This window comes from Rutidosis leptorrhynchoides, chromosome 4 (assembly GCF_046630445.1).
Source record: "Rutidosis leptorrhynchoides isolate AG116_Rl617_1_P2 chromosome 4, CSIRO_AGI_Rlap_v1, whole genome shotgun sequence".
Classification (NCBI taxonomy): Eukaryota; Viridiplantae; Streptophyta; class Magnoliopsida; order Asterales; family Asteraceae; genus Rutidosis; species Rutidosis leptorrhynchoides.
The window spans coordinates 190,909,867-190,981,955 of record NC_092336.1 but is presented as its reverse complement, the minus strand read 5'-3'; the positions used below and the strand labels follow the sequence as shown (position 1 = coordinate 190,981,955).

General features: G+C 34.0%; 3 protein-coding genes and 1 long non-coding RNA gene across 7 annotated transcripts; 1 reads left to right on the top strand and 3 right to left on the bottom strand.

The window, feature by feature from the left end:
- Window positions 1–24,758: 24,758 nt before the first annotated feature.
- On the bottom strand, window positions 24,759–27,678 carry LOC139843568 (uncharacterized). 4 transcript variants are annotated; one of them, XR_011757621.1, is made up of 4 exons: window positions 27,173–27,678; window positions 26,793–26,967; window positions 25,937–26,690; window positions 24,759–25,169 (listed from the first exon to the last, which is right to left on the bottom strand). It is a non-coding gene; the product is annotated as an uncharacterized lncRNA (long non-coding RNA). The 4 variants fall into 4 exon arrangements; XR_011757618.1 differs by having other exon boundaries at window positions 24,759–26,690; XR_011757620.1 differs by having other exon boundaries at window positions 24,759–26,690; window positions 26,793–26,946.
- A 429-nt stretch (window positions 27,679–28,107) lies between these two features.
- On the top strand, window positions 28,108–30,421 carry LOC139843698 (cytochrome b-c1 complex subunit 8-2, mitochondrial-like). Its single transcript, XM_071833839.1, has 2 exons — window positions 28,108–28,378; window positions 30,190–30,421. The coding sequence occupies exons 1-2, from the start codon at window positions 28,209–28,211 to the stop codon at window positions 30,236–30,238; spliced, it is 219 nt and encodes a 72-aa protein (XP_071689940.1). The 5' UTR covers window positions 28,108–28,208; the 3' UTR covers window positions 30,239–30,421.
- Window positions 30,422–33,223: 2,802 nt separating this feature from the next.
- Window positions 33,224–34,454, bottom strand: LOC139842665 (large ribosomal subunit protein uL16-like). The gene is made up of 3 exons (XM_071832783.1): window positions 34,026–34,454; window positions 33,835–33,916; window positions 33,224–33,429 (listed from the first exon to the last, which is right to left on the bottom strand). The coding sequence occupies exons 1-3, from the start codon at window positions 34,424–34,426 to the stop codon at window positions 33,361–33,363; spliced, it is 552 nt and encodes a 183-aa protein (XP_071688884.1). The 5' UTR covers window positions 34,427–34,454; the 3' UTR covers window positions 33,224–33,360.
- A 2,867-nt stretch (window positions 34,455–37,321) lies between these two features.
- Window positions 37,322–39,167, bottom strand: LOC139841305 (uncharacterized mitochondrial protein AtMg00810-like). The gene is made up of 5 exons (XM_071831529.1): window positions 38,904–39,167; window positions 38,744–38,822; window positions 38,539–38,696; window positions 38,299–38,437; window positions 37,322–37,491 (listed from the first exon to the last, which is right to left on the bottom strand). Exons 1-5 carry the CDS (start codon window positions 39,165–39,167, stop codon window positions 37,322–37,324), a joined length of 810 nt encoding a protein of 269 aa, XP_071687630.1.
- Between the last annotated feature and the right edge of the window lie 32,922 nt (window positions 39,168–72,089).

The window sequence follows — 72,089 nt, the reverse complement described above, 5'->3', positions numbered from 1 at the left end:
GAGCGTAAGATGGTGATGTTGTTCGTTTTCCTTCTTTACTTAAATAAGTTAAGATGTCATCTATAAATACGATAACAGATTAGTCTATATGAATTTGCATACGCGGTTCAAGAGGTTTATGGATACGGGCGAGCCCTAAATGAATCAAACGGTACTAAGAGAGTTTTACAACTAACGTTGCGAGTTCGGAAAGTGGCTTAGGAGACATCGTCTCACTTAACCCCCAATTGATGATAACCGGAACGGAGGTCGATTTGGAACATACGGGATTCGTGCAAATAATCATAAGGTCATGGATGCGAGGGAGAGGGTATCGGTTTCCAACCGAAAATTACTCAGTTCACAATAATCTATACAAGATGATGGGGAAACATTTTTTTTTTTTTTTTTTTTTTTACGAATAGGTTCCGAGCTCCCCAGTTCTATAGGTGTCAAGTCAAAAGTCTTAACGTATATCCTCCAATAAAATTTATAGGCACACAATATTTTCCGTCGGTCACTTAAATCGTCTAAGTAGTATCTGGGGGAAAGAGGTGGAATATAAAGAGCACGAGTCAAATCCTTGGTTATAAAACGTCTAACGGTACTCGAATCGAATAAGTATGAAACATACGGTTTGTTGTGAGGAAACATACCCGTGACTAGTCCATCATCGTCTCGGGCATCCTAGGTGTCGATGTCGTAAGTTCAACGGCGCGCGTTGGTTTTTGCTTTATTCTTTGGGCATTCATTCCTAAAATGACCCGATTGGCCGCATTTGTAGCAAATACTCGGCTTTGGTGCGTCGGGCCCCTTTTGAGTGACGGGGGCGGTACTTCCACAATACTTGGCAATATGACCACTACCTTGGCACCGATGGCAAATTAGCTTGCCACATTCACCAAAATGATGCTTGTGGCATTTGTTGCAAAAAGGTCGTGTCCCGGCATAACTTTTCTTGCCGACGGGGGTGAGAGGTTCCTTGGAAAGGTTGTTGTTGTAGTTACTCGATTGGGGGGCTTCCCATTTTCTTTTGTTGTCACCCGACTCATCCTCGGCTTTAGGTGCCGGCACTTCAATCTCGTCTACCGTTTCGATCAATTGACGGGCCATATTCAGGGCCTCTTGGTGATTACTGGGTCTGGATGACATTACTCCTTGTTTGATGCTCTTGGGAAGACCATCCATGTAAAGTTCAACCCTTAGAGGTTCGGGGGTCACGAGGTTTGGGCACATCAAGGATAGCTCAGAAAATCGTTGATTATATGCCTTTAGGTCATTCCCGACCGCTTTTAAAGTTCTTAGTTCGTGTTCGAGCTTACGGGTCTCTTCGCGCGGGAAGTATTCGGTGATCATCTTTTTCTTTAAGTCGGCCCATGAGAGTGTGTGGGCTTCATCGATACCCACCGACAGCACATACGTATTCCACCATGTGAGGGCGATACCGGCAAAAGTGTGGGTGGAATATTTGACTTTGTCTTGGTCCCGACAACCGCTTATGCTAAAAACGGCTTCTGTTTGCTCAAACCATCGGGTGAGCACAACCGGTCCTCCGGTCCCATCGAAGGTGTGAGGTTTGCACCCCATGAAAGTTTTGTAGGAGCAACTCTCGTTTGAATTACCGGCTCCATGGTTGTTGTGGTTGTGGTTGTTATTGATGTCGGAGGAGATACTAGCCATAGCCGCACCTATGGCGGTGGCTATCATGCGTTGAAAAGCTTGTTCGGAAGTTTCATTACGTGGCCCGCGACGGGGAGGCATTGTTCCTTCAAGACACAAGAATATCGTTGATTAGTATTCTCAATAATACTAATCATGATATGGAATGATGATGTAGAGAAAATTTTCCTTGACTCGCCTTAAATTCTTTATGTCATAATGTCGGAATGTCCATATGAATCACCGTAATATAATCCCGGAAATTATATTACCCTGATTCTCATGTGCATTTAACATTACTTCATAAAGTCAAGGTGGCGCGTCAACAAAATTTATCAACGTAAGATCAAGATCGAATACGAGTTAGATATGATAGAAGAGTTCGAGTATAAATGCACAAATAGTCAAGTAATTCCTACTTCTGTCTATATGCCGGTTGTAGTCTAGATTCACCTATGTACCCTATGACTCGGGGTGGACACAAATGAACTCTAAATCCCTACAACCAAGGCTCTGATACCACTTGTAGCGACCCCGACAAATCGTCAAGTGACGGCGTCGACTACGTGGGTCCCATTACCTGGTCATAAGTCTTTATGACAATGTTTGACCAAAATATGTCACCCTCATATTCAAATAAAGATTGTTTTCAAAGTTTACAAGAATTGTTCAACCAAAAGTTAAGTTACAAGGTTATAAGTACATTTGAAATCTAGGCGACACGGTTTAAAGTAAAGTCAAAAGACGCTCCAAGTAATGCATGTATACTCGACATCCAATGCAAGTATCAAATAGTGAGCGGAAGCATGTATCACATATCGTGCAAGACCTGAGAAAAACATAGAGAAATCTGTCAACGAAAACGTTGGTGAAATCATAGGTTTAGTAAGTATTAAACGTTGTTTTTGAACCACAAGATTTTGTATTTCCATAACGTAGATTATCCAAATCATTTGCATTCCAAAAGTGTTGTTATACGCGAGCACTCAATTATCAAAACTTAACCAACGTTACCCCATCACACAGTGCTAGAACCCGCACTAAAACACAAAAATATATTTCATCCGCATAACGGTAGCGAACCGTCCGAATGAGGGTTTGTTAAACCCGTATGGCCACACAATATAAGTTCTCGCTTACACCCTGCAAGTGTAACTAATGATAATCGAATTGAGGCATTTTTGTTCTAACTCGCACGTGGAATGTTTGTTTTCACACTTGTGTTCAAAACATAAAAGTAAGTAGTACGAGATGTAACAAAGTATATGTTTTCTCAGCCCACGATTTAAAAGTATAAAAGTTGTTGAAAAGGTGGGACTATGATCTCACCTCGAGTGCACGAGTATAAAGGTACTTCAACAAGTAAACGTGTGCATGAAAGTTGCTTAGCCTTGACCTAAACAAGTAAGTTATATCAATTAACCGGTTACGACACAAGGTCGGGTGAAATGTGTTCAATTAGTCCTATGGCTCAATACGACTCGATTAAATATAGCATGTGAATCACGTTGTCAAGTTTCATACAAGAAACAAGTATAAAAGCATGTTAGAATGATTGTATAAAAGTTTGGTTAAGTTTGACTAAAAGTCAAACTTGGTCAAAGTCAACGAAAAAGTCAACGCGTTCGGGTCGGGTCCCGAACTATTTTTCTATGCTAAATATTCATATACAAGTATATTAGAACAAGTTTCATGTGAATCGGAGGTCCGTAGGTCATCAAACATTTCACGTGAAATGGGACGAGGAGGTCAGAATCTGACCAGGCACATCTGCGCGCCGCGCGGGGATGGGGTGCGCCGCGCCACCATCTGTGCAGGTCTGTTTCTGTTTTTCACAAGTATGCACGAGCTAAAAACCAAATAACCACATTTTATGATCCGTAAACAATTAGAACATGTATCTTATATCATCGGAAAGGTAATTTGACGAGGAAAACACCTAGACACATTTCATCAAGCAATTCAACACTTACAACAACCCAAAACCGCATTAAACGTTCATAATCAAAGTTTCAAGTTCTAAAAACGCATTTCATGATTCGTGCAACCAATTTACATGTATGATATGCCGTTTCGAAGGTAATCAAACACACATTGCAACTAAACACTTATCAACAACAATTCATAGCATTTGATGCACCAAAAGTTCATATAAAGCTTATCAACCCTAATCCAAAATCACCAAAATCACTAATCAAGTTTATGAAGTTTTACAAATCAACCTACGCATCAAAACGAAGCTAGTGATACTAGTAACACAATTAAAACATGAACTTTAACAATCAAACAACATTTAATCTTCCAAAATGCAAGATTAAGCAAACCCATTTCAAATGTTCAAACTAGTTACTCAAAACAACAAATCGAGCAAGTAAATCATATATTCATGCTAGACACGAGCCATAGACACTAACTAACACCATTTCAAATCAAAAACACGAATTTAGAGAAATCTAGAGTTTTAGAAATGTTACCCAAAATCGATGAAGTTAGTATCAAATCGTAGAGAATGAAGAGAGGATCACGAAAATGTAATTTGTTTTGTTGTAAGCCTCCTAGATCGAATTTAGATGATGATTTTATGAAGTTGGGGTTTGTGTGTGTGTTCTTGCTAGAGAGAAAGAGAGAGAGAGGGAGATGGTTGAATGGTGGTGATTGGGGTGGACTAGTTGACCTAGTCAACTAGTTTGCCCCGTGTCAATTTTAGTCCCTCGAGTTTAGAAGCGGGTGCGGGATTTAACCGATCGAATATTTTTAAAACGCAAGTTAACGAGAGATGTTATAATTAAATAACGAGAATATTATGAACGTTCGTCAACGGAGTCGACGAATTTAAATACGAAAGATATTATTTTAAAAAAAAAAGACGGTGTTAAAATAAATTTAACGGAAAAACGCGGGATGTTACAAAGACCCACTTACACCCAATAGTTTTAATACCTGGTATATGATCAATCAAGATCCAGACTTGATTATCATGCATGGATTGGATCTCGTTGTCCATAGCCTCCTTCCATTTGGCAGACTCGGGGCCTGTCATCGCTTCCTGATAGGTAATAGGTTCATCAGAATCTATATTTTCGTCATCACCCTCAAATATGTGTAAACTATATTTCTTTGGTGTTCGATGCACTCTATCATATCTACGTATGGGTGGTGGCTGTAGGTCAGTTTCTCTTTCAATTGCAGGCTCGTCGACCTCTTGAGGAGAATCGGTTCCAATATCGGTTTCCATGTCGGTTGATTCTTGAATTTCTTCAAGGTCAATTTTGCTCCCACTGGTTTCTTTCGATATGAGATCCTTTTCAAGGAAGACTCCCCTTCGAGACACAAAGACTTTGTTCTCAGTAGGGTTGTAAAACAAATATCTAAAAGAATCAGTCGGGTAACCAACAAATAAATACTTTTCAGATCTGGGTTCAAGTTTATCTTGAGCTTCACAACGAACGTAAGCCTCACAACCCCAGATTCTTAGATATGAGAGAGACACGGTTTTACCATGCCATATCTCATAAGGTGTTTTGGAAACTTTCATGGTTGGGATGAGGTTAAGGATCCTTGCGGCAGTTTGTAGGGCGTAACCCCAAAAACTGATTGGAAGCATTGTGCGGCTCATCATGGATCGAACCATATCAAGTAATGTTCGATTCCTCCTTTCAGCCACACCATTATGTTGTGGTGTTCTAGGAGGAGCTAATTGTGAGATTATCCCACAACCCCGTAGATGATCACAAAATTCATCATTAAGATATTCACCACCTCTATCAGATCGGAGAATCTTAATTCTTTTGTTCAGTTGATTTTCTACTTCGTTTTGGTATGCCTTGAACACTCCAAAAGTTTCAGACTTTTGTTTAATTAAATAAACATAGCCATATCTACTGAAGTCATCAGTAAATGTAACGAAGTATCGTTCCTTGTGTCTAGTAGGCGATCTGAATGGACCGCACACATCAGTGTGTACCAACCCCAACAGATCCTTTGCCCGTTCACAGTTTCCTGTGAAAGGTGCCTTTGTCATTTTTCCTGATAAGCAAGATTCGCATTCATCATACGATATTATATCAAATGATTCTAGAATTCCATCTGACTGGAGTTTGGCTATGCGTTTCTTGTTTATGTGGCCTAAACGACAATGCCATAGATACGTTTTATCCAAAACATCTTTGGATGAATCAACATTGTAGATTGAACTATCATTTAGCTTTGCTGTGGTTTCTAAGATGCCTTTACAAGGACTAGCCTTGAAATAAAACATCCCATTTTTGTGAACAAGTATTGATCCATTATCAAAACTAAAATTAAACCATCATTAAATAAAGCATCAAAAGATATAATGTTTCTTGCCATTTCAGCACTGTAGCAAACATTAGATAAAACAATACATAAACCAGAATCAAAAGAAAGCTTGTATTCTCCAATCATGTCAGCAGAGGCAACATTCTTATTCCCCATGATTAGATTAAGCTCTCCGGTCTTCAGCTTCCTACTTCTTGTGAGTCCCTGCACATTTGTACAGATGTGAGTACCACATCCCGTGTCCAATACCCAGGAATTAGAAATAGTAGTATTGTTTAGTTCAATCAAAACCTGAAGGTACGGCGACTCCCTTAGCCCGTAGTTCATTAAGTTCCTTCAAGTACTTAGTACAATTGCGCCTCCAATGTCCTTTATCCCCACAATGAAAGCATATTGCTTCTTCAGGAGACTTGGTTTGCGGGATCTTTGAAGTAGAAGAGTTAGCAATGCCCTTAGGTTTAGGTTTGAAGTTGGACGTGCCAACCTTACCCTTGCCCTTGTTCTTGCCCTTTGCTTTGTTTTTCTTCTTCTTAATCCCACCTTCAAGAATGGCTAGAACGGTAGTTGCGGGTTTAGCTTTGGCCATGTTAGCCTCAGCGGTTTTTAACATGCCATGGAGCTCCATGATTGTTTTCTCCATATTGTTCATATTATAGTTCATAATGAATCCTTCATATGCACTAGTCAGCGAGTTCAGGATAAAATCCGTTGCAAGCTCCTGACTTATGGAAAAACCAAGGCGCTCCAACCGGTCTATGTACCCTTTCATTTGTAGTATATGGACACTAACACTACTTCCCGTTGCCATTTTGCAAGATACGAGAGCTTTCACGGTGTCAAACCTTTCTTGCTTTGCTTGTTGTTGGAACATGTCCTTGAGTTGGTTAAGCATGTCATATGACCCTAAGCTCTCCATGCCCTTTTGGAGCTCTGGAGACATGGTCGCCAACATCAAGCATGCTACCTCATTAGACTCGGAACGCCATTTTTCAAACTCATCCCTAGCCGCTTGAGTAGCTCTCGATCCGGGTTCTGCCGGTAAGTGTTCCTCAATAGCCCTGATCTTTCCTTCCATCCTAAGAGCAATTCTTAGGTTGCGAAGCCAGTCCATGTAGTTCAAACCCGTAAGCTTGTCCTTTTCGAGGAGCCCTTTAAAGCAGAAATTAGTGATTGATGACGGAGTAGGATTTGTGTTTGTTGCAGACATCTGTCATATTTTTATTTTTAAAGTAAGTTGTATTAGTTAGTTTGATATGTTTAAACCTTGTTAAGATAATTACCCAAGTGTGTTTAATATTCAAACAATTATAATTAACAAGGCTAAGATCCATATTTCACTTATGTTAACGACGGGTTCGCCGCGGATCGCCAACCATAAGCTATTTAGGTAGGTAACTATATTACCAATTTCATCCATTATGAAATTCTTAGGTTCTGCGGGATTTAGTGATAATCAATTATTTCACTTGGCATGTTTAATCACTTCTACGCTAATCCTTCCTCGTGGCGGGTTTGCCGCAAACCACGATTTCAGATTGTAAATCGTCCGTGATAGATACACGTGAAATCCGGCCCAAGACTCTCGGGTATCGCGAAATTCACCTCACCCTTCCCAACACCTGATGTGTCAAGACGTAACCTTTAAAATGTAGACAATAAGCTTAATAATTAACACATAATACAGGCAACTAAAACCCGATCATGTAGTAACTAGCAAGTAAATTGACCAGTTCGATCCACAGGGAGAAGTTTGTTTAAATGATTTTACCACGATTAATTATTCTAAAAAGGGGGTTTATATTTGAAGTTGTGTTTTTGTTTAACGAAACAGTAAATAAATATAATGAATGACAATAATGAGAATGCGGTGTTTACTTCTATGCTTGATAGATGACAGGGATTGTTCTTTTATAATTAAAACCGTTATGCGATAGTTACAATAGAGTAGTTTATATCAATTTCACAATATCTATAAACTTAAGAACTATGTTTAATCAACAGGATTCTTTCTTGGTTAAATTCACATAAAACCTAGTTTACTAAGATCACTCTAAGTAAATTACATGATTGTAAAACCTAAATATCATCCAAATACCATCCTATATTCACATATAGGTTTCTAGATCACTAGTTGTTGAAGTACAAATTATAGCCTTTGATAAATTCACATAAATCAAGTCATAACTCGTATAATTGAACTAGAATATAAAGATAGTTACAACAATGGATTTCTTGAAAGAGCATGGTGATTTAGATTGATTAACTAACTAGATTCAACCCGATTAAACTCACGTGAAACCTTAATTACAACAATCACTTGAGGTAATTTCATAACTATGTTGCTTTGGAACTTATTCAATTACCGAATTAAACACATAACAAAATCACTTAAGTGTATGTATCTAATCGTCTAGATTACTAGATGTATTGAAGTATAGATTGTTTTCCTAGTTAACTCACATTAATAGGTTGCAATCTATATAATTGAAGTAATGATCTACACATGCATAACAATGGTTCTTACGGTTGAACTAGATAATTAAATCAATCAAACATATGTATAACTAGCATAACATCAAAGTATAGAACAATCCCAAGCCATAAATCTTACATTGAAGCAAACACACAAGGCTTTTAGCCTAACATAATCATAGTAGAACTAATGAAACAGTAAATACAAGTTGAATTCATGTTAAAAAGATATAGAACAATAGTACCAATTGCGATAAACGATCCTAGCTTAATATTGATGTTGAAAGAGTGGAGATTAACTTGCAGCCTTCCTTGGACCTTGAAAATCGTCTTAAAACTGGGGGAGAACGTAGTAGTGAAGGTCTCCAAGTAAGTAGCCATTTGCTTCATTAAATAGCCTCAAAAGTTAGGTATTTTGGCCAGAAAGTGACCAGATGCGCCGCATCTCTTTGGGATGCGCCGCATCTCTTTACGTTCAGTAGATTCCAGCTCGATTCTGCACTCAGGACTGTAGGCAGAGGGTCAGATGCGCCGCATCTGGGACAGATGCGCCGCATCTGGCTTGGATGCGCCGCATCTGTTGCTATTTTGGCCCAGAAGTCTTCATGCTCCGCATCTGAAACTGTCGGGAGTTATTTGGTGTAAAGATGCGCTGCATCTAAGAGAGATGCGCCGCATTTGGACCTGTTTCAGGGGTTTTGGGCTGTTTTACGCATTCGATCTTCGTTTTAACTCTGTTTTCGCTGTTGGTCTTCATTTATTCATTCACAATGGACTTTTTACAAATGTACATGAATTACAATACATACGTATAACAATTACATACAAATGGAACAACATTGGATCGAAATAACGACAATAAACATGTATAATTTTGGCGCTATCAAAATCCCCACACTTAAACCTTGCTTGTCCTCAAGCAAGACTTACAAGAAATCGAAATTTACTACAGTAAACACACTTATTTAAATGAGAACACAAAAAAAATGGGACTCACACTCTCTCGATATAATACACAAGACACACAAGTTATTTAGTAACACAATAACTCACGCTATATGGAAATCACACTCGGGTCAAAATATATCACACTCACACTTATTTCACACACGAATCAAACTCACGCGTTTTGAGTACACACACCTTTGGAGTACACACGCGAAATGAAATCACGCCAAAGTCGAAAGGTGGGTTTTAAAGTCCACATTTCTTGAAAATTCGGATCCTTAGGGAAATTAGGACCTTTGCTAAAAACCTTTTATGTTTTGAAAGTTATTCATGTTAGTTTTTACACTAATCAAGTTTTCCAGTTTTAACCTCAAAGTCCGGTTGAGGGTAACTGAAAACCGAAGCCTCAGTCGGCGCTTAGCAAGCTACTCGCCCCCATGATTGAAGTATCATGGAACTTGAAACCGGATGTCCTAAAAATGGTTTTACACAATATAGTTCATAAAATAGCATAAGTTTTAGAAGAAACTATATCATGTCCAAATATCATCGGTGAACCATGAGTTTGCACACCTCAATTTGTTATGGCATATGTATGTTAACCGCGGTCAACATAGATGCGGTTGATCTTTACGGAGATCATTCATCTGGGGGTTAGATTCATTAGTCTTAAAAGCTAATTTGCACTGTGCCCCCCATTGTACGAGACAGATCCATCTCATGGTTAGGATAAGTCTGACCACCAAAAACCCTGTTTGATGCTGAGGTGAGGTGGATTTCCAGCCGATGATAGAGATGACTTTTCAAGATTTTTCGTCAACCTACAGCTGTTCTGGACTACGACTTCTAACATAAGTTAGCAAGTGTGTCATATTGGAAGACTTGACTTCCATCACAATCATTACATGGATGAGCATTGGATTAGATTGTTAGAACAACAAATTACTTGATGACTTTCATTTCATCCAGAATGTGGTATAGCATGATGATTATATCTTTTATATGACAAACTCAATCATTTGGTTGTTTCTTAATTTGTTTTGTGATAATAATTTCGGTGTATACACCTAGTTTTAAAATCTACAAATTTTAAACAAAATTTGAATTTATGAAGATAAAAGTTTAAAAATTTTCACCATTTTAAGCCTTTTTAACTAAAATCAAAAACCCGAAAGAATTTATAACTTCCTCCCCACACTTGAGTTCATGTATCGTCCTCGTTACAAGAAATCAGAAAAATTTAAATTCAAGAGGGTCAAAGAGTGTAAGAGAGTTTATTACTTTCAAGGTTTAAAACCGAAGTTCACGGGATGATGGCGCTGAACTGAATGCCAGCATAAGAACATCATCCGCTTCTTGCAACCACAAAACAATCACCAATCAATTATGTGCTGAACTTACTGCCAGTCTTTGTAAAAATGCAGCATATAGCACAATGCTCACCTGTAGCAATTCAAACAAAGGTACCATACGATTCACACAAAAAAAAATGGGGGTGTACTCCATGTACTAAAAACCCCACTTACAATTATCTAAATTATTCAAATCACAATTATCCAAAATATTATCTAGTTATTACACACCAAACTTGAAAAGAAATTGTTTTTGAAATAAACCAACATCAACCAAACCTGTCACACATCAGGAAAAATTACGTCATCCTCAGAAAAATCCCCAAAATGAGTTACTTGGGCCAGCTCCACCTTCGCTTTGATTTCCCGCGTCGTCGTCCTGAAATATTGAGGGGTTGTACCCCTGATAAGTTCCTTGAGCAGGGACGACCGCAGTGTCTTCAGTAGGCGGGTTAGGAGGAGGAGGATAAGGCGCAGGATATGGATCACCCATTCGAACCCAAGGATCGTATGCAGGCCAAGGAGAGGGGGTATAGTTAGCGGGATCTGCAGCGTATGACACTGTCTGTTCATGTATCCAATTAAGCTGATTTTGCTGCCCCGCTTGAGTATACCATGTTCGATCATTCGCAACATCAATGTAATGTTGCATCTCCCTGTTACCTGCATCGTAGTGATCAATTACCTTTTGGGTGTTTTGATCACTATGGAGTCGCATATCTGAAAACTGGCGCGCCATGTAAGCCTCCCAATCATTTCCCGGACCCGAACTACTTCCAACATTCGGCTGTGGATCTGGTTGCTGTTGGGGTTGTTCTGGTTGCCTGTTCACGGGATCCTCATACCTAGTTAGAAGGCCGTTCGACCCTCTCATCAAAATGTTCGCCCTTGTATAACTCACTCTATCAAAGGCAATCATATGTTTCTCCTCTAACCCACTTGTGTTGATTCGAAAATGTTCGGCAATCCTGGTTACAAAATGGCCGCCCATGATTGGTGTAATCTTTTTCCTTTCTTCGAGGAGGAAAGTGAGAATCATTCGTGGGATATGAACATGGGAGTGATCCATTATCGCGTGAATGTACCATATATCCAAGTTGGTGACTTTTTCACTACTGTCTTTTCGACAGTTTATGGTACTTGAAATGAATCGTTGGACGCATCGGTGCTCGTAGGTACGTAGCTTTCTACAAGTCTGCTTGCTTGCACTATATGCGGTATTGCTCATGTCCACCCATGCTTCTGAATGATTAAAAGAAGAAACATAGTATATACATTGATTAAAGTAATTTTGCATCAGTTGATGTGGCAACCCTTCATAAATATCCAACGCCTTCACAAATTGCAGCAGCGTTAATGTCCTGTCTTGCCCTCCAAGACGAAATCTCATAAATGTACCCGATGTTGGTGATGTGTAATCAACCCTAAGTGAACCAACGAATTCTTTGACTAAAAGTGGATACACTTTTTCTTGCATTCTGAACAGGTTTTCCCAAGCAAATATTCGATGTCCGTGATACGTTACTCGGAAAAGGTTGCGAAAATTTTGATATTCGCCGGCTTCCTCTAATGGTGTCCAATCGATATATTTCCCCGGATATACATCTTTGTGTAGAAGTGCCTTCATCCGTTCATGGTATTCCGGATGCCTCAAAACTCCATTGATCCATGGATCCGGAGTGGTTAATCCACGGACATTTAACTGCCGGTTATCAATATCCATTTCTTCCTCTTCAGCAGCATGTTCTTCTTCACTTATATCCTCATCTACAATTGCTGGGGCTTTTTGCTTCTTTGATTTTGGGTTTGATGATGATGCTCTAGTCTACAAAAACACAACAAAACCAAACAAACAAAATAACAAACCAAGTTGATTAGTGTTAAAGAATTTCAAAACATCTTTCATATTGTACCTAGCGAAAACCATGTGGATATGTTAAGTTCCAATTAAATCTCAATGTTTATGTTAACCAATATCTTAACATGGTATGAACTATTTTCACTCTTAGCAAACATGAACTAGTATGCCAATTGATTCAAATCACTTTACAAGTATAATCATACATAGCATGCTTCATTTCACCAAACACTTGCAATGTCATAACATACGGAACCATAGGCATTCATCAAAAAGCATGTTAAACAATATGCAATCAATGGTTTTCATACATTTAGAACATTAAATTCATCTCAAGTCAACAACTTCATCAAAATGCTTAATCATATAATCCTTAACTTATATAATAATTACTTTCAAATCGAAATAACACCAAGTTAAGGTTCACATGTGTTTACCATAAGTAATGATTTGCATAACTTCAACTTAGAACACTTACTAGTTAACAAAAGTCAAAATCTCTAATTCAAGAACCCTAAAATTCAATAATTTGTGTGTTCGTGTAATTCAACAAAGGTTCATGCGATTTTGTTAATGTATACTAGTAATCAAACTTCAAAATATCTCAATTGAATAATTTAATGGCCAAAAGTCCGAAACCCCTAAATTCATGAAGAACCCTAATTTCCAAAGTAAAGATTTAAGCAAATAATCATGAAATTAGAGCATGAATAAGGATTAGTAGCAACAATTTAAGCATATAATGACCAAAACATGAACATTCAAACATCCTCACACTAAGAACAAGCTAAATCTGATTTTTAGATTGAAGAACACAAGAATCATGAAGTGTTTAGGATTAATCTTACCTTTCTCATGTTGATATTCGGATTTGATGCTTAAAGATGGGATTAATCGGTTCAATTAGTGAGTAGAGATTGAAATTTTGAGAGAGAATGAGATGGAATTCGGAGTAGTAGGTGAAAAAATGAGAAAAAATGATAAACTCCCATATTTGTGCAAAAAAAATTGGGCAGAATCCAACATACAGACACAGATGCGGCGCATCTGTAGCAGATGCGGCGCATCTGGCTCAGATGCGGCGCATCTGAAGCAGATGCGGCGCATCAGATGGTCCAAACGCGGCGCATGACCCTTTCTCGGCGCATTCAAAGTTCACGCGATTTTTCTTGTCTGCAGATGCGGCGCATTCATCACAGATGCGGCGCATCTGCACCTGTTGCACCAGCTTTTGACGCTTTTTTTCGCGTTTTAAACATTTCAGAAGGTCCCTAAACAACTTGGTTCGTATAATAACTTAGAAATCACTCAAAACACTCAAATATATTAAAATACGTACACGAGTGGGACTATATACATGTTGTGAAGTTTAACGAGTCGTTCACGCGACTCCGTCCCAAGCTAATTAGCGTTGGGGAATAGGGTGATGTCATCTCGAACCGTGGTGTCCACTCCATCGAAATAGAGTTTCAAGCGATGACCATTCACCTTGAAGGTATTTCCGTTTCCAAACAACTCAACATATCCCGATGGGAATGCTTGTTTCACCAAATAAGGTCCCGTCCATTGGGACTTCAACTTTCCGGGAGAAAATTTAAACCGTGAGTTAAAAACCAAAACCTTATCACCGGTTTTAAATTCTTTCACTTCTTTCAATAGGGCATCATGCCACCTTTTCGTTTTCTCCTTATACGAGCTCGAATTCTCGTACGCTTCTAACCTCAACTCTTCCAATTCATGCAATTGCATGAATCGGTTTTCACCAGCCTTTTCCATGTCTAAATTACAAAGTTTTAATGCCAGTATGCTCTATGTTCCACTTCAACCGGAAGATGGCATGCTTTACCGTATACAAGTCTAAATGGTGTGGTACCGATTGGTGTTTTAAAAGCAGTCCTAAAGGCCCACAACGCATCATTCAACTTGCGTTGCCAAATCTTAGGGTTGTTATCAACCGTCTTCTCAAGTATGCGTTTCAAGGCACGATTTGTGTTCTCCACTTGACCACTCGTTTGCGGGTGGTACGGAGTAGAGAAACGATGAGTTACTCCATACTTCTTCAAAACCTTTTCAAGAAGGTTGTTGGCAAAATGAGTTCCTCGATCGGATATGAGCGCTTTTGGGATTCCAAAGCGCGAGAAGAGATTTTTCAAGAAGTTCACCACCACCCTAGCATCATTCGTAGGTAAAGCTTTTGCTTCAGCCCACTTAGATACATAGTCAACGGCTACTAGGATGTATTTGCACTTATGGGAACTTGGAAATGGTCCCATGAAATCGATTCCCCAAATATCAAAGATTTCACAAACTTGGATGCCGGTTTGAGGCATCTCATCCTTTTTCGTGATGTTACCCGTTCGTTGGCATGCATTGCAAGTCCGAACAAAATTATGGGCATCTTTAAAGATCGTGGGCCAATAAAAGCCCGAGTCAAGGATTTTTCTTGCGGTGTGGTTTGGTCCGAAATGACCGCCGGTGGGCCCTTGATGGCAATGCTCGAGAATTTGTTGAGCCTCTTTTCCGTACACACAACGGCGAATCATTTGATCTGCACCAACACGGAATAGGTCGGGATGTTCCCAGAAATAGGACTTCAAATCCGCAAAGAATTTCTTCTTTTGTTGATAAGAAAGTCCTTTTTGAAGAATGCTTGAAGCAAGATAGTTTGCAAAATGGGCAAACCATGGGATTTCAGATTCCTTGTCAACCCTCATTAGAGATTCGTTCGGAAATGTGTCCTTGATGATTGTATCATCGAGTTTATCTAATTCGGGGTTTTCAAGTCGGGATAAATGATCGGCGGCTAGATTCTCGGCTCCTTTCTTATCACGTATCTCAATGTCAAACTCTTGAAGTAGAAGAACCCAACGTATGAGACGATGTTTTGCATCTAGTTTCGAGAATAAGTACCTAAGAGCCGAATGATCCGTGTAAACAATGGTTTTGGACAACACCAAATATGACCGAAATTTATCAAACGCATAAACAACCGCTAGGAGCTCTTTTTCCGTGGTGGTGTAATTAATTTGAGCTCCCGTTAGCGTTTTGCTTGCATAATAAATTGGAAGAAAATGATTATCGGGTCGTTGTCCTAAGACATCACCTAAGGCATAGTCGCTTGCGTCACACATTAGCTCAAATGGCATACTCCAATCCGGAGATACGATAATGGGAGCTTGTGTGAGTTTTGACTTTAGAATCGAGAATGCATTTTCGCAATTAGAATCAAAGTCAAATGGAGCATCCTTTTCAAGAAGCTTGGTCAATGGGCGGGCGATTTTAGAAAAATCTTTGATAAATCGCCTATAGAATCCCGCGTGACCAAGAAAGCTTTTAATTGCCTTGACATTCGTTGGTATAGGTAGCTTAGAGATAACTTCAATTTTAGCTTTATCTACCTCTATTCCCGCACGAGATATTTTGTGACCAAGTACAATGCCCTCCTTCACCATGAAGTGGCATTTTTCCCAATTCAGGACCAAATTTGCTTTCTCACATCGGATAAGCATACGTTCAAGGTTAAAAAGACACGATTCAAAGGAGTCTCCAAACACGGAAAAGTCATCCATGAATACTTCCATACAATCCTCTACCATATCATCAAAAATTGCCATCATGCACCTTTGAAAGGTTCCGGGTGCATTGCATAAACCAAATGGCATGCGGCGATAGGCAAAGGTCCCAAAAGGACAAGTGAATGTGGTCTTTTCTTGATCGTTGGGATCAATTGGAATTTGGAAGTAACCGGAGAAACCATCTAGAAAGCAATAGTATTCTTTCCCCGCTAATCGTTCAATCATTTGATCAATAAAAGGTAACGGGAAATGATCTTTTCTAGTGGCATCATTGAGACGCCTGTAATCAATACAGACTCTCCAGCCGGTAACCGTTCTAGTTGGAACGAGTTCGTCTTTTTCATTTACAATAACGGTTGTACCCCCCTTTTTGGGTACTATTTGTACTGGACTAACCCAAGGGCTATCGGAGATGGGGTAGATTAACCCGGCGTCAAGAAGCTTGACTACCTCCTTTTTAACAACCTCTTTCATGTTGGGATTTAGCCTGCGTTGTCTTTGTACTACTGGTTTGAAGTCATTTTCAAGGAGAATTTTATGTGTACAATAAGACGGGTTTATCCCTGGAATGTCGGTCGTTTTCCAGGCTATAGCCTTTTTATGGGTTTTCAAAACAGAGATTAACCTTTTCTTCTCGTTACCGGAAAGATGTGAAGCAATAATTACTGGCAATTGAGATGTACCTTCGAGGTAAGCATACTCCAAGTGTTTGGGTAGCTCCTTAAGCTCTAGTACGGGTGGTTCTTCCAAGGAATTCTTTATTCGGAATCTATCTTTATTTCCGATATCTTCAAATGATTCTTCTTCCTTAGGAAACTCTTCTTTCATGGTCTCATCATCCGTGACCGCTTTCATCAACTCATCAAAATCCTCATCAATATTGAAATATTCACTTTCACTCACCGGGGCAAACCCTGAGGTATCAATTTCAAGTAGCTCCTGTAATTCATTCTCAACACAAAAGTTTATAACATCAATTTGAAAACAAAGAGTCATCGGTGGAAGTGGGTCTTTTCATGGCTTTGTCAATATTACAAACTATTCTCTCGTCTCCCACACCTAGACTTAATTGTTCTTTTTGGACATTAATGATAGCATCTGCAGTGTTAAGGAAAGGACGTCCTAAAATGATAGGAACTTTTGTGTCCTCTTGCATTTCTAGAATAACAAAGTCGACGGGAAAGACAAGTGAGCCAACTTTTACAAGAATATCCTCGGCTATACCTATGGGGGTATCAAATGATTGGTTTGCTAATCGAATACCCATCCGGGTTGGTTTCAAATCTCCTAAGTCAAGTTTCAAGTATAACGAGTAAGGCATTAGGTTAACACTTGCACCTAGGTCGGCTAGCGCATCATACACTACCGAATCACCCATCATACATGGTATGATAAAACTACCCGGATCTCCCAATTTTGGAGGTACATTTTGCTTTTTCAAGATGGCCGAACACTCCTCGTGGAGGAATGTGGCAGATACTTCTTGGTATTTTCCTTTCGAGGATATGAGATCTTTCAAAAACTTCCCGTAATGGGGCATACCCTTAAGAACCTCTGCGAGTGGCATGTTAATGCTGATTTGCTTGATCATATCCGCAAATTTCTGATATTGGCTCGCGAGTCTGTCTTTCTTCAACGCTTTTGGGTATGGAATAGGTGCCTTGTACACCTTCACTGGTGGTTCTTCACTTTTCTTCGATATGACCTCCGGTGGATCACCTTTCTCTTTCTCTTTTTCAACATGCTCATCTATATCAACAGGCTCCTGCAAAACAGAAGAAGACAAGGGAACTTCCGGGGACTTAAGGGTCTCTGGGTTAGTAGTAAACCGCTTCTAGTGGTTATAGCATTTACATGCTCATTCCTTGTTTGATTGTTACTAGGATTCACTTGAGTATTTGAGGGGAGAGCACCAGGTGGTCTCTCTGCTAGTAACTGTGAGATCCTTCCAACATCCCTTTCTAAGTTTTGAATCGTAGCTTGTTGATTGCGAATTTGCTGAGTTTGAATTTCTGCATTTTGTTCGTGTTTAACCATAAAATCTCTCAATAGATCTTCTAAACCGGATTTCTTCTCAGGTTGTGGTTGTATAAGTGTTTGTGGTTGTGCTTGTGGTTGATTGTGTTGGAAATTATTTTGGTAATTTCGTGGCGGTTGATTACGATTGTTTAGATGATTGTAACCCGGTGGTGTATTTCTTTGATTTTGATTCTGGAAATTTCGGTTATTTTGGTAACCTGCATTCCCTCCGTGGTAGTTTTTGTTTGAACTTGAAGGTCCTCCTATTTGATAACTGTTGACAGGAGGATAATTCCGGTTATTTGCTTCAACCGCCGGAAAGTCGTCAAAATTCATCTCACCTTTTCGCATGTAACCTAGGAAATTTGCTTGCTCTTCCATCGTCGTTTGGTCGCAATCTCGTGTGAGATGGGGACCTTGGCACAACTCGCACCCTACCCTGATAGCGTGCATTTCTTTGGTTACCTTCTCGATTTGCCTTGCTTGATTTGCCAATTGAACTTTTAATGCAGCGATTTCATCGTTGCTTTCGACATTAGCAACTGTTGACGATCTAGAGAATTCCATCTCATGATGCCAATTATGAGAATGGGCTGCTATATCGGCAATTATCGTGTGAGCGTCTTCGGGCGTTTTTTTCATGATTGATCCTCCTGCTGCAACATCTATATCCTTCCGGGTAGCCACATTGACTCCTTTATAGAAAATTTGGACTTTTTGGAATGTATTCAACCCGTGTTGAGGACATACCCTAAGCATTTTATTAAATCGGGTCCAAGCTTCATAAAGAGTCTCGTTAGTCTTTTGCTTGAAGTGATTTATGTCACTTTGCAATTTTGCTGCTTTCGAAGCGGGGAAGAATTCTGACAAAAATTTGTCCATCATATCATTCCAGTTTTCAATATAACCTTCCGGTAATGAGTCTAGCCAATCTCTTGCATCATCCTTTAGGGACCATGGAAAGATTTTTAGACATGCAACTTCATCGGAGACATATTTGATTTTGAAAAGCTTGCAAATGCTTACAAACTTACGAAGATGCTCGTTAGCATCCTCATTTGGGGCTCTACCGAATTGACATGTATTAGTCACCATGTGGAGAAATTGTCCCTTTATTTCAAAACCATCAGTCATCGTAGGTTGAACAATTGCGTGGCCTTGTCCTGTCCTTGTTGCCTTCATCAAAGCATCCATCGTTTGATTTGTAGCAGTCATCTCTTCCTCTTCTTTAATGACTGGCTCGATGATTGGTTGAACAATTGGTTCAGAGTTAGAATCTAACGAAAGTGATTCTAAACCTTGAGCAAGAGATTCTACTTCTTGAGCTCTTAAGCGTTCGTGAAGTTCTCTTTCAGGTTCAGGATATGAAGGAATTAAATTAGAGTTGGAAGAACGTAGATTCATGCACTAATGCCTATCCTGTAATCACAACAACACAAACAAACCAATTGCAAAAATACAAGCTTACAATAAAAAGTAACTTTTCTAGGAATTGAATTCCTACAAAAGGATCGAATAATTCAAAGTTTATTAAAATCTTTTAACAAAACCGCTCCCCGGCAGCGGCGCCAAAAAGTTGATGTGTCAAGACGTAACCTTTAAAATGTAGACAATATGCTTAATAATTAACACATAATACAGGCAACTAAAACCCGATCATGTAGTAACTAGCAAGTAAATTGACCAGTTCGATCCACAGGGAGAAGTTTGTTTAAATGATTTTACCACGATTAATTATTCTAAAAAGGGGGTTTATATTTGAAGTTGTGTTTTTGTTTAACGAAACAGTAAATAAATATAATGAATGACAATAATGAGAATGCGGTGTTTACTTCTATGCTTGATAGATGACAGAGATTGTTCTTTTATAATTAAAACCGTTATGCGATAGTTACAATAGAGTAGTTTATATCAATTTCACAATATCTATAAACTTAAGAACTATGTTTAATCAACAGGATTCTTTCTTGGTTAAATTCACATAAAACCTAGTTTACTAAGATCACTCTAAGTAAATTACATGATTGTAAAACCTAAATATCATCCAATTACCATCCTATATTCACATATAGGTGTCTAGATCACTAGTTGTTGAAGTACAAATTATAGCCTTTGATAAATTCACATAAATCAAGTCATAACTCGTATAATTGAACTAGAATATAAAGATAGTTACAACAATGGATTTCTTGAAAGAGCATGGTGATTTAGATTGATTAACTAACTAGATTCAACCCGGTTAAACTCACGTGAAACCTTAATTACAACAATCACTTGAGGTAATTTCATAACTATGTTGCTTTGGAACTTATTCAATTACCGAATTAAACACATAACAAAATCACTTAAGTGTATGTATCTAATCGTCTAGATTACTAGATGTATTGAAGTATAGATTGTTTTCCTAGTTAACTCACATTAATAGGTTGCAATCTATATAATTGAAGTAATGATCTAAACATGCATAACAATGGTTCTTACGGTTGAACTAGATAATTAAATCAATCAAACATATGTATAACTAGCATAACATCAAAGTATAGAACAATCCCAAGCCATAAATCTTACATTGAAGCAAACACACAAGGCTTTTAGCCTAACATAATCATAGTAGAACTAATGAAACAGTAAATACAAGTTGAATTCATGTTAAAAAGATATAGAACAATAGTACCAATTGCGATAAACGATCCTAGCTTAATATTGATGTTGAAAGAGTGGAGATTAACTTGCAGCCTTCCTTGGACCTTGAAAATCGTCTTAAAACTGGGGGAGAACGTAGTAGTGAAGGTCTCCAAGTAAGTAGCCATTTGCTTCATTAAATAGCCTCAAAAGTTAGGTATTTTGGCCAGAAAGTGACCAGATGCGCCGCATCTCTTTGGGATGCGCCGCATCTCTTTACGTTCAGTAGATTCCAGCTCGATTCTGCACTCAGGACTGTCGGCAGAGGGTCAGATGCGCCGCATCTGGGACAGATGCGCCGCATCTGGCTTGGATGCGCCGCATCTGTTGCTATTTTGGCCCAGAAGTCTTCATGCTCCGCATCTGAAACTGTCGGGAGTTATTTGGTGTAAAGATGCGCCGCATCTAAGAGAGATGCGCCGCATTTGGACCTGTTTCAGGGGTTTCGGGCTGTTTTACGCATTCGATCTTCGTTTTAACTCTGTTTTTGCTGTTGGTCTTCATTTATTCATTCACAATGGACTTTTTACAAATGTACATGAATTACAATACATACATATAACAATTACATACAAATGGAACAACATTGGATCGAAATAACGACAATAAACATGTATAATTTTGGCGTTATCAACACCCAATTAAAGTCCGGCCCAAGACTCTCGGGTATCGCGAACTCTAACAGGTAGAAGGTTCGGATGTGTGTACTACTCATGGATAGCGTAAAGTTTACATTTAAAACGGGTTTTTGTTTTCTTTTAGCAAAAGTAGTTTACACCATTTTAAAACATTTGCTAATTATGTATTGCGTGTTGCGTTTGTTAAACTAATTTTAACCAAACCGTTTTATATGATTATTGTCCCTTTTATTTTTTTTTAAACATTTTCTAGCTAGCATGGCATAGACAAATAATAAAACAATAATAATCATGACACGCAATTATCGGTAGTATGCCTCGAGTCCTATGCGTTTTTCCGGTGAGCCAACACACGGAAAAACATGGTCAACTAGGGACATAACCTTGTGTGAGAATTGGCTCCCACTAAAATCGCCATCTCCATTATATGCTCGGATGGGCCGCCTTGTGAACATCGTCTTCTTGATTTCAATCTTGGTTGCATTATCTTACAAAATAACTATTCTATTTTCTATACTATTACAAATACAATATAAATAGAAAGACGACATGCAAGTCGTTTAATAAATTATTACATTCATCCCGAATAAATAATAAATTAAATCATACAACCAAACATCCACACAAGGGTCTTATTGAGGCAAATACTACCGATTTCATACAACAATCGCATACATAACAAATGGAGTGCCAACCGTCCATTTTCATATAACATGTTTCGATAAGAATTGATTTAAACAACACTTAATGGCATTTATAATATTCAATCCTTGTTTACATAACATATGTATGTAAACCCACTTCATATTTTGTAAGTATGGTTTTCATGCCAAAATCATCCAAATAAACATATTAAGTGAATCAAAACATGTTGGAGATTTATTCACTTTACCAAAGCATAAAGTCTAAAATTAATAATTTTAATTTTCTCATTTCATGTAAAAATGAAAAGAATTCATGTACTTTATTTTCCTAAACATTGAATCTTTAATAGTCAACATGCAAGTTACCATTAAAATTTTCGGATTTTGGCAGATTCATACATGTAACTTTAAATGGTCATATCTTACTCATTTCTAATCCGTTTTCGATGATTTTTTTTTCAAATTTAAGTTCTTTCAGTTAGCTTTCAAATGAAATTGGTCTCATACAATAATATTGAGTTTAAAGCCCCGAAACAGTCCATCAAATACGGACTGTCCAGGCTGAAAAAAATTTCTTAAATGAAAAAAAATGAATTTAACCCATTTTACATTTTGCCAAAATACAAGATTCAAATTAGTATTTAGGAAACATAAAACATAAATCATGATACTTGTTTTGCATGTTTGTTATGCATGATCATCTCTAAGAATCATGCACAACGCATCCATCAAAACTAAATATCATAAGAAAAGTTTTCTAAAACTTGTACAAGATGGCTCGGATACCACTGTTGGAGTATGATACAAATTCAAAGCGAGCGGAAGCATTTTTAAAACTTTACAAAATCATACTCTTCCACGGATCATTGTACAAAACTTTAGCAAACAAAACAAAATTAACGAAATTAAACAAGAGAAGATTAGAATACAACCTTTGTAGCCTTTTGAAGATCGAATCTGAAAAACCCAAAGAAGAGCTCCTCTAAACGGTAGACACCCAAAGTTTCAACCTTGTTTCAATCTATACCTTCTACTTAACGGATCTTTTCTTTTTCCTTATTTCCACCAAAACCGAACCCAATTATAGATCTCAAGTATTTTGGTTACTTGAAAAAGAGAAAGAAAAATATCATTTTGTATGTGTGTTTTTGTATCTCAAGTTTCTATATATTTTCAATACCAAGATTTGGTATTATATAGAATTAAAATTGATACAATAATACATATAATACAAATATAAAGATTTGAAAAGATTTTAAAAGATTTGCAAAATCAAATCTTTATATAAAATAAGATTTACAAATCAAATCAAATCTTATTTATATCAAATTAAATCTTATATATTATATAAAATATGATTATAGTACAAATCTTTATATAAAATAAGATTTACAAATCAAATCAAATCTTATTTATATCAAATCAAATCTTATATATTTAGATTTGTAAGTATATGTACACACATAAAAAAAACTTACTTAATTTATTAAACCATTAACTAATGATTAATAAATTAATTTCCGATTAGAAGGTATATCAAACAATTTACGATTGGCCTTTGTGTGTGACCGAATAGGATAAATGGACTTTTATTATTTAATGTCATGGGCATATCTTCGGAATATATGTACCACGGTCAAACCACGATCGAACCGTAGCCAACCCGAGAACATATTTCTAACAATTTGATGTTAAATAAATGTGTGTTTGTATTGTTATTTTATATAAATATAAATGTGTGGTTATTTTATATAAATGTGTGTTTATTTTAAAGTCGATCAATTGTTGGGTCGACAATTTTATAAACTTGATTGACTATATAATCGACTATATATAACACTGTAGTCGACCGTTCCCTGAAGACAATATGATCGACCACTTTGCAAAGGAGGTGGTCGATCAAAATAATAAGGTGGTCGACTAAATTTATGTGCGACCTAATGGTTATCATTTTTTTCTTAAAAAGAATACTGTATATTGTTTCAAGACTTAAAAAATATATATATACTAGATTTTAAAAGCCCGTGCGTTGCACGGCAGCTTCAAAAAATACCAATTGAAAATGTTATAAAATTAGAATGACGATACCCGTCATAATTGTTGATATTTGTATTGAAAGCTATAGTATTAAAAAAATTATTATCATAAACGCTATTAATAAATACATTTACAATTCAACAATCAATTATTTATAGTCTCATTTTAACGTCTCATTTATGAGCATGTGCGTTGCATAAAAATTAATGAAATAATCAATTATAAAAAGAACAATACATGAATTTTCATAAATAAAGGAGGCTCGTTGATATGCGAAATAAAGATAAACTAATACATGATTGTCTTACATGATTACATTGCAGTTACTTTAAAAAAAAATGCATTTTTCTCTACACAGATCCATATCCCAGAGTTAGTCAAATTGGTGAAATTTGCCAAGTCAAAGTAGAAAACATGCTACATATTATAGACATATATGCTGAGTGGTAGTGGTCAAATTTGCCGAAACAAAGTGATATACAACCTGACAAAATGTTATGTATAAAAGTATATTAATTGGTTCGCTTCAGTAAAAATTAACCTTTCTACAGTTTTAAAATATGACCCGTTTCTTGAAACCCATTTTGAGACACACAAAAATAGTCAATGGCTACTTTTACATTTTGATACCGTATCTTGTAGCGAACCAATTCACAACCAGGATCGCATAAATAACTTAATATCATATTCACAATACACAACACCTATTACAAATAAAATAAGAAAACCATCCTATTTACAATTCACAACCATCCTTTTTTCAAAATTCACAACACCTAGTTGTCAATAAATAACTTATTGACACAGCTAATCAATTCACAAACATCCTATTAACAATACCTGTTACCATTAACTTAAAGACCCTACTAATCTATGCTAAATAACTAACATGATCCCATTACACATTACCAAAATAGCATTGCATAAGTAACTGAAATAAGATAAAAAACAATAAGCTTAAACAAAACTTACCTAACAATGACGACAGTAAACTCACACACGATAACCTGCAAACAGAAAAAACGACACCTAATAACTACAACGATAGCATGCCACGTAGTTAAGGGGAAACAGGTAATAAAAAATAAAGATAGCGATATAAAACTTTTATATACAAAAAAGCATATTAGCTTGAATATCTTGTTGTGTTGTTCAACCTAAAATTAAGTACAACAAACCTATTAGCTTATGCATTAATGAATATGTGGTTCAACATATATTCAAGTAAATGAACTAAAGCAGTACATATAACCACATATGAATTCCCAATACCTGAAAAACACATTTACCCTACATTAGTAGTACTAAAAACTGATGTATTAGGCCCAAAAGAATGTGATTATGCTTCAGTAACAACACACGTACCTCCTTGCTAAGCGTCGTGAACAATAAAAAATAGCAAATATAAAATGTGATTATGCTTAAGTAACAACACCACATCATATAAAATTTCAAGTATACTTTAAATAATTAATACCCAAATATTGGTTATAACAATAAAAAATAACAAATACAGAATTAGTCACCTAGTTACCACGTTCAGTTTCTACATTCTCCCATAAAGTACCACGCACTCTTAATTGTGAAAGGTAACACACATTCAAGCCTGGTCGTAAACATTAGATTAATAAACAGCAACAACATACATGATATGAAAATCAATGAGCCGTAAGCTAAACCAAAAGTGTGTGTTAAACTAAGATCAAACATCAAGTTTCTTGATTTAGCAATAAACACCATAATCACTCTATACTACAATAGAAAAAAAACACACCAGTTAGTTGCAACGGGAAATGCTGGGCATGCAGCCAAAAGGCGCTCTTTTATGTTCAACCATCTTACTGTAGGTGAAGTTAAATACGGAAACACCTATAATACTAAGTAGCACCATATTCCATCTGTCGTAAAATTTAAACCAAACACACAAGTTCCATAAACGCAATTTAATAAGTAACCTGACTAAAGCAAATCTATGTCCAGATCATGCACAAATGCATTGAGAAAATTAACATAATGTGAACACAATTGTATTACCTATAACAATGTCTTATCCCATTGGTCGGTATAAAATATTATTTTGAAAATGATCAAGTAATTCAAATTGATAACATCAGCTTTTAAATCATTGATCTCAATTCTGTGAAACCAAAACTAACACTTAATTTCTCACAACTCAACCTGTGGAGCTAACCGAAAGCAAACGTATTAAGTTACTTTATACCGCATACTGATAATTCATGAGATGAGATTACTTTTATCTTCTATTGGGTTTTAAATTTATATAAATTCACATGTATATTTCACTGTTGTACTTTCAAATCTCCCGATTTCGATAAACACAAGTTATATATACTTGTGCATAATCAGAACACATGCTACGAATTGTTTTAATCAGAAAACCTAACCGGATTTAATCACTTAGATGTCACATTCAGTGAGTAAGGCTCACATTCTTACATCCCGTCTAGATGCTCTTTGTATATTTGATCAAAAGCCCGTCATATATCCATTATCCTAAGCAACTTTCCCTGCATTAATTTATCCAAACTATTAGATTCAAGTGCAGTGATTTATAATTTAATATCCTCTACATCTTTTAGATTTATAAATCTTTTTAGTTTATATCTTACATTTTGAAGATACAACCTTTGATAATATCTTTGCAAGATACTCTGAGCCCCATTTTCGAAGCCACATGCTTGTATTCTCTGCTGTTTGAAAAGAATTCCGTTTCTTTACGTCTCGCTGATGTCATATCGACACTTTCATTGATTTCCCTACTATCTTAATGTGGACAACCAAATACTGAAAATACTTAAAATCAATTCACATAACAAAAAAAAAATATATATATATATATATATATATATATATATCAAACATCTATATATCGGTTGTCAGTTGTAAGAAATCAATCCGATATACTAAAAAAAAGACAAACTTAATACAAAATAAACACAAAATTATAAACCAAAAACCACATAATTAAACACAAAAATTGAAGACATACCTGACATATATATGTATATATATTTTAGATTGTACGAATCCGGAGAAAAGAAAGAGAGAAGAGAAGATTTGGCATGGATGATCTTGAATAACCGTAAACTATCGTCGATGAAACCGAATTTTTCGATTCTATCCCGTTTCTTTTAGTACACGATACGTAGTTATTATCAGTTATTTATCCAGAGCTGTTATGGAGCAACATGAATCCAAATCTGTCGATTATATTCCGGTTGGATTGAGATTTGGGAATAGAATTGATTACCAGGTGTAAATAAGTTGGGAGAAAATTGTTGTAGTGCGTTTGTGGGTGGTATTCAAAACCCTAATTTGAATTTTTGTTGGCCAGGTTTTTCAGACGCAAGATCTTGATTTCGAATCATTAATCATTGGGTTTTCCATTGCAATCAATTGAGGTATTGGGTTCGTATGCGAGGGGTTGGATTCTCCGATTGAATCAATTGAGTTTTAGGGATTGTAGGCGATGAGATGCAGAGTGCCGTGGAATAAGGTTTGATTAAGTGTTTGGGGAATAAGGTTTTGTGAAGCCTCCTACTGTTTTTGCCAGTGTGGAATGTTTAATTGTTAATTACTGTTAATTGTGATTATCTTAGAGATTAACACGTAAGCAGACTTGATTAAGGTTAAATTAAGGAGTAACATGTCAGTAAAAGCTTCACGATTTATAGTATATATAGTTATAGTATATATATATATATATAAAATATAATATATATATATATATATATATATATATATATATATATATATATATATATATATATATATATATGTATATGTATATGTATATGTATATGTATAATAGATAGAATAGATAGATAGATAGATAATAGATTTTAGCCAATTTACCTATAAAAAAAAAATACCCGTATGTCATGGCCCAATTATAAAGCCCAAACTCGTATTCGCGTTTCTACCAATTCCAATTCATTTTGAGGTCCTGTCCTCATTTGTTATTCCTTTATTACATTTTCAAACCCTAACTCTCATCTCAATTCATCAGATCGGAGCAATTTACGATGGGGAAAATTCCGGTGAAGATCAGATCGGTTGTGTACGGCCTATCTCCGTTTCAACAAAAAGTGATGCCTGGTCTATGGAAGGAATTCACGCATAAAGTTACTCACAAGGTCACCGATAACTGGATTAACACCATTCTTCTCGTTGGACCTATTGTCGGCGTTTACTCGTAAGTACTCTATATATATTTAATATGTTAATCTACATATACGTACGTATATATGTGTTTGTATTTTTAGATTGGATATTTATAAATCTAATATTTTAGTTTGGTTAATTTTATATCTTTTGTTTTAATTTTCGTAGCTTGTGATCTAATTTTTATTTGCATTTTAGTTAGTTATATTTCTAATAGCTATGGATTTGTGCTATTATCATTTTGGTGTGTTTTCTGATGTTACTTTTTTCATATGAATTCCTCTTAGTAGGTACTCATAGTTTTATGCTTATGCTAGTTAGATTTAATGTTCTGATTGGTTGATGTAACATTTTGATAGGCCTAACAGTGGAGTTTGTAATGTTAATAGATATATGATATAGATATAAAGGTGACTTTGTGATGCAGATGATATCTTATATATTTGAATGAAGTGCATTTTACTAAATATATTTTGTGTTTTACTTGCAATGGTTTCATGGCTTTGTTATGAATGTTTTATCTTAATTGAGCGGGTGTCGTTTTAATTATGACCGTGTGTATAGTTAAGATTACTAGCATTCAATTATAATAAGATAATTAGATAAAATTAGCTATAAATTTAGTGCAATTAGAACACAAAAATGACATTACTAAGTCTTTATTTATATGTATTCAAGTTATCATTTTCATTGTGGGGATCCGCGTTATATCTACTACGGAGTATCAAATAAAAGAAGTTACTTGTAGTCTTAACAGAATGTTCAGTCAACAAGTAACAACAACCTTATTTCTGGTAAGTAACTAGAACATGGCAAAAGAAATAAACCTTCCAGGCTTGCACTATATGTTTCCTCTTAAAGAGTTTTCATTAAAAACTCTATGGATAGAAAAACTCTGGCACAGGGTGCAGCCGTTCATATGTTCATTATTAGAAAAGAAACACAATGTGGGGTGAAGGCAGTGTAGATTATGTTATATACTGATTAGTGTCTTTTTAGATATAGTTAAATCTACCCAAGACCAGGCAATTGTTACTAGTTATCATATAGTATTGGAAATGTGAAGTGATTGAACTGTGTGGTCATCTTGTTATATGTGTCGAGCTTTATGGTCAATGTAACACCAAATTAATTATTAATTTTCTACTTAAAATGATTATCATATCCCTTCCTCAGCTTCCCTCTTTATTTGATTTGTATATAATTAATTTTTTGTTCTAGTACTACTCTAGTTTCTCTATCAAAGTTTATTTGCATCTTTTTTCTTTGTTTCGTTTTGTTTTTTCTTAATTTGAAAGCTAGAACTTAATTCAAAAGATGTAGTCTATAGATAATAACAATGAAATAATGAAAGACATTGAGACATAGGAGGCCGATAGAAAATACTGAAGTTTACTTATATTTTTTGTGTCTCACGGTTTTTTATTTGGTATATCTTTCAGCAGCAACAAGGTTTGGAAAGTTTGTTGCTATTTTTATAGATTTTGGGTTTGTTTAGGTATCTAGTAATGAATTATGTGGAGCTAGTAACTATTACATGATGTTGACGCACCATTTTTGGGTATTTATAAAATCCCTTTCGGATAGTTGTATTTTAAGCTGTTACACACATATGTAATTATAGCGCCTTATACATTCTTTGAGTTTGTATGGGTACTGTGCTAGAATATGATGGAGGCTAAAGAAACTAGAAAGACAGTCTTTAAGAATAATATATGGTTTCGCACCAGCAGTTTGTATCCTATTGAATTTACATCGAGTTAAAGGTGGCGTAAGAGATTGGTAGTTACCATTTTTTTTTCTTTAAACTCTGCAATGATGCTGAGCTATTTTTGTTTGCAGGTATGTCAAGAGTTACCAGGAAGCAGAGAAATTGGAGCATAGGTACTGAACAATACCCTTCAATGATGTGTTGAAACATGATAGACAATATCAATGCCTGTTCTTCTTATCGAATAAATGAAGTTTGTTTGTTATTCTGACTAAATACAGTTTATTTTGGTTGTCAGTTGAATTATATATGTTGAAAGCTTAGACAACTCTTTTATGTCAATTCTCAGTTATGTTTGTTATTCCCATTTGTGTCGAGTGAAATGAAACATATTATCGTGCCATCATGTGCATGCATTTGTCATGTAACATTCTTTTGATGAAAAAATGATACTGTTTTCTTTTGATTCCATTTCTGCGCCTAGTCAGAAATGGCTTCGCATGTTCAGCCTTGTATATGGATATATGCGTGTCCGAAGATGTTTTCATATTGAAATTCTGCTGTCATTTTTTGGGTAGTTTCGAACAGCTATTTTGCAGGATGGGGCGCTAAATATGGTTTGAATGACTACTTACACAAATATTCACCCAAAGGCTTTACTCACCTTAGTAAATTTATAAACTGCAAATACTTGCACAATCACCCTAATTGTATGCGTTTTTCTCAATTGAAACTTCCCCCCTATATTTCTGCTAAGCTAAAGGCATTTGAATACACCTGATTGTGACCTATCAGCTTTCGTTTATAATTTAGACAGAAGGTGTCTAAATGATCTCATTTGTAAGTGACTGAGTCCAAACAAAAACTGTACCTCTAAGCTGATACGCTACTGATATCCAGCTTGGTTTAAATTCAACTAATCATGCCTAGTTAACTGTCATAAGCCTTGTTTCTTTATTCTCGTGGAGCCCTAATTCCTAACATTGGCTTAGTTGGTCGGATAGGTTTGGGCCGGGTCTAGGTAATCCTAGACCCGAACCCGATTAACAAACTTCGTCCCAAACCCGGACCCATAGACGTTGGGTCCCCATTACTTACTAATCGTCGGGTTATCATGTTTCCCCACGGGTAAACTGAGATCCCCATTTACTTGTTCTCGGGTTTTGGAATTTTTTCACGGGTATCGAACCCGATTAAGAAACTTCGTCCCAAACTTGCACCCATAGCCGTCGGGTCCCCATTACTTACTAATCGTCGGGTTATCATGTTTCCCCACGGGCAAACGGGGATCCCTATTTACTTACCGATTAAGAAACTTCGTCCCAAACCTGGACCCATAGCCGTCGGATCCTCATTACTTACTAATCGTCGGGTTATCATGTTTCCCCACGGGTAAACGGGGATCCCCATTTACTAACTCTCGGGTTTTGGAAAATTTTTCACGGGTATCGAACTCGATTAAGAAACTTCGTCCCAAACCTGGACCCATAGCCGTCGGGTCCCCATTACTTACTAATCGTCGGGTTATCATGTTCCCCACGGGTAAACGGGGATCCCCATTTACTTACTAACCCTCGGGTTTTGGAAATTTTTTCACGGGTATCGAATATCCCCGTTGTTAGTTATTCTCATTCACCTTTCACCTAATTTAATTTTTGTTTCAATAATACTATTTAATGAGTACTAAATCTGAATTTTATATATAAATATGAAATAATAGTACAATATCACATTATAGCTTATATTATTGTTACTAAATTTTATTATTCTTATATCCGAACCCGCGAAGAAGAAGACATCCCCATACTTGGCTCACGACCCGAATGCCCGGAACCAAACCCGGCCTAAAATTGTCGGGTTTCGGGTATACCCATCATGTACGAGTCTTTTTCATCCCTAGTCGTTTAGAGAGGGAGTAATTAATATAGTCGTAGAAACTAGAGAGTAGAGATGCACAACCATAACCTGATCTGAGAAAATCTGACATGAGATCCAAAACCGATTCCTAGAGAAACCGGTTCTGGTAGAACCCAGAACTATAGAACCGAACCGGTTTGACCTGTAGTCAAAAGTTGGCTAATCGCTCATTCATTCAAGTCAAACCTTAATTGTGGGCCGTAGATGAGTGAACAGGCCATAAGCCATGCTCTTCAAACGGATGTCAAATAGCTAGGGTATAAGTTTTTCTCTTGGTTTTAAGTATAGTAATTATTAGTAGTAGATTTTTCATATTTTTTGTCTCCAGTTGGATAACCCACAATTTGACCAAAAGGGCACGAAAGTAACACTTTCTAAATCAGCACTCAATCTGTGCAAAACTGTTTAGTTTTTCATACAGGATCTGGTTGGAGGGTGTTTACTTTTGAGTGTCCGATTCTATGTCTTCTTGAACAGATTGATTTTTGACAAACAATACAGACCCTGACAGTTTTTGTTAGTTCATTGCTCACATACGGCTCTAATTATTGAGTCGACATCAAGCGTCGATTAATTGACGACTTGACTGACTCTTAAAGCCTAAATTAAATTTCATGCAGGATTTAAAACTATTAAAATTTGATTTTATCATTTTCATGGCGTCTCAATTTTATTTTTAATTAAATTTTATTTTTTTAAAAAAACTTTTTCCTACTTATTGGCCGGAGGTCCACTCGGAAGCAATCTTTCTATCCGTCGAATAGAGAGAGGGATGACTTTCTCTACTTTTGAGAGTGTTATAACGCACCAACCAAGAGCAGTCAACTTGGTATCGTTGTATGCTTACCATGTTCGCAATAACGCACCAAGAGCTAGCACGCAGTCACCTTGTTGGTACTCGCAGTCACCTTGGTACTCGCATTGCACCAAGAGCTATCGAATGCTTACTTGGCTGCTGGGTAAGGGATAGATCACCAATTTCTCTTTCATTAAGTCAATTTCCCACGCTAGTAGAGCTCCTAGTCCGACGACTTGTCTTTATTCTCGGATAGGGGAAGGATTGTCTACATCTCACCTCCCCCATACACCATTTACGTGGTATTCAGTTTTGTTGTTGTTGTATTTTGCTCACATATGACATTATAATTTTTGTTTAACCTTATCAAATCTTCTAAAAAATTTATGTGCAAGCATATAAAGAAGCAATAACAGAGAACATACCAAATGGTTGGTCTAAGAAACATATCAAAACCCAATAAGTTTTGAGTTCATAACACAAAGTATTCTTTCAGTACAATGGAGTAGCCCAAACACAAAGGAGAAAGAAAATGCAACAAATGACATTCTAGTAAACAAGAAAAAGGGCACGGTTTTCTGAGATGAACTTATGCAACAGCGTCTAAGAAAGCTCTTCCAGGCTGACGGTTTGCAAGAGGTCCATGGCATCCAAGAAGCTGCATCAAGAAGATGATTAATATTCGTCAACAAGCACCTCACAAAAAAGTTAGCTTTTATGTATGAAACTATAATATAAACAAAAATTAAAAAGGCAAATGAACATCTGTTATAATGAGCATCAATAAATTTTATGAATTAAAAATGCAGAACCTTCATCAAGAAAACACTAATGTTGCACTAATATTTATTTACTATATAGGCGATATATGCAAGTAAAAAGTGATATACGCAAGTAAAAAGTTACAGCATGCAATCACTTGATATTGTATTCATCTACTAGTGATTTACCGACTAAAAAATGGAGTCAAATGTTACATCAAGGATGTATTAAAAATTAAAACTTCAATTAAACTAAGGGTTATAATAGGCATTTCATGTTTTATGACGATAAGAAAAATTACCTTAGCATTAACACCATCATTCATAATGCGGTTTTCAGACTTCCACTGGATATAGTCAGTACGGCTAAACTTAGTAAATCCCCTACAATGACCAAAAAAAATATATAAGTATTTCATTTCATGTATCTACAAAATAAACAACTGAATGAATCAGAAAGCTTCCATTACGAAGTAATTAACATTAGTCATACCACTTCCTGCTGACAATAATCTTTTGACGACCAGGGAACTTAAACTTAGCCCGCCTAAGCGCCTCCTGAGCATGCTGACTGTTCCCATCTTTGCATCGAACAGACAAAAGAACTTGACCGATACTAACACGGGCACACACACCCTGTGGCTTACCAAAAGCCCCTCTCATACCAGTTTGAAGCCTATCGGCTCCAGCACACGACAACATCTTGTTAATACGAAGTACATGAAACGGGTGAACCCGGACCCGCAAGTGGAAAGCATCTTTTCCAGCAAACTTAGTCATGTACTTGTTGCACGCAATACGTGCAGCTTCAAGTGCTTCACTAGACACATTCTCTTTTTCCCAACTGACCAAATGCACACAGAATGGGAACTCATCGACTCCTTTTTTCTTCATTCCAACATCGTAGATACGGATCTTTGGGTCGGGGACACCACGACAGTAACGAGACTTTGGGTACGGCTTGTTCTTGATCTGGCGGTAACACCTAGCTGGTCCTGTACCATTTTAAACACTATTAATGTATTAAATCTTAAAGATATATAAGCTACGATGACTGCCATCAGTAGTAATACAAACAACTGAAACGAGCATAACAGGTCATTAGTGTGACAATGAAACTTGTAAAATATATAAGCAAAACATTTGGAACAGATCATATAGTTATGTAAAAGTACCTTATCAATATCAACTAATTATCAGCTGTATCATTCTTCTATCGAGTTCTACTATCAAACATACAATAATAATCATATCGCATTAAGAGCCTTGTAACGTTTCATATTAAAAGAGGAATCAATCATATTATTGTTATTTATTTATCATCAATAAAATTGTTATGCACAGCTATTGATCAATACCAACAAATAAACACATTTTTCATACCATTGTATTACTCCGTTTTATTTATATCTCATTGAAAACTTTGCCAATAATATATGTAACTAGCAAGACCTAAAGAACAAGTACATCAATCACAAGTATCAACAAATTACATATTAACAATAATCATTTACCCTAAACACTAGCTAATTTCATAATCATAGCATATAAATGTAAAAAGTACAACTCTTAAACAAATTATATTGTTACACAAATACTGCATTTTCATTCAACTGTATTATCCTTTGAATCTCATTACTAATTTCGATTATAAAACTATCTTGTTAACCAAAGAACAAACATTCAACTACCAGTAAAATTAGTGCAAATCGCCAGCTATATAGCACATTATCAAACATTTCATAACCTGAATAACAAAAAATATAAAGACTATATGAAATTGGAGTGAATAGATGGACGACATACTTCTTCCCATGGCGAAAAATTGGGTGATTGCTGCCGCGTTAATTGTACCACAAAATAAACCCTAGATTTTAGATTATGAAGTTGCACTTATACTATGGGGCATAGATAGATGGGTATACATGTGGGCTTTATGGGCTTGTGTTTATTTATTACCTTACCTTAATCAGATGATATATGATATTGGGTCTCTTGTTAAACTGGGCTTATGTAATTATGATTTATTTTGGAATTGCTAAAAAAATGGTTGATTTGGTAGAATAAAAGCAACCTAAAATCAAGCAATCAATATATAAACTAGTCAAATGACCCGCGGAATTACGGGATTGTTTAAGCGAAATAGTTTAATGATATGTTTTAAGTATTAAGTGAATGTAAATGTTAAAGTCATTTGGTTTAATGACTTGTGGGACTATACAAATTTTAACTAAGAAACTTGTCGTTGTTAACTTGATCATAATAAATGAACTACATTAATTCTCTCACTACTCTCTTCCAATTTTTATTACAATTATTATTTTCATTATCATAAATGGTAATTATTTAACATTAAAAGAGTCAATTTTACGAAAATCATGATTATTTTTGAATTCTTCTATCATACTATATACCTTTATTTTAAATAGTCACAATATGATTTGACGTATGTTATCGATTTTTAGATTCTTGTTGTTTAACAAACATATAATAATAAAACATCCAAGGTGTGATAAATTTCATCATCAAAAAATACATAAAAGATAATAATTCTTTGAAAAAACCATTAAAAATGACATGAAGATTTATACATGCTTTTTGGAAACAAAAGGTTATTGGATAATATGATAGAGATTGAGAAAAAAGAGTTGTAAAGGTTTTTACGGATTGAGAAAAAGAGTTATGATAATATATGGTGGAGATGTTATGAGATATATATTTATAAAACCGTATTAAATATTAAATGATATTTTTATTAATTATTTCTACTTTCCAAATAGGCATTCATATATTATCGTCATTTATTTGTTTTTATTTTGTATCTTTTTTAATTAGAATTAATCTTAATATAAAATAATGACTAGTGAAATGACCTGTGGAACCATGAGTTTGTTTAAACGAAACAGTTTAATGATATGTTTTAGGTATTAAGTGAATATAAATGCTAAAGTCATTTAGTTTAATGACCCGTGGAACTACATAGTCCGACTAAGAAACTCGTCAGCTGAACATTTCATCAAACACCTAAAATGCATATTAAACAATCTACATCAAATCATAAGAGATAATAGTAGTTGTCATTTTATTTTAAAAGTGTAAATTAAAATATAAATTTAGAATTAGTTTCCTTCTGTCTAACTTTTATACTCTCACGTACTCAATTCAAAATGATTAATTAAGATAATTCAAAATTATTTAATTTTAATAATTAAAATAATTATTAATAAGATTTAATAATAATAATTAATTAATAAGATTTAATTTTAATTCATAATTATTTAGATTAATGACATCACCTACCATGCTTACATTTTTTTCTTTTTCTATTTAATTTTTCTTTACAAATTAGTTAGCCTAATAATGATATCATCATTATATAATTTTAATATTAACTATAGATATCATTATTATAAAAAATTAAAGGTAATTAGTAACTATTATTTTAATACTTTATATGAATATATAGGTAGATAGATATTAGTGTTGATTTGGTTTACATAACAATATATCTTAAGTAGTTGTCTTGCACAACTATAACAATTCGGTTTCAGCCGATGTTTGATGATAAATTGTATAATTTCTAAGTTGAATGCGACGAATGTGAAATTCAATTTGACTCATTCACCCACAATGATTGAATTTATAGTTTCACTTTTGGATATCATTCTCAGTTAAATTACGCACCCACTTTCATGAAATATTATAAATTATAAACTATAGAACATAAATTAATTATTAATTATTATTTTATTATCTATTATCTATATATACTAATTGGGGTGCGCAGTTTCACTGTTCACAAGGGCAATACTGTCTTTTTACTTCTCTTTCCTCCGTATTTACAACTATGCCACAAACACTCAATCCTCCACTATCCCCTACTGCCATCACCACTCTATCACCACTAGGGGTGTTCATATTATTCGTATCCGAATCCGCAATTCGAAAAATCCGAAAATCTGATATGAAAATATCCGAAAAATTGGGTATCCGGATTTTCGGATATCCGAAAATCGGATATCCGATTTTTCAAATTCGGGTTTCGGATAGGACTTTCCGAAAATTTCAGATATTCGAATATCTGAATATCCGAATTATATTCTAATAATTAATAATATTTATTATCATTTTATAATTTTAATTTTAATTTATAGTGGGAAATGGGACAATGCCAAAAGAGATGGTCCTGTACAAAAATAAAAACCCCAGATCTAAATAAATTCTTCTCTGCTTGCGATTTCATCTTCAATCTTCATTGCATCTTCATAACTTCATCTCATTTTCAGTCTCCATCTTTGATTTCTTTCACCACGGTAACAATATTTACTTATTAATTTCATGGTCTAACTTCCCCAATACGTTAATTTTGTAGTTTGAAAACAAACAAATCTGGAGGCTTACGACTCATAATGTAGGGTGACACAACAAAAATTAAAGATTGGTTAAAAGGCTTTTGTAGTCATCGCCATCGGAAACAAAAAGATGGCTACTGTAAGGGCGTAAGCCTTACATGTAACAAAACAAGTACTTTTTAGATTCATGTAGTTGGTTTATTGTTGTGAAAAAGTTGCACTCATTTTAATTTATTTACTCATTCTTTGTATTGTAGAAAAAGTGGTGCTTGACATTGTTGAATATTGATAAATGCATATTTCATTCCATAAACAATCGAGTAGAGGATCATGAATATAAATAGCTAGACAACTAATACACTAGAACATTCTAATGGGCTGAGCCCAATACATGCATAAAATACGTGGGCTAACATCCCCTCACAGTTGGAGCGGGAGCACGGCGAACATTCAAATTGGACCTAAATTCATCAAATAAAGCAAACGGTAAGCCCTTTGTGAAGATGTCTGCAAAATGATATCTGGATGGAACATGAAGAACCTGGACCTGTCCCTGAGCAACTAGGTCGCGCACAAAATCTCTATGTGCTTCGTGCGCTGATGTTGGACCGGGTTGGTAAAGAGATATACAGAGCTAACATTATCACAGTATACCAAAGTAGCTGAAGTGAGCGGACACTGAAGCTCACGAAGCAGATTACGAATCCAGCATGTTTCTGCAACTGCATTGGCAATACCTCGATATTTCGCCTCAGCACTAGAATGAGACGGTGTGAGCTGGCGCTTTGAGGACCATGATAGGAGGTTGTTGCCTAAAAAATACAATAGCCAGAGGTGGATCTTCTGGTAGTGGGACAACCTGCCCAATCAGCATCAGAGTAAGCAACCAGAGCGGTGGTAGAAGACGCATATAGCTGAAGTCCAAGGTCAGTGGTGCCCTGGACGTAACGGATAATCCGCTTGAGAGCATGCAAGTGCTACTCCCGAGGGTCATGCATGAATAGACACATCTGCTGTACGGCATAGGATATATCTGGTCTGGTGAAGGTAAGATACTGTAATGCACCTGCAAGGCTGCGATAAGTGGTCGGGTCCTTGACGGGTGGCCTATGACAAGTAAGCGTGGCACCAGGTTCAACCGGTGTCCTGCACGGATGAGAGGAAGTCAGGCCTGCCCTGTCAATGATCTCGGAGGCGTACTGTTTCTGGGAGAGAAACATTCCATACGCCGTACGAGTGGCATGAATACCAAGAAAGTAGTGAAGCGGACCCAAGCCAGTCATGGCAAATTCCTTATGCAAGGAAGCAATAACCTACTGTAGTAAACCTGTGGATGAGGCTGTCAAAATGATATCATCAACATACAGGAGAAGATAAGCAATATGAGAGCCCTGGCGGTATATGAAGAGAAAGGTGTCACAACGGCTTTGATGAAAGCCAAACCGCTTAGCGTAACTAGCAAAGCGCTGAAACCAGGCGCGAGGGGCCTTCTTAAGGCCATACAAAGACTTCTGCAGTAAGCAAACATGATCCGGGTATTTAGGATCCTGAAAACCCGGTGGCTGGTGCATATATACCGTCTCGGAAAGCTGTCCGTGAAGAAAGGCGTTCTTGATATCTAGCTGGTGTATAGGCCAGTGTCGAGAAACAGCTAAGCTGAGGACAGTGCATATAGATGCCGGTTTAATAACCGGGCTGAATGTCTCATCACAATCAGTGCCGATCTGCTGGCTGCGACCATTACCAACCAGTCGAGCCTTATATCTACTCAAACTACCATCTGCATTAAACTTGTGATTAAAGAGCTACATGGAGTGAACTATGTTTGTGTCCGAAGGGCGAGGCACAAGAGTCCAACTACCGTTGTTAATTAAGGCAGTATATTCATCAATCATAGCTTGCTTCCAGTTAGGATCATGAAGGGCGGTAGGGTAGGTGGTAGGAATAGGGGATATGGCAGAAGTATGAAGGTTGAGGTGATCAACAGGTTTTGTGATACCTACACGTTTGCGAGTGATCATGGGGTGAGTAGGCTGAGGAGTGTGGTTCGCGGTAGCCTCAATAGGAGGAGGATGTGTCTCCGAGTCTAGTACAGTGGGTGAAGTGGTAGTCTCAATAGGAGGAGACTGTGACTCCATGGGTGTAGTAGGTTGGACAGTAACCTCAATTGGAGGAGGATGTGTCTCCGAGGGCAGGGGTGTAGGAGAGAGATGAATGGTGCAGGAGAAAAGGTTAGGAAGAGGATCCAGAAATTCATATGATAGTGGCTGAGTGGGAGTCATCGAGCCAAAAGGGAACGAGGTTTCATCGAAGGTGACATGTCGGGAGAGTAAGATTTGGTTGGTGGTGAGATCAAGGCAGCGGTAACCTCGGTGATTATTGCTAATGTGGTGGGATATAAACGGTTCTCCGGTAACGATGATGAAGGGGTAATCTTTATAATAAGGTTTATTCGAATGAAAAGTCGAAGTTGACTTGCTGAAGCTGTGACAAAACTGACTATTGTGAAAAAGAATTGCAATATTATTTTCTGTAATAACAATGCCAAAGGAGCTAGCACAGATACGTGTTAAACGTTTACTCAGGTTCCGAGTGTTTTCAGGTGCATAACTATATGCATCAATCTTTTCTTCCATAGATGAAGTGCGGTTGGTTCATCCTCTCGATTGAGGTGTTTTCAAGAATCATGAAAGGTTTGAACGCAAATTGTAATCGTCGAGATACAAATGAGGTTTTAAGATGAAATCAAGTGGCAAACTTGAAGAAATATTTAGTTTCATATGTCATAATCAATATTTTAATTTATTTTAATTGTCCAATGTTAGTAGTTCACTGTTAGTAGTCCACGGTTAGAAATTCAATAATTCATATGTAATTTAATATATAATATTAGAATTAATTAATACGTATCGTGACCCATTGTATACAAGTCTCAGACTCGATCACAACTCAAAGTATATATATTATTTTAGAATCAACCTCGACCCTTTATATGCTAACTCGAACATTACCGCGATATAGAGTGACTTACGGTTATTCTAAATAATATATATAGATGACGTCAATATGATATGTCAAAACATTGTATACGTGTCCCGATATTTAAAGTGCGTAAAATAAATAACAGAAATTAAATGACGATAAATAAAATTGCGAGAATTAAAATTGCGATAGATAAATTGCGATAAATAAATGTAATAAGGAATTAGCAGTTAGCTAGGAACAGTTAGCTAGGATTTTGTTAGCGTGGTTTCTTAACAGAATTTCTCATAATTAATTTGTTTGTTTCTAACAAATTTTATTTTGTCCAATGTTTTCTTCATTATGCCACTTGTTGGATTCTGATAAGTCAAAATCCAAATATGAAATTGAATGAAAATGGTTATTCTGTGGTGAACGGATTCGTATATCTGTGGATGTAAGTATGATAGTGAATGACTGTTGAATCAGATTCGAAGAATGTACAGTGTAACTTATTAATTTGAAATCTAAATATTCCTCGGGTATTACCTACCCGTTAAAATATTTTCACCATTAACAGTTTGTACAAAAGAATTTTTAATTACAATTTTTGAGAAAATATACTTACATATATATTTTCTTCAGATGTAATAATGGATTTAATGAGTCAATGTGATATTAAACTCATCTGGTTTACCGTTAGAACTAGAATACATAATCTCTAAAACATTAGAGATTACATAATCGCCATGTAGAACGAAGATAAATGATGTAGAACGATACGTAGAACGAAGATAATCGATGTAGAATGATATGTAGAACGAAGATCATGCTTGGGGTATAGATTGTGATATTGTGGCGTGTGGTGTTGATGATACGGGTGCTGTCGCTGGTGCTTCTGTTGGTGTCGGTGATGTTGCTGAAGCTGGTAAGTTTTGCACCATATTCTCCAAAATCATTACTCAGGCGCGAAGCTCGTTGACTTCTTTGATTACTCTGAGATGATTGGCGGTTGGAACAAGCGGGTGAATAAGGTTTTGAATTTTATATAGTATATAATCATGACGAGATATTCGGAAAAATGAGGGTGAAAATGGTGTTTCGGATTGGTTCGCCGGTGAGTGCTTTAGGTTTATCGCCAAGAGGGAAATTCGGTTGATGAAAGGGAACGCCTTCTTCTCGTCTCCATTGATTGATTCGACTACGAACTCATACCCAAATCATCCAGAATTGATGATGGCTAATTGATTGATCCATTCTGGTTACACTGCTGTCGGAGTTCGAGTGGAAATCCATATCAGAATAGCTGTCGGAATCTAAGGAATTTGAACTAGTTACGAGTTCCGTCTTGTACGGTTAGATAAAGGGTTTTCGATATGAAATGATTTTCATATATTGGATGATATTCTAATTACATAGAATACCTATATATAGTACAGGAGTTCACGTAGGTTACGGAGAAATTTTCGGAATATGTCAGGAAAAGTCTACAGTAACAGATACGCTAAGATATGAATTTTGTCTATACACTATTCATGCAATCAAGTAAGATATGTCTAGACTAAGAATGATAAGCATGTAATTTCCGATAAAAATGATAAGCAAAACTTTTTGACATGCAGCTAAGGTCGAAGTCTAGACTCATTAATACATCTTAATATCTATCAGTTAGACACACTAATGCAAGACCTGGTTCGCTAAGACCACCGCTCTGATACCACATGAAACGACCCGTCCTAATCCATAAGGACGAATACAATAACATATGGTTACATTGCGAGGTATTTAACCTCTATATGATACATTTTACAAACATTGCATTCGTTTTTAAAAGACAACTTTCACTACAACGATAGTTGACAATATGCATACCATTTCCCAATATATCCAAACTATAAATGTCTTAATAATAATCTTGTTGACTTCAACGACTCGAATGCAACGTCTTTTGAAATATACCATGAATGACTCCAAGTATATCTTTAAAATGAGCAAATGCACAGCGGAAGGTTTCTTTAATACCTGAGAATAAACATGCTTAAAAGTGTCAACCAAAAGGTTGGTGAGTTCATTAGTTTATCGTAACCAATCATTCCATAGTTTTAATAGACCACAATATTTCATTTTTATATTACACATAACGTGTGTAATAAAATAGTACGCATAACCTGCGAATTAAAATTCAGTCATATGGTGAACACCTGGTAACCGACATTAACAAATACATCTAGAATATCCCCAAATATACAGGTACACTCATCTGTATATAAAATCGAAGTACTAAAGCATCCATAACCTGGATGGGGTTTGTTAGGCCCAATAGATCTATCTTTAGGATTCGCGTCAATTAGGGGGTCCGTTCCCTAATTCTTAGGCTACCAAGCTAAAAAGGGTGATATCCGGTATAATAATTCAACCATAGAATGCAGTTTCAGTACTTGTGTCTATTTCGTAAAACAGTTATAAAAGCAGCGCATGTATTCTCAGTCCCAAAATATATATTGCAAAAGCATTTAAAAGGGAGCAAATGAAACTTACGATACAATATTTTGTAGTAAAAATATTCGTACGACGATACTGAACAATGCAGGGTTGGCCTCGGATTCACGAACCTATATCAATTGTATTTCTATTAAAACATATAATAGAAATATCATAATTTCATTTATTAATATATATCATTTATATATATTTTGTAGTTATGTAAGATTTATACTAGATTCCATTTAAAAACATATACTTTATTTTATATCCTAATTTATATGTTACATATTGATAGTGCTCCAAATGAACATATATTTAGTAGCAATATCCTCCCAATATGTAAATTATTTAGTTGTAATTGTCCTATTTTAAGTTGTAATCGTTTATATTAAATAAGTGCGAAGACAAAAGGCAAAAACGACGATTTGAAGACGCAAATGACCAAAAAGCTCAAATGTACAAGATACAATCCAAGTGGTTCAATTTATTGATGAGAAACGTCTAAAAATGACAAAAGTACAAGTTGCGGAACTCAAAGTACAAGATATTAAATTATACGAAAGGACGTTCAAAAATCCGAAACCGGGACCTGAGCCAACTATCAACGCCCGACGCAACGGACCAAAAATTACAAGTCTACTATGCACAAGAATATAATATAATATTTAAATAATTATATAAATTATTTATATATTTTATATTATATTAAATAGTGTCGGCAGACTAAAAAACAAATGAATGTGAGCTGGTGCCAGACACCATGCGATCACATGACCAGAAGGCACATATCCCATGCGATCGCATGGCCCAAAAAAGTTGGTCAGGTCCTATAAATAGCCAGCTTATTCGACGAGTTTTATACATAATAATAATAATACTCCTCTAATAATAATAAATAAATATATATATATATATATATATATATATATATATATATATATATATATATATAAATATATATATTATAGTATAGGGTAGTTTTATATTAGATTAGTTTGGGTTATGTAAAGGTTATTTTACGGGTTTTAAAGTCGAAGCTATGTCCGTGTAACACTACGCGATAAATAATCAATGTAAGCTATGTTCTCCTTTTTAAATTGATGTCTCGTACTTAAGTTATTATTATGCTTATTTAATACGAAGTAATCATGATGTTGGGCTAAAAATATTAAAATTGGGTAATTGGATTTTGTTCCATAATTGGGGTTTGGACAAAAGAATGACACTTGTGGAAATTAGACTATGGGCTATTAATGGGCTTTATATTTGTTTAACTAAATGATAGTTTGTTAATTTTAATATAAAGATTTACAATTGGACGTACCTATAAATAACCATATACACTCAAATCGGACACGATGGGCGGGATATTTATATGTATGAATAATCGTTCATTTAACCGGACACGGGAATGAATTAATAGTCACTAGAATTATTAAAACAGGGGTGAAATTATGTACAAGGACACTTGGCATAATTGATAACAAAGTATTAAAACCTTGGGTTACACTCAGTCGATATCCTGGTGTAATTATTAAACAAAGTATTAAGACCTTGTTACAGTTTAAGTCCCCAATTAGTTGGAATATTTGACTTCGGGTATAAGGATAATTTGACGAGGACACTCGCACTTTATATTTATGACTGATGGACTGTTATGGACAAAAACCAGACGGACATATTGAATAATCCAGGACAAAGAACAATTAACCCATGGGAATAAAATAAAATCAACACGTCAAACATCATGATTACGGAAGTTTAAATAAGCATAATTCCTTTATTTTCATATTTAATTGCACTTCTAATTATCATATTTTTAATTATCGCAATTTTATTTCATCGCACTTTTATTTATTGCAATTTCATTATCGTTATTTATTTTACGCTTTAAATTAAGTCTTTTATTTATTTAATATTTTACATTAGGTTTTAACTGCGACTAAAGTTTTAAAATCGACAAACCGATCATTAAACGGTAAACCTCCTTTTATATATTATTATATATAATTATAAATATTTTGTACAAATATAGTTAATTAAAATATAGTGTACAATAAGCCCGCTCCCTGTGGAACGAACCGGACTTACTAAAAACTATACTACTCTACGATTAGGTACACTGCCTATAGTGTTGTAGCAAGGTTTAGGTATATCCCATCTGTAAATAAATAATAAATATCTTGTATAAAATTGTAACGTATTTAATAGTTTTTCCTAGTAAAATATAAGCTATTTCATATACACCTCGCATAACATCAAGTTTTTGGCGCCGCTGCCGGGGAATCGGCGAAACGCTATATTTTTAAAATATATTTGTATAAATATATTTGTATATTATTTTTTAGAAAAACAATATAAAATTCCTTTAAAAAAAAAAAAAACTGGAACCCAGGCCCATGCGATCGCATGAGCCGGGTGTTGTAAAACCATGCGATCGCATGGCCTGACCTGACACGCCCTACTGAACCTGCCGACAATATTAATTACGGATTATTATTAATTATTATTAATATTAAACCCTAATTAGGGTTAGTTATTATATTAATTAATTTTAGATATTAATTAATTTGTATATTTAGTTTATTTAGTTTTAATAAATTATAAAATTAATACTTTTATAAAATAAATAATATAAAAATAATATTTTTATAAAAATTGTACTTTTTACAACTTTAAGATTATTTTTATATTTTGTATCTTTTTATTTATTTTAGCGTAACGTACTTAGTTTTAAACTTAGTTTTTGCCATAGTTATTTTTATTTCTAGATTTTTAGGCTTTGCCGTAAAATCCCTTAAGTGATTTTTCTTTAGACTAAGATTTAGGTGCTTTAGAGTTTTGCGACGCCGTTTTTTAGTACCTTTTTAAATTATTGCCATTTTGGGATATAGTATTTCTTTTAAGCTTTTATATTTTTAGACACAACTTTTAATTCTTAGTTTTTAGTTCCTTTTAAGTTTCGACGCGTTACTTTCTTATTTTTGTTTTCCGCCATTTATTTTTCGACGTTTTTCGACGCACTTCTTTTTCTTTCTTATTTCTCGACGATCTAGTTTTTAGGACATAGAATTTTCTATTTCTTCTCTAAAATTTCAAAAACGAAAAATTATTTTAAGCGGTTAAATTGATAGACATCCAAATTTTCTGCTTCGTAGTAATAGTTGGATTTGTTAGTGGCTGAGTTGTGAGCTTCCGATTTAAAGGGTTCTGGCTCCCTACTGCATCTATTGGCTATTCGAAACGTGGGCAAAAGCAGAAAAGTCTATTAATTTGATAACTTATATAATTTTTATTTTTATAACTAATAGGATAATTAAGTAAATGCACCACATTGTAGCTAAAATTTGGTAATAAGCGCATTATGGAAAATCTCGAGAATATTTTGGAAACTCTTTATGACATCCGAAATCAATTTAATCAATACTCTCAAACGGGTATTGATGAAAATTCGTTCGGTCAATCTTGGATCACGAATGACGAAACAATAACTGGTTGTGAAATCTGTGGAGATTATCACTCAACATGGGAATGTTATTATTACGTTCCTATGGAAAATTATGAACCCATGGAACCTGAAGGGAACGATTATGATGAATACAATTCAAATTGGGATTATTCCCAAGAATATTTCCAAACTCCACAACCAAAAGATGAGGAAAATTATGTGTCTGAAAATTCTTTAGATTATATGAAAATCAAACTCGAAGAACTTGATGCTCAAAATGAACAAATGAGAGAGTTTGTAAATAGGCAAGCTGAAACTCTATCAGATTACGCACCTGTTGATCTGAGGAGTCATGTACAAGAAAATCTCATATCATCGAATTTTGATGAATTCAAGAACTCAGAAATCACCAATTATCCCGATGATACTTTTTATTCAGTTTTACCAATTTCACAACATATCGACACATTAGCCTCTACCGACAAAATCATCAATCCATCAATGAATGAAGAAGAAGTAAGGGTGACAAATTGGTACTCTTGGGAAAACGATAACGTTGAAAATTTTACCCCCGAGACCAAAATGGTGAGACCAATAAGTACAATTAATGAAGAAGAATTTGCTTCGATCCCGAAATTCACCATTCCACTACCTTCCAACCCAATATTCTCAATAGACGAGTCATCTACCAAAGATGAACTACAAGCTGTAATAGACATTGACACCTCGAATTTCACTCAATTGGGTAATAGAGGTGAAAACCTTGATCTCGAGAATGAACGAAAGGAAATGTTAGGAATTGTCCACCCTATAGAAATATGTATGTCGGTGTATATCGATCCATTTGACCAAGAACCAGAAAAGAGACGTATCCATTTACTAAAAGCTACACTTAAAAAAGAATTAAGTAGTGACGATCGAGTGGTTCTAAACTTTAAACCCATTGATATATTATACACCATCCGAGATGTAAATAACTGGATCACTATTCTAATTCGTGAAACTTATTCTACCGACTTCACATATCGTCAGCTAAGTGTGGGGAAGTCTAACCCCACTTAACGTTAAATTAGGGGTTCGGGTTAGTGCATAACTCGTTAATAAACATGCATAATAAGTAAGGGTAAAAGACGCATTTTCAAATATTAACAAACAGCTCAGAAAATCAGCCGTTTTTGAAGAAAAAAAAACATGTGTGATAAAACAAGAAGGGATGAACGATGAGGCGCGCCATCTATCATTCGACGAGCTTTGTAATTACAAAACTGAGTATCTTTAACTACTTTTCTGCACTAATCACCCTCATGAATTTATAATTAGAGTCTGATTTCATGCAAATAAGGGTATTGCATGATCTCAAGTGTGGGGAAGGGTTATAAATTCTCTCAGGTTTACACTTTATTTAACTGCCAAATTTTGTGAAAATTTGAAAAATTTTCAACTAAATGAATTCAAAATCATGTTTATACATATTTATGAACGATGAAAACTAGGTGTTAATACCGAAATTATCGTTACCTCGGAAAGGACATAAAATTGAGAAACACCCTAAAACACTTGAATTCATTTAAAATGGAATAAAGGAGAATAAAAAGGCAAAGAAAGAAACTAAGTGTGGGGAGAATGTACCAAGTTATTCAATAAAAAAAACTACCTATCACATGTTTCTGTAAAGTTATTGCAGATGCTTTTGTTTTGGACTAAATTGACTGTTTTACCCGCAATATTATAATAAAGATAAAAGAAAAGATGGATCTACACGATGAATCAATTCCATCATTAAATGGAAGTAAAGTCTTCCGAAAAAGATACGCGCTTCTTGATTTAGTCAAGAAGTTGTCGTCCAGACCAGCTGTAGGTTGACGAAAAATCTAGAAAAGTCATCTCTAAAATCAGCAGGAAATCCACGGACCTCAGCATCAAACAGGGTTGCCAAGTGGTCAGAATTATCCTAACCATGAGAGGATCTGTCTCGTAAAATGGGGAGGGCGCCGTTCAAATTAGCTTGATAAGACTAATGAATCAGATCCCCAGAAAGGATAATCTCCTTAAAGATTAAAAATCAGCTTTTAAGACTAATATTACTCAATCCTAGAGATTGACCTTAAAGATTGAGAATTACAAACTCATGGAATTCGATTATATCTAAACTCGAGCTTGAACGAGAAAATATTTTGATCAAATTAAAACCGATTTGTTTTCTGAAAACCCATTTTTAATGCGTTAATTACCATTGAACGTAAAATCCTAGGAATTCACCTAGAATTCATTAGGTCACCTGAACCAATTCGGGTGTCAACCGAAAGAACGGTGGTTGCATAGCATGGTCGAAGACAGGATCTTGTGCCAGAACGAAAAAAATTATAGGGTGATCTTTACTATTGCTCCTACAAAGGATAGTAATTGCATCCGACACGTTTTAGACCATGAACAAATGCTTGTCATTAGACATTGCCTTAACAGTTTCTTGTTCATCGCTTTCATTTACAACCGGACGGTAGTTTGCCGAAAGGTAATATACGGGACAAGTATACTGGACGTGTTGCTTTTCCAATACAAGGTTAGCAAGTGGGTAACACAAAACCATAAGTTTTGAGCTAAAATTTTCAAATCTGAAACCCACAAAACCCACAAAAACATTTTGCAAACACCGGTGAAGGGGTATTCCGGAAAACTTATCTAGGGTAAAAGCTAGAATGAATTTTCAAAAGATCAAATGTTTTCATAAAGATCCAATTTCCTTAAGGATCTAAATTTTTATAGTCATGTGGGACTGTAAACCACATCGTTACTATCATTGTTTATACCGCCGTATCAAAATCACTAATGTATAAAGTGTGAAGAATAAAGAAGTGATTCGTGTGATTTAATTTCAAGTTCTGTATTGCTTGAGGACAAGCAACGTTCAAGTGTGAGGATATTTGATAGTGCTCCAAATGAACATATATTTAGTAGCAATATCCTCCCAATATGTAAATTATTTAGTTGTAATTGTCCTATTTTAAGTTGTAATCGTTTATATTAAATAAGTGCGAAGACAAAAGGCGAAAACGACGATTTGAAGACGCAAATGACCAAAAAGCTCAAATGTACAAGATACAATCCAAGTGGTTCAATTTATTGATGAGAAACGTCTAAAAATGACAAAAGTACAAGTTGCGGAACGCAAAGTACAAGATATTAAATTATACGAAAGGACGTTCAAAAATCCGAAACCGGGACCTGAGCCAACTATCAACGCCCGACGCAACGGACCAAAAATTACAAGTCTACTATGCACAAGAATATAATATAATATTTAAATAATTATATAAATTATTTATATATTTTATATTATATTAAATAGTGTCGGCAGACTAAAAAAAAAATGAATGTGAGCTGGTGCCAGACACCATGCGATCGCATGGCCAGAAGGCACATATCCCATGCGATCGCATGGCCCGAAAAAGTTGGTCAGGTCCTATAAATAGCCAGCTTATTCGACGAGTTTTATACATAATAATAATAATACTCCTCTAATAATAATAATAATATATATATATATATATATATATATATATATATATATATATATATATATATATATATATATATATTATAGTATAGGGTAGTTTTATATTAGATTAGTTTGGGTTATGTAAAGGTTATTTTACGGGTTTTAAAGTCGAAGCTATGTCCGTGTAACACTACGCGATAAATAATCAATGTAAGCTATGTTCTCCTTTTTAAATTGATGTCTCGTACTTAAGTTATTATTATGCTTATTTAATACGAAGTAATCATGATGTTGGACTAAAAATATTAAAATTGGGTAATTGGATTTTGTACCATAACTGGGGTTTGGACAAAAGAATGACACTTGTGGAAATTAGACTATGGGCTATTAATGGGCTTTATATTTGTTTAACTAAATGATAGTTTGTTAATTTTAATATAAAGATTTACAATTGGACGTACCTATAAATAACCATATACACTCAAATCGGACACGATGGGCGGGATATTTATATGTATGAATAATCGTTCATTTAACCGGACACGGGAATGAATTAATAGTCACTAGAATTATTAAAACAGGGGTGAAATTATGTACAAGGACACTTGGCATAATTGATAACAAAGTATTAAAACCTTGGGTTACACTCAGTAGATATCCTGGTGTAATTATTAAACAAAGTATTAAGACCTTGTTACAGTTTAAGTCCCCAATTAGTTGGAATATTTGACTTCGGGTATAAGGATAATTTGACGAGGACACTCGCACTTTATATTTATGACTGATGGACTGTTATGGACAAAAACCAGACGGACATATTGAATAATCCAGGACAAAGAACAATTAACCCATGGGAATAAAATAAAATCAACACGTCAAACATCATGATTACGGAAGTTTAAATAAGCATAATTCCTTTATTTTCATATTTAATTGCACTTCTAATTATCATATTTTTAATTATCGCAATTTTATTTCATCGCACTTTTATTTATTGCAATTTCATTATCGTTATTTATTTTACGCTTTAAATTAAGTCTTTTATTTATTTAATATTTTACATTAGGTTTTAACTGTGACTAAAGTTTTAAAATCGACAAATCGGTCATTAAACGGTAAACCTCCTTTTATATATTATTATATATAATTATAAATATTTTGTACAAATATAGTTAATTAAAATATAGTGTACAATAAGCCCGCTCCCTGTGGAACGAACCGGACTTACTAAAAACTATACTACTCTACGATTAGGTACACTGCCTATAGTGTTGTAGCAAGGTTTAGGTATATCCCATCTGTAAATAAATAATAAATATCTTGTATAAAATTGTAACGTATTTAATAGTTTTTCCTAGTAAAATATAAGCTATTTCATATACATCTCGCATAACATCAAGTTTTTGGCGCCGCTGCCGGGGAATCGGCGAAACGCTATATTTTTAAAATATATTTGTATAAATATATTTGTATATTATTTTTTAGAAAAACAATATAAAATTCCTTTAAAAAAAAAAAAACTGGAACCCAGGCCCATGCGATCGCATGAGCCGGGTGTTGTAAAACCATGCGATCGCATGGCCTGACCTGACACGCCCTACTGAACCTGCCGACAATATTAATTACGGATTATTATTAATTATTATTAATATTAAACCCTAATTAGGGTTAGTTATTATATTAATTAATTTTAGATATTAATTAATTTGTATATTTAGTTTATTTAGTTTTAATAAATTATAAAATTAATACTTTTATAAAATAAATAATATAAAAATAATATTTTTATAAAAATTGTACTTTTTACAACTTTAAGATTATTTTTATATTTTGTATCTTTTTATTTATTTTAGCATAACGTACTTAGTTTTAAACTTAGTTTTTGCCATAGTTATTTTTATTTCTAGATTTTTAGGCTTTGCCGTAAAATCCCTTAAGTGATTTTTCTTTAGACTAAGATTTAGGTGCTTTAGAGTTTTGCGACGCCGTTTTTTAGTACCTTTTTAAATTATTGCCATTTTGGGATATAGTATTTCTTTTAAGCTTTTATATTTTTAGACACAACTTTTAATTCTTAGTTTTTAGTTCCTTTTAAGTTTCGACGCGTTACTTTCTTATTTTTGTTTTCCGCCATTTATTTTTCGACGTTTTTCGACGCACTTCTTTTTCTTTCTTATTTCTCGACGATCTAGTTTTTAGGACATAGAATTTTCTATTTCTTCTCTAAAATTTCAAAAACGAAAAATTGTTTTAAGCGGTTAAATTGATAGACATCCAAATTTTCTGCTTCGTAGTAATAGTTGGATTTGTTAGTGGCTGAGTTGTGAGCTTCCGATTTAAAGGGTTCTGGCTCCCTGCTGCATCTATTGGCTATTCGAAATGTGGGCAAAAGCAGAAAAGTCTATTAATTTGATAACTTATATAATTTTTATTTTTATAACTAATAGGATAATTAAGTAAATGCACCACATTGTAGCTAAAATTTGGTAATAAGCGCATTATGGAAAATCTCGAGAATATTTTGGAAACTCTTTATGACATCCGAAATCAATTTAATCAATACTCTCAAACGGGTGTTGATGAAAATTCGTTCGGTCAATTTTGGATCACGAATGACGAAACAATAACTGGTTGTGAAATCTGTGGAGATTATCACTCAACATGGGAATGTTATTATTACGTTCCTATGGAAAATTATGAACCCATGGAACCTGAAGGGAACGATTATGAAGAATACAATTCAAATTGGGATTATTCCCAAGAATATTTCCAAACTCCACAACCAGAAGATGAGGAAAATTATGTTTCTGAAAATTCTTTAGATTATATGAAAATCAAACTCGAAGAACTTGATGCTCAAAATGAACAAATGAGAGAGTTTGTAAATAGGCAAGCTGAAACTCTATTAGATTACGCACCTGTTGATCTGAGGAGTCATGTACAAGAAAATCTCATATCATCGAATTTTGATGAATTCGAGAGCTCAGAAATCACCAATTATCCCGATGATACTTTTTATTTAGTTTTACCAATTTCACAACATATCGACACATTAGCCTCTACAGACAAAATCATCGATCCATCAATGAATGAAGAAGAAGTAAGGGTGACAAATTGGTACTCTTGGGAAAACGATAACGTTGAAAATTTTACCCCCGAGACCAAAATGGTGAGACCAATAAGTACAATTAATGAAGAAGAATTTGCTTCGATCCCGAAATTCACCATTCCACAACCTTCCAACCCAATATTCTCAATAGACGAGTCATCTACCAAAGATGAACTACAAGCTGTAATAGATATTGACACCTCGAATTTCACCCAATTGGGTAATAGAGGTGAAAACCTTGATCCCGAGAATGAACGAAAGGAAATGTTAGGAATTGTCCACTCTATAAAAATATGTATGTCGGTGTATATCGATCCATTTGACCAAGAACCAGAAAAGAGACGTATCCATTTACTAAAAGCTACACTTAAAAAAGAATTAAGTAGTGACGATCGAGTGGTTCTAAACTTTAAACCCATTGATATATTATACACCACCCGAGATGTAAATAACTGGCTCACTATTCTAATTCGTGAAACTTATTCTACCGACTTCACATATCGTCAGCTAAGTGTGGGGAAGTGTAACCCCACTTAACGTTAAATTAGGGGTTCGGGTTAGTGCATAACTCGTTAATAAACATGCATAATAAGTAAGGGTAAAAGACGCATTTTCAAATATTAACAAACAGCTCAGAAAATCAGCCGTTTTTGAAGAAAAAAAAACATGTGTGATAAAACAAGAAGGGATGAACGATGACGCGCGCCATCTATCATTCGACGAGCTTTGTAATTACAAAACTGGGTATCTTTAACTACTTTTCTGCACTAATCACCCTCATGAATTTATAATTAGAGTCTGATTTCATGCAAATGAGGGCATTGCATGATCTCAAGTGTGGGGAAGGGTTATAAATTCTCTCAGGTTTACACTTGGTTTAATTGCCAAATTTTGTGAAAATTTGAAAAATTTTCAACTAAATGAAATCAAAATTATGTTTATACATATTTATGAACGATGAAAACTAGGTGTTAATACCGAAATTATCGTTACCTCGGAAAGGACATAAAATTGAGAAACACCCTAAAACACTTGAATTCATTTAAAATGGAATAAAGGAGAATAAAAAGGCAAAGAAAGAAACTAAGTGTGGGGAGAATGTACCAAGTTATTCAATTAAAAAAAACTATCTATCACATGTTTCTTTAAAGTTATTGCAGGTGCTTTTGTTTTGGACTAAATTGACTGTTTTACCCGCAATATTATAATAAAGATAAAAGAAAAGATGGATCTACACGATGAATCAATTCCATCATTAAATGGAAGTAAAGTCTTCCGAAAAAGACACGCGCTTCTTGATTTAGTCAAGAAGTTGTCGTCCAGACCAGCTGTAGGTTGACGAAAAATCTAGAAAAGTCATCTCTAAAATCAGCAGGAAATCCACGGACCTCAGCATCAAGCAGGGTCGCCAAGTGGTCAGACTTATCCTAACCATGAGAGGATCTGTCTCGTAAAATGGAGAGGGCGCCATGCAAATTAGCTTGATAAGACTAATGAATCAGATCCCCAGAAAGGATAATCTCCTTAAAGATTAAAAATCAGCTTTTAAGACTGATATTACTCAATCCTAGAGATTGACCTTAAAGATTGAGAATTACAAACTCATGGAATTCGATGATATCTAAACTCGAGCTTGAACGAGAAAATATTTTGATCAAATTAAAACCGATTTGTTTTCTGAAAACCCATTTTTAATGCGTTCATTACCATTGAACGTAAAATCCTAGGAATTCACCTAGAATTCATTAGGTCACCTGAACCAATTCGGGTGTCAACCGTAAGAACGGTGGTTGCATAGCATGGACGAAGACAGGACCTTGTGCCAGACCGAAAAAAATTATAGGGTGATCTTTACTATTGCTCCTACAAAGGATAGTAATTGCATCCGACACGTTTTAGACCATGAACAAATGCTTGTCATTAGACATTGCCTTAACAGTTTCTTGTTCATCGCTTTCCTTTACAACCAGACGGTAGTTTGCCGAAAGGTAATATACGGGACAAGTATACTGGACGTGTTGCTTTCCCAATACAAGGTTAGCAAGTGGGTGACACAAAACCATAAGTTTTGAGCTAAAATTTTCAAATCTGAAACCCACAAAACCCACAAAAACATTTTGCAAACACCGGTGAAGGGGTATTTCGGAAAACTTATCTAGGGTAAAAGCTAGAATGAATTTTCAAAAGATCAAATGTTTTTATAAAGATCCAATTTCCTTAAGGATCTAAATTTTTATAGTCATGTGGGACTGTAAACCACATCGTTACTATCATTGTTTATATCGCCGTATCAAAATCACTAATGTATAAAGTGTGAAGAATAAAGAAGTGATTCGTGTGATTTAATTTCAGGTTCTGTATTGCTTGAGGACAAGCAACGTTCAAGTGTGGGGATATTTGATAGTGCTCCAAATGAACATATATTTAGTAGCAATATCCTCCCAATATGTAAATTATTTAGTTGTAATTGTCCTATTTTAAGTTGTAATCGTTTATATTAAATAAGTGCGAAGACAAAAGGCGAAAACGACGATTTGAAGACGCAAATGACCAAAAAGCTCAAATGTACAAGATACAATCCAAGTGGTTCAATTTATTGATGAGAAACGTCTAAAAATGACAAAAGTACAAGTTGCGGAACGCAAAGTACAAGATATTAAATTATACGAAAGGACGTTCAAAAATCCGAAACCGGGACCTGAGCCAACTATCAACGCCCGACGCAACGGACCAAAAATTACAAGTCTACTATGCACAAGAATATAATATAATATTTAAATAATTATATAAATTATTTATATATTTTATATTATATTAAATAGTGTCGGCAGACTAAAAAAAATGAATGTGAGCTGGTGCCAGACACCATGCGATCGCATGGCCAGAAGGCACATATCCCATGCGATCGCATGGCCCGAAAAAGTTGGTCAGGTCCTATAAATAGCCAGCTTATTCGACGAGTTTTATACATAATAATAATAATACTCCTCTAATAATATATATATATATATATATATATATATATATATATATATATATATATATATATATATATATATATATATATATATATATATTATAGTATAGGGTAGTTTTATATTAGATTAGTTTGGGTTATGTAAAGGTTATTTTACGGGTTTTAAAGTCGAAGCTATGTCCGTGTAACACTACGCGATAAATAATCAATGTAAGCTATGTTCTCCTTTTTAAATTGATGTCTCGTACTTAAGTTATTATTATGCTTATTTAATACGAAGTAATCATGATGTTGGGCTAAAAATATTAAAATTGGGTAATTGGATTTTGTACCATAATTGGGGTTTGGACAAAAGAATGACACTTGTGGAAATTAGACTATGGGCTATTAATGGGCTTTATATTTGTTTAACTAAATGATAGTTTGTTAATTTTAATATAAAGATTTACAATTGGACGTACCTATAAATAACCATATACACTCAAATCGGACACGATAGGCGGGATATTTATATGTATGAATAATCGTTCATTTAACCGGACACGGGAATGAATTAATAGTCACTAGAATTATTAAAACAGGGGTGAAATTATGTACAAGGACACTTGGCATAATTGATAACAAAGTATTAAAATCTTGGGTTACACTCAGTCGATATCCTGGTGTAATTATTAAACAAAGTATTAAGACCTTGTTACAGTTTAAGTCCCCAATTAGTTGAAATATTTGACTTTGGGTATAAGGATAATAATATTGATAATAATAACTATTAATAATAATATTCATAGTGATAATAATAATAATAATAATAATAATAATAATAATAATAATAATAATAATTTTAATAAATTTAATGATAATTAATGATAATGATAACAATAAAAATTTAATAATAATAAAAGGTATTAGTTCCTAATAATATTAATTTATAATAATACTAATAATTCTTAATGATAATATTATCTAATAATACAAATGATATAAAAGATTTAATAAGTTACATGTATTTTATTTTCATATTAGAATAATAATATTAATAATACTGATATTGATATTAATATTAATATTAATAATAAAAGTAATAATAATATTATACAAATATATTTTTAACTTGTAATTTCATTTAATATATTAAATTTACAGTTTACTAATTATATCATATTTACCACTTATATATAATAACATATATTGAATATTTAATATTTATAAATTATATATATATATATATATATATATATATATATATATATATATATATATATATATATATATATTACAATTTATAAAATATTAATTATGTATAGAATTCATATATATATATATATACATATTTATTAAACTTAATTGTTCGTGAATCGTCATCAGTAGTCAAAGGTCAATTGAATATATGAAACAGTTCAAAAATTTTGAGACTCAACATTACAGACTTTGCTTATCGTGTCGGAAACATATAAAGATTAAGTTTAAATTTGGTCAAAAATCTCCAGATCGTCACACGAGGAAGATGCATGGTGTGGATCGCGGGGCAAGTTTGTTGGTGGTGGAAAGATATGGATAGCATAGGCACCCGAAGACATGAAGGGTTGAGTAAGTAGGTTTCTGGTAAAAAATACGTGTGTGTGGGATTTCGTTATTGATAGCAGAGGAAGGAAGAATATTTAGAAGATGCACGGCAATATGAAGAGCTTCCACCGAGTATGTAGGCGGAAGGTGAGCTTGGAAGAGAAGTGTGCGAATTAGATTGTTGATGGTACGAAGCATGCGTTCAGACTTCCCATTTTGGTGAGAAGTGTAAGGACATGAGAAGCGGAATTGGATACCATTTGTTTGTAGCAGTTGGTGGAAGGCATTGTTATCAAGTTCACCACCGTTATCACATTGGAAAGCCTTAATTTCTTTGTTAAATTGTGTGCATATGAATGTGCGCAATTGTATAAAGGTGTTAAGTATATCAGATTTATCACGAAGCGGAAAGACCCAAACATAGTGAGAATAATGGTTAAGGAAAATAACATAATATTTTAAACCACTCAAACTAGGAACAGGAGAAGTCTATAAATCAGAATGTATTATATCAAATGCAGAATTAACAGTAGTACTAGAAACAGAAAACGGAAGCCGAACATGTAATTTTACTGTTCTGATGAAATTTTTACTGTTCACGAGGGCAAGATTGTAATTTTACACTTTAAAAAACATGTTAGTATGTTACAGCTAACACACCACAGGTTACAACCATTAAACACCAACACAATTTAAAGACCCTAACACTAAAACACAGTTGCAACCACATCCACCGCCGCCGCAAGATCCACCGCCGACGTTACAATCGGAAACAACTATCAAATCGACGATCGCTGTTGGCCAACAACTACCAATAAACACCAGATCTGAACAAGGATTTGATATACAAACATACAGATAAGCAGATGCGAGAAAGAAAATAGAGATGGGTGTTTGCCAAAAAAGAAGGTGTTTGGCCGATTTTATCGCCAAACAGATGTTGGCGTCCGAAGAAGGTTGTGGCTACCGGAGTAGACGGTGGCTGCCAGATCTGTGAGGGAGGAAAGAGGAGGATATGGACAACTATAATAAACTAATTGTGAGTATTATGCAGATTATATTCATCCAGTTGGTAAAATTGGAGAAAGAAGGTAAGTTGTAAGATCGGTATTGAAAGTTGAGACCTTGGGAGAATGTGTTTAAAAAAGGGGGTTTTGGTCTTGGGGAACACGGCTCTAGTTATTGAGTCGACAACAAGCGTCAATTTATTGACGACTTGACTGACTCTTAGAGCCTAATCTAAATTTAAGGCAGGATTTAAAACCCATGGAAATTTGATTTTACCATTTTCATGGCGTCTCAATTTTATTTTATTTTTTAAAGTTTTATTTCCTACGTATTGGCCGGAGGTCCACTCGGAAGCAATCTCTCTATCTGTCAAATAGAGAGAGAGATGACTTTCTCTACTTTTGAGAGTGTTTTCACTCTGGGTGAAAAAATTACTTGTCTTTATTCTCGGATAAGGGAAGGATTATCTACATCTCACCTCCCCCATACACCACTTATGTAGTATTGGGTTTTGTTGTTGTTGTTGTTGTTGTTGTGGTGGTGGTCTTGGGGAAGTAAATGGGATAGATTGTTTTGAACGTCAAAATATATTGTTGAATTGGATATGGACTTTGAGATCCAGTTTTATTTACATTTAATTTTTATATTCCGTATTATAAATTATAGTAATTATAAATATAAATAGAAATTATAGTAATATATTATATATATTTACATAGTAGTAATATAGTATAGTATTAGTATTATTTATTATAAGGAGTATTCGAGTATGAACTAATACATAATCTTATTCTTATTTTAAGTTATCTGTGAGTTTATACATTAGGAAAGAGGATAAAATTGAAGTTATTACTAATTTTTATTTAATTAATTTAGCTACCTTTTTATTTAATAATAGTTATTATAAATATAAAAAAAGTTAACTAACTTTATGATCCTTATAATCAACAAGCCAAGAGACCCGAAATTGAAAGAAGAACTTATAACCTTTATCATTTTTGTAAATTTAAACAACTTACCATTTTTCATAAAGATTTTACTTCAATATGTTTAGTTTTTTAAACCTTTATCTTTTTTAAGTTAGATTCACCGATCAAAATCACCTCGCAGCGAAGCGCGGGCACGTTTCGTTCTCTAATTCTCAAATATATACAATTATGTGATCTCAAGACTATGGCTTTTAATGAACCGAACTTTTAATGAGCTATTAAAGTTTGAGCTCGTTTATTTCGAGTTCGAGCTTTAACAACGAGTTCGAGCTTTAACGAGTTAAATCTCGAGCCAAGTTCGAACAAAAGATGTTCGACTAGTTTCATGAGCCGAGTATGAAAATGCTAATATTCAACTCGACTCACTCGAAAGCTCGTTTAATAATTTAACGAGTTAATCGAGCCTATATGGCTCGAATAGTTCATATGATCGTTTATGTTTAAACGAGTCGAGTTACACGAGCCGAGCTAAGCGAGCTTGTCGAACAAGCTTATATAAAAAATTATAATATTAATTTAGGACTTAAACATGATGGTATTAAATTTATAACTTAAGTATGTAACTCGAAAGTTAAACTTTAACTAACAAAATATAAATGTTTAGTATATATGGAAGTGAATGGAACCATCAGCACTTGAATCTTATATTTATAAGCACCTTCTATGTAGCATTTTCTTTCTCAGGCGACTAGTGCCCTTCTTCTGCCAGAACCGTTTTTCATCTTTTTCAGTGGTTTCCGGTGGGATTAAACGCCTCTACCATGGTGGGGAATTCTCGATACACAACTACAAAGGGTGGATGGTATTTGAAGGAATGAAGAAACAACAAAGTCTCTTATACGTAAGATTGATGTTGATTTCACGAATCGATCGGAAAAGGACACCCAATCCTTTTACGTTACAAACTTCCCTAATTATTCTGATACTGCAGCGCTATGGAAGGCTGTCGACGTCTATGGTTGTCTCACTAATGTGTATATTGCTAAGAAGAGGGCTAAAAATGGTAAACAGTTCGCATTCATGAGGTTTATGGGGGTTAAAAATGTGTTGTCAATGGAGAATTGCCTTGCAGATGTCCGGATTGACAGTTTTTATTTGTTTGTTGAAGCATTGAAATTCGACTCTTTGAAACATATAGCCGTTGCCGAAAATAAACCTGCTTCTAAACCAGGCGAAGGTGTCCAGCCCAAGCAGAAACCTGTTTGTCCCAATGTTGGAGATAAAGTTAACGGTAATAACACCAATTTATATAAAGGACACTTGTATCCTTCGGTGAACTCTGCTACTAAACAGTCTGGAAATAAGCTTTCTCTGGGCGATTCCGATTTGATCTCTGTTCAGAATAATAAGCTTGTTAATATGGCCAAGGTAAAGGATGTGGGTGCGTTGTATATTATTTACCCTATGTGTTTGGTCGAAGGTTTTAGCGAGTTCAAAGTTCAGTAAGTGGGAAGTATTGGATTTGGCTTAAGTTCGAGACTGAGGCTGTGCTGACCCGTCCAAATCCCTTTGGACGAATACATCATTCATCGATTTCGCAGTGAGGTACAGACCTCTATATGATACATTTTGTAAACATTGCATTCTTTTGAAAAGGCACACCATAATTGAATATCAAATTCCAAGGTTTTTGACGTTTGATGATTTCTACATATAGACAATCATTGTAATTAATAGTTTACAATACTACATCCGTTGATAATGCAGTCAAAATAAGATACATGGTGATGATTTTGTGAATGCAACGTTTTCTCGAATAAAGCATGTATGACTCCATGCACATAGCTTGTATAACGTATAAGCAAACAGCGAAAGACTTCTAGGAACATGAGAATAAACATGCTTAAAAGTGTCAACACAAAGGTTGGTGAGTTCATAGTTTTAATGTTGCGCATAATCTGTATATAAAGGTGGATCACAAGATTTCAGTTGTTTCATCCAGAAACGTTTATCAAATTATTCTACAAGATTGAGCACCCTGGTAACTAAACTTTAACGTCTATATAATAAGTACCCATGTTAACATACATGCAACCAACATGTACAATACACGCAATCCAACGTGTACTAAACTCAAATAGCATACGCCTATTTTATAGTTCAGGCTAGGGTTTCTATACCTAGAACAGACGGGGATGTCAAGCCCTATGGATCCATATACTACTACTCGCGCCCACCAGTTCTTATAACTGGCAGTTACTAGTTACCAAAGCTAAGGGATTTTCGGTTCAAACTCAGTATAGAATTTAGTATGTACTTGTGTCCATTGTTTTTAAAATAAAGTGCATGTATTCTCAGCCCAAAAATATAGATTGCAAAAGCAATTAAAAAGGGAGCAAATGAAACTCACCTTAGCAGCACATAAAGTCATTCACCGAAATGTGATCGAAACTCAGAATGCAAAATAATCGTAGATCTCAACCTAGAGGATATATGTTGGTCAATACATGTCTAACAAGCTAGGTTGGGTCATAGTGTATCACAATCCTAATGCTCGAGACTGACATGCGAAAGTTAACAAAAATCATTTCAAAAAGTCAATTTGACTCAATACTATAGTTGAATGATCATGGCAATCGAAACATTTTAACATTTCACATAGTTATCCAATTCTTGTAAAATTAAACTATAGTTTTTATAAGGCTTTAAAATATGATAAAACAGTCAATTTTGACAATTGTTTAACAAAACGAGACGTGCCTTATATAAAGATTCATTTACTCGGTTGGTAATATATAAAAATCCACTTTATCAATCTCTTAGACAAGTTGTTTAAATATTAATTTACAGTTTCAAACATAATTTCAATTAAAATTAACCATAAATCAGTTGACCATATCTTTTAATCCGTTCATTGAAATCACGCGATTTCTAAATGAAAAGTTAATAATTTTTCGTCAGCTTTCCAAAAACATGCATATCATATACTTTATATCAGTAGCATATGTATCAAATTCATGATTCATCATAAACTATCTAACGACAAAATTAAAGCATACAAGCATGCATAAACATCTATACTCGAGCACTGGCCATGGATACACTATTAATATATAAAAGATACGATATGAATGCTCACGTATCAATATTGTGATTCAATGTTGTAGGAAAGTACGTAGACGCAACGGAGATGATAAACACTAGGTTTGACTTGCGAACAATACTCATGAACATTACCCATAACCTCCATAGCTATAACCCATAGTTTCCTTAGCTTTGACTCATTTGAAAACTCGGTTTGAAATCATTTGAGCAGTACTTCGTCGTAGTATTTTATGTATAATACTAATAATAATAATATTAATACTACTGATAATAATAAGATTAATAATAATATTAATCTTAATAATAATAATAATAATAATAATAATAATAATAATAATAACAATAATAATAATAATAATAATAATAATAATAATAATACAGAGAGTGTAATATGTATGTGTGTGAAAAACATTCGCAGAAAAATGGAGAATTTATAGTACATTTGCTGAAACTGAACCCCATGCTATCGCATGGCCCCAAAATCCAGCTCACAATTTTTTTGTTTTCTTGTTTGTCGACATATTATTATATATATAATATATATAATTTATATTAATTATATATATATATATATATATATTATATTATATTCATGTACATAGTTGACTTGTAATTTTAGGTCCGTTGACTCACACGTTGATACACGGTTTATGTCTCGGTTCTGGATTTTCGAACGTCCTTTCGTACATTCAGAAAACTTGTACTTTACGTTTCGTGATTCGTACCTTTGTCAAAATATAATCTTAAATTATCTATAAACTATATTACTCAAAGTATAACTTATATGTGATGACCCGGAAATTTCCGATCAAATTTAAACTTTAATCTTTATATGTTTCCGACACGATAAGCAAAAATCTATAATGTTGAATCTCGAAAGTTTTGAGATCTATATTCATGTAATCAATTACCCTTTGACCATGCCTGACGATTCACGAACAGTTTGTGTGTAAATGATTATGTAGATATATATATACATACATACATATAAATGAATATATATATATAATAAATTGAATTAATAAGATACACTTTAATCAATTGAAATTAAGAATGTAAAATAATAAATAAAATGATTAAGCTACCATTAAAACAAATATAAATATAAGTATGTACATAATATTTTAAAAATTAACAAAGTATATTTTAATCATTGGAATTAAAATCATAAAATAAAATATAGAATAGTTAAGTTGCCATGAATATATATGACTTCTATATAAGTAAAATATATAAATATTCAAATATTCAAATATGTATTTCTATGTAATTATATAACACAAGTATTACGTAATTAATAATATGTAAGGTTAAAATATTAAATGTAATTACAAATTAAAAATACAGCTATTACGTTATTATTACTCTCATTATTATTATTAATATTGTTTGTATTATTAATACTATTATAATATATAAATATATAAATTGAAACATGTAATTTGTTATTATTAGTATCATTATTATTTATTATTATTATTAATAATATGTAATATTATTATTAAAATTATTGATATTTTTATTATTAATTTTATTATAATTATTAATTATATAAATATTATTTGTATTAATATTATTATTACTGTATTTATATTTACTAATTAATTATATATTGTATATATATGGAATCAAATAACAGAACCACTCCACTTAACATATCTATCAAGCATTATTTTCTTGTCCCTTGATTGTTTACAAAACGAGTGAATTAATAGATAGAACCAAATTCAGTTACAAATCGAATCAACTTTTTATTTATTTTCTTCTTCCTCTTGTCTGATGAAAAAAAAAGGGAACGAACCCTTCTGTAACACAAATCAATCGATCATTCAAAATTGATACCACCAATTCTTTTGATTTCCCAATTCTCAATATCACTTGTAACCTTCTGTGATTATTAACATCCATGAAATTAAACAAATTTTTTTTTCTCACAGCTCAATACCTCTGTACGCTTAAAACTTTTTACTCATAATTCGATTTTGAATTAACTTTGAAATCTATTAAAACATATATGATAGGATTCATATGATCAAACATTCTGTAAAGTTTTAGATCACAATTCGATGTATTGAATTCGAATTTAGAAGTCATATATTCGACTTAAAAAGTCAAACAATTTTTCTATGAATCAATTCGAGTTATCTGATATGATTAAAGTCCAATTGATAATTTTCGAAGGTTCTGTGATTGATTTACTACACTTTTCATGTAGTAATCATAACCTAAAACTGTTCGAAATTTAAAACCTGTGTTTGAGCTCTTCATCGTCGTCGCGAGTTACTGCTGCTGCTTATTATTTTTTTTTTCTGCTGATCCCAAAATTATCCACATCCAGTCATTTTCTGTTCCTGTAAGCGACCTAAATCAAAGTTGAAATCCGTTGTTATGATTGATTTGATCTCTGGTTGGTTTAATGTTATGATTAAGAAGATGAATGTGGAAATAAGTTAAAACAAAATAGAATCCGTAATAATTAAGAAAGAAGCAAGCGAAGCAGCGGTTGGAAGGGGTGTCGGGTGAGTAAGAGGTCGCGGGTTCCAGTCCTGGCTCTAGCAGTTTATTCTTTTTAAGCTCTTAAGAGGTAGTTCATGTTCTATTATATTTATTATTATTATTATTAATATCATTTTTATTATTATTATTGCATTATTTATTACTAGTATCCTAATTGATAAAAATATAAAAATTAACACTAGAACAAGTATTATTATTATTATTATTATTATTATTATTATTATTATTATTATTATTATTATTATTATTATTATTATTATAAATTATGATTGATATGATATACTAAGATTAGAAATACAATTAATATTATCACTAATATTATTATCATTACTAGTATTATCCTTAACATTATTATTTTGATTATGATTATGTTTATGAATTAAATATTGAAGTATTAGGAATTTATCTTTTGACTATATGAATGTAAATATAACAAAAGTATGACAAAACCTATTGTATGAAATAAAAATAAGTATAATAAATGATAGTTTTATGAAAACGAATATTATATTAAACATGACTAAAAATTATAATTAAGTTATAAGTGACGAAGAAAAATATAAATATATGTATATAACTCAAGTATCATTATTATTATTATTATTATTAATATCATTATTCATATCATTATTAGTAAAAGTATTTTTTATATATATAGATATCATGGTTATTATTATTACTATTATTATTATTATTATTATTATTATTATTATCATTCTTATTATTATTAGTATTAAAAATTAACATTTGTATTAAAATTATCATTTATAATAAGATTATCGTTACTATTAAAACTATATTATTATTATTATTATCTATATTGCTATAAATATTATTATTATTATTATTATTATTATTATTATTATTATTATTATTATTATTATTATTATTATTATTATTATTATTATTATTATTATTATTATTATTATTACTAATGTAGTTATATAAAAATATACTTAATAAAACTAAAGTTATTAAATTCTTTAATTAAAGTATATGAAATAAATATATTTGAGATAATAATGAAACACATGAATTACTAATATAACAAATATATTAATAATACATAAATTTATTCGACTTCAAATATATGTTTAATATATATATGAATGATATAGGTTCGTGAATCCGAGGTCAACCCTACAATTGTTCAATGTCGTTATATGTATTTTTACTACAAAATACAGTATGGTGAGTTTCATTACTCCCTTTTTAAATGCTTTTGCAATATATATTTTTGGGACTGAGAATACATGCGCTTTTATAAATGTTTTACGGAATAGACACAAGTAATCGAAACTACATTATATGGTTGAATTATCGAAATCGAATATGCCCCTTTTTATTAAGTCTGGTAATCTAAGAATTAGGGAACAGACACCCTAATTGACGCGAAACCTAAAGATAGATCTATCGGGCCCAATAAGCCCCATCCAAAGTACCGGATGCTTTAGTACTTCGAAATTTATATCATGTCCGAAGGAGGATCCCGGAATGATGGGGATATTCTTATATGCATATTGTGAATGTCGGTTACCAGGTGTTCAATCCATATGAATGATATTTTTGTCTCTATGCATGGAACGTATATTCAGAAGAAATGAAAATCTTGTGGTCTATTAAAATGATGGGAATGATTATTTATGTTAAACTAATGAACTCACCAACCTTTTGGTTGACACTTGAAAGCATGTTTGTTCTCAGGTACGAAAGAAATCTTCCGCTGTGCATTTGCTCATTTTAGGGATATTACTTGGAGTCATTCATGACATATTTCAAAAGACGTTGCATTCGAGTCGTTGAGTTCATCAAGATTAATATTAAGTCAATTATAGTTAGATATATTATGAAATGGTATGCATGCCGTCAACTTTCGATGTAATGAAATATTGTCTTTTCAAAAACGAATGCAATGTTTGTAAAATGTATCATATAGAGGTTAAGTACCTCGCGATGTAATCAACTGTTGTGAATCATTTATAATCAATACGGACTTCGTCCGGATGGATTAGGACGGGTCCTTTCAGTTGGTATCAGAGCGATGGTCCTAGCGAACCAGGTCTGCATTAGTGTGTCTAACTGATAAGTCGTTAGGATGCATTAGTGAGTCTGGACTTCGACCGTGTTTGCATGTCAAAAGTTTTGCTTATCATTTCGTGTCTAAAATTACCTGTTTACCATCCTTAGAAAATTACCTACTTATCATCCTTAAAGTCTAGACACGTCTTACTGCCTCTATTGCATAGACAGTGTATAGATAAATTCATATCTTAGCGTATCTGTTATTGTTACCTTTGCCTGACAGCTTCCATAAATTCCTCCGTAACTTATGGGATTTTAGTATTATATATGCATATGTAAATTATGTATTGCAGGTTACTAATCTACATCCTATAATCTATTTCTTATCGAAAATCCTTCATCTGATTGTACGAGATGAATTCCTCAACCATTTCGAGTCCCTCAGATTTCGATAGCTATTCCGATAGTTATTCCGACAGCTATTCTGACATGGATATTCATCTAAGCTCCGAAAGCGGTGTCACCAGAATGAATCAATCAATCAGCCATCCCCAATTCATCTGATGGGTTCGTAGTCGACTTAAACAATGGAGACACGAAGAAGGCGATCCCTTCCACCAACCGAATTCACCTCTTGACAAAGAACCTGAAGCGTTTACTGGCGAACCTGTTCGAGACACCATTTTCAGTCTCATTTCCAGGGTAACTCGACAAGATTATATTCTATCCACAATTCTGAACCTTATTCATCCGCTTGTTCCGACCGACAATCATCCTGGAGTAATAAGTCAACGAACTTCGCGATCGAAAAATCAATTCAGAGAATATGGTGCAAAATGTACCAGCTTCAGCAACATTACCGGCACCAACAGTACCATCAATAACAGCACCAGTACCATCAACAATCCATGTCTCAACATCTCATTCTGTACCTCGAGAATAATCATCATTCTACGTATCGTTCTACATCAATTATCTTCGTTCTTCATGGCAATTATGTAATCTCTAAAGTTTTAGAGATTATGTACTCTAGTTCTAGCCGTAAATCTGATGAGTTTAATATCACATTGACTCATTAAATCCATGATTACATCTGAAGAAAATATATATGTATATATATTCTTTCATAAAGATTGTAATTTAAAATTCTTTCGTACAAACTGTTAATGGTGAAAATATTTTAACGGATAGGTAATACCCGAGGAATATTTAGATCTCACATTAATAAGTACATTGTACATTCTTCAAATCTGATTCAACAAGTCATGTACTATCCTACTTACATCCACAGATATACGAATTCGTTCACCACAGAATAACTATTGTCATTCAATTTCATATTTGGATTTTGACTTATCAGAACCCAACAAGTGGCATAATGAAGAAAAACATTGGACAAAATAAAATTTGTTAGAAACAAACAAATTAACTATGAGAAATTTTGTTAAGAATCCATGCTAACTGTTCCTAGCTAACTGATTACATTTTATTTATCAGAATTTAATTATCGCAATTTACATTCCTTATTTATCGTCATTTAATTTCTGTTATTTACTTTACGCACTTATTTATCGTCATTTAATTTCTTTTATTTACTTTACGCACTTTATTTATCGTCATTTAATTTCTGTTATTTATTTTTACGCACTTTAAGAATCGGGACACGTATACAAGGTTTTGACATATCATATCGACGCATATATATATATATATATATATATATATATATATATATATATATATATATATATATATATATATATATATATATATATATATTATTTGGAATAACCATAGACACTCTATATGCAGTAAAGAACGAGTTCTCTATACAGGGTTGAGGTTGATTCTATAATAATATATATACTTTGAGTTGTGATCGAGTCTGAGACAAATACGGGTCACGATACGTATTAATTAATTCGAATATTATATATTAAATTATATATGAATTGTTGAATTGCTAACTGTGGGCTATCAATCAAGGACTACCAACATTGGACAATTAAAATGAATTAAAATATTGATTATAACATATGAAACTAAACAAATCTTCAAGTTTGCCACTTGATTTCATCTTAAACCTCATTGTATCTCGACGATTACAATCTGCGTTCAAACCTTTCGTGATTCTTGAAAACACCTCAATTGAGAGGATGAACCAACCGCACTTCATCTACTGAAGAAATGATTGATACATATAGTTATGCACCTGAAAACACTCGGAACCTGAGTAAACGTTTAACACGTAGTTGTGCTAATTCCTTAGTGTTATTATTACCCAAAATAACTTGATAATCCTTTTTCAAAATAGCGAATCTTGTCACAGCTCCAGCAAAACAACTTCGACTTTTCGTTCGAAACAACCTTATTATAACCTTGATATATATGTGTGCTCTTTTATTGTTACTGGGGAACCTTTCATATTCTACCATATTACCAGCAGACGTACCAGCAACCTCGTTGCTCCTTGGCTTAAATCTCTCCAACAAATCACAATATTTATCTATTGAATTCTTATCATATACTCATCCGCATCTTGTAACGAGAACTACCATACCAATTACCGGGAATCAGCAATCAGTACTTTGAAAACTCACAGCATATCTACATCAACAGTAATATATATAACATTTATCTCTTAGAATTATGAATCTTTCATTCTGAAATTCTGAAAAGCACTCAGTCTACAAATCAATACTCTGAATGTTGAAAAAGCTGAATGAAGCAGCAGAAACCGTAGACAACGGTAAACGACCTTAATCATCGGAAGTTTGATGATAAAGAATAGTATGTTGGAAAAGCTCAGAAAAGTTGGAACTGGAAAACGGATTGAGCTAACCACAAAGGAAACCAAGGACAAATACAAGGACCATGCCATATATTCAAAGAATCCAGGTAATTCTGGATCCGATGAAACCTTCAACGAATATCTTGCTCCGTACTCATGTTAAATTCTTGTGGAAAATCTTTCTTCATCAACCATCGAACTTAGAAATTCCAAGATATCATCGTATCTTTCATTATAAATATCCTCCATATTTCTGAAGATATTTTCATAACTATTCTTATCTGGAATCATTAATCTCTTCGTGCTATCAGTGTTACATCATATAGAAACTGATTAGTTTCTATATTCTGTAAACTTTCGAGCTTAAAATATGAATGTTATTGAAGTAATGTTGGGAACTGATGCATGAGTTAGTATAATATAATGACACTTGATCAACGTGATTATATTACAGTAAGTCATGCTGAGTTTCTAATGGGACGTGAAATTTCACAGATCACAACGTCATCATGTGCCATGTTACATAACCCTTTCATTTTGCTTAACTTCTGAATATAACAAGAAAATATATTCTTGATAGTTCTATCCTCAGTGATTCAGGAAATTTGATAAAACAAATCGTGTTACTACCTTTCCTTTCTACCTTATATATTATGATAATTCGAAACTCCATACCTATGAATTCTGGACCATTACTTGCGAAAAGTAAACAAAAGTATGAAACTCTGAAATAGAAAGGGGGTATAAATCGCAGCAAATAAGAGCGCGCATTAACTGAGGATGACAATAATTATAGGAGACAGAAGCAGGGACATTGAAATATAAGAGAAAATATAAAGCCCAATAACAACACATAAATTACAAATCGTGCATATCAATACGTATTGCCACGTAAAGGCATGGGAGAATTAAAATTACTATAACCCCAAGGTAATAATAGAAGGGAAAAGATTCTTTTGGTGGTAGATGAAAGAGAAGAATGACAGATAGGAAAGTTAAGAGTATATCAAGGATCAGGACGGGATGGAGCATATTGACGAATGTTTTTAAGTATGAATTGAGGGGGAAAGAATAGAAGGTGTGAGTTGTAAGGAAACGAAGGGGGTAGATTTATAGTGAAATACCCGACAAGACAATCGAAACAGATTATTGCATTTAATCAAAGAAGATTCTGATTTCCTTAATCGCCGAAGAACCAAATCTTATTACGAAGATTTACCCCAAATCCCTTAAACTCTGGAAATCAATCCTATCTACGTAAAAATATATGATGAATCTACATTTACTCATTTCCCTCTCATGCGATAGCTTCACTTATACTCTTCGCATAATCAAATTGTTTTATCTATATTACCCAATGATGATAAAACTATATTTATCGATTCATATTCGTCATGAAAACATTTTTATAGTTAGCCATGACGACCTCGATCAAATTTCGGGACGAAATTTATTTAACGGGTAGGAACTGTGATGACCCGGAAATTTCCGATCAAATTTAAACTTTAATCTTTATATGTTTCCGACACAATAAGCAAAAATCTATAATGTTGAATCTCGAAAGTTTTGAGATCTATATTCATGTAATCAATTACCCTTTGACCATGCCTGACGATTCACGAACAGTTTGTGTGTAAATGATTATGTAGATATATATATACATACATACATATAAATGAAAATATATATATAATAAATTGAATTAATAAGATACACTTTAATCAATTGAAATTAAGAATGTAAAATAATAAATAAAATGATTAACCAACCATTAAAACAAATATAAATATAAGTA

Excerpts from the sequence above, each read along its gene's own strand:
- LOC139843698 (XM_071833839.1), top strand. The coding sequence starts at position 28,209 with ATGGGGAAAATTCCGGTGAAGATCAGATCGGTTGTGTACGGCCTATCT. Across the intron at positions 28,379-30,189 it reads CCTATTGTCGGCGTTTACTC|GTATGTCAAGAGTTACCAGG; the intron begins GTAAGTACTCTA and ends TTTTGTTTGCAG.
- LOC139842665 (XM_071832783.1), bottom strand. The coding sequence starts at position 34,426 with ATGAAGAAAAAAGGAGTCGATGAGTTCCCATTCTGTGTGCATTTGGTC. Across the intron at positions 33,917-34,025 it reads ATTATTGTCAGCAGGAAGTG|GGGATTTACTAAGTTTAGCC; the intron begins GTATGACTAATG and ends TGGTCATTGTAG. Across the intron at positions 33,430-33,834 it reads ATGATGGTGTTAATGCTAAG|CTTCTTGGATGCCATGGACC; the intron begins GTAATTTTTCTT and ends TTCTTGATGCAG.
- LOC139841305 (XM_071831529.1), bottom strand. The coding sequence starts at position 39,167 with ATGACTGGCTTGGGTCCGCTTCACTACTTTCTTGGTATTCATGCCACT. Across the intron at positions 38,823-38,903 it reads GACCAGATATATCCTATGCC|GGCACCACTGACCTTGGACT; the intron begins GTACAGCAGATG and ends CGTTACGTCCAG. Across the intron at positions 38,438-38,538 it reads CGCTCACTTCAGCTACTTTG|GGACAGGTCCAGGTTCTTCA; the intron begins GTATACTGTGAT and ends CTAGTTGCTCAG.